The sequence below is a fragment of the Nicrophorus vespilloides genome, unplaced genomic scaffold (assembly GCF_001412225.1).
Source record: "Nicrophorus vespilloides isolate i.1.1-1 unplaced genomic scaffold, Nicve_v1.0, whole genome shotgun sequence".
In the NCBI taxonomy this organism is placed as follows: domain Eukaryota; kingdom Metazoa; phylum Arthropoda; class Insecta; order Coleoptera; family Silphidae; genus Nicrophorus; species Nicrophorus vespilloides.
In genome coordinates this window covers 1-72,089 of record NW_017097675.1, presented here as the reverse complement: position 1 = coordinate 72,089, position 72,089 = coordinate 1, and the positions used below count along the sequence as shown (strand labels likewise).

The window sequence follows — 72,089 nt, the reverse complement described above, 5'->3', positions numbered from 1 at the left end:
ATTTTATATGAACGGAAAATTCATTGATTTCATTCCACCGATTCTCGTTGTTAAAGTTTCTAATTATGCTTGTTGATAAACTATTTCAATCATTAATATAAGTTTACCAATAAATTATTGTTATAATTGAACGCAAATGATTCGTGGTTCCAATTTAATTGATACATACATGTTTTGTTGTTTTGCTAGTTGCTGTTTCATTGTTTAAAAAAAAAATCAACAATAGCATGATGCATTCTGCGCTCCAATTAATTTGTAAATTAACGATCGACTACTAACACACAAATTGGATTGCGAATTGTATTAAAACTTGATTTTGTAATTAAATGCATGCTTTTATATCCGGCATTATAATCGGCTAATGCAACTTTGTAACTATATCACAGCAAATAGGTTTTATAAAAGTACAAAAAAACTTTATTCATTTGCAAAATTAGTTTTATTTATTTGAAAATGATTAGGCAAAAAAAAGTTTAATATAATCAAAATTGAAATTATTATACGTATGAATAAATAATGAAAATTTATTTGTAGTTAATAACATAGTTTTACCAATTTGAAGACAAAATAATTTGTAATTCATGGTATACGATATTGAAAATATTATTTATACAAAAATACAGATTGGTATTTTTTTTGGTAATTTATGATTTTTTTTTTGTTTTCATAATCATTTACTAGTAAGTTAAGTTTTCCAGTTGGTTTATACAATTACAACAATACCTCGCGGCTTCTATTAGTCTGGATTCACTATAGTCCGGTTTGAAAATTTCGAAAAAAAAACAAAATTTTAATTCGAATTATTTTGTCTTTCAAATATATTTTTGTGCGCTTTATTTGTATGCGTTTTTAAAGTCCTCGATTAGTCCGGTTTTTTTAATAAAATGATAACCTCTGACATAACAATAGACAAAAATGACTTAATATCAAAATATTGTTAGCTTAGGATAGGTTTGAACTAAAAGTATTAAAGTTGAACGCCATCTATGGGAGCAGTGAAAACTTGAACATATGTTCAATATTTCACAAATGGTAACCTCTGATATAACAAAAGATAGATTTGAATTAAATGTATTGAAGTTGAGCGCCATTTAGAGGAGCAGTGAAAACTTGAACATATGTTCAATATTTCACAGATGATAACTTCTGACATAACAAAATAAAAAACTGACATCATGTGAAAATATTGTAGTGTTTTTATTGCTAGATAGGTTTAAACTAAAACTATTGAAGTTGAACGCCATCTAGAGGAGCAGTGAAAACTTGAACATATGTTCAATATTTCACGATAACCAAGCAGAAGATTGAGGTTGGCATAAAGAAATGAAATAAAGCGAAAAATAATGAGTTCCGCCCATTTTTGGATCCAAAGAGTGAGAGAGGAGCTTTAATTGATGGAGTCCTGAGAGATCCGATGAAAATTTCTATGAATTTATTATAGAACCGAGCTCGGTCTGAATAATTTTAAATTACGGTTTTAATATATGGGGTAATTTGCGGCCGCTCGGGACAAAACTTTAGCGCATTATCATTTTGGAGTTCGCTACGCGCCTGAAATATTGCATGAACTTCGAGGTCCATTTCAGCTAGATTGCGTTTTTTCACAGACACCCCACGGTCCACGCTTACCGAGAATAATGGACTACGTACGGACTTTGCAAGCAAATGCATATGCAATTCTACTACTACTATAACATCGATTCGATTGAACTGCAAAAGCTCTGTGTAAATATCTGGACACGGCTTTTATTTTATCAGCAATTTCACGCGTCGCACTATGCAAATATCGTGGGTTTCATACGCCCGAGGCTTTTAATACTCGATACTTGCAAAATCACGAAATTCAATTACGTTTTAATATTGATGTTTAACTCATGAAACATGAAATCTGCAAACATCTTAAATCTGTTAAATTAATTTAACTAAAAAAAATAGCATATATGTTTCTGCAACTTGTCAGACTACTTGTATATGCGTATGTACAAATTGACAAGTATGTCTTGATACACGTGTGGTATATGCGTAAACTTATGAATATATTTGTACTTTAGTATTTCAATCCAGAAGTAGTGACTACTTAAGTACTCGAGATAATTAAATTCTGACCTACAAGAATTTGCGAAATTATGTAAAGTGCACTATATATACTTACAAATACTTGTACTTAAACTTGTTTTTTTGATTAACGTATGTTAATATATAAGCACATTTTTTTCTGCAAATATGCAAAAATTTATTAAAAATTTCTTTACATAAATATGTCCATAACTATATAAAAAATAAAAAAATAATTCCAATTAAATGTTGATTAATTGAGTATGTATCTCGTTATAATATTTGGTTGCAATTGCAATAAACTTGTTGTCGTTTCTGTGATATTAACATTTTCGTCAAGTGCATATTTTTTTTAAATTTTGTTTTTGAAAACAAACAGCTACAAACGAATATGTGATATTTATAAATAGGATTTTATTAAAACATAAAAGTATGTTTTAGTTGATTCTGCGAATGGATTCGGTTTGCGGCGATTGCCAAAATAAACAAATCATCTCATCTCATCGCAAAGTTGGTACAAAGAACAGCAGAGTTTTAAAAATATTGCATGGCATTCGCCCAACGACCCAACGTTATACATGCACACGAACATGTGGGAATTTTTATTACACCTGATGAAATATATATGTACTTCGCTAAAGACACAACAAAAAAGTCAGTTTTCTTCTGAACAAAGTTTTCAACTAGAAATCAATACTTCAAGTCATATAATTTTATTTCCATTCTATAATTTTATATTTTCATTCATATTAAAATCACGTGACACACTTAAATAATTATAGGTTTATATCAATAACCCACATAGTCCGGATTTACTATAGGCCGATTTGAAATTTCAAAACAAACTAAATTTTAATTGAGAAAAATAAATTCTAAAAAATCTAACTAATTTTTTATTATAAACAATTAATAATTTTGTTGATTATTGAAAATAATGAACTACAAGAGAAATTTCTATCTAAACAGTAACATTTGCAGTTGACGTGTTGTGATATAGAGATTTCATTTATTTTTAGTGATTTTCTTCATGAGAATCTCTGCAGATATTTTTTTTGATCTCATCAAATGGCGAGAAGAGAATGGTGGAGAGGACATGTATTTGAAAACCGTTGACGAGAAACGGAAGGCTGCGGCTGACAGCCACCAGAAATATTACGACAAAAGCTGCAATCCGTGTCCTAGTTCTTCCAACTGCCGCCATCTCATACCATTTAGTCTCTTCACATTATTTTGACAGACTCATTTTTCCCCTCTTTTATGATTAAGAAATTATAAATGGTCCTCAAACGTAAATGTATCTTCAAGGGAATATAAAACTTTATATGAAAGCACTTCTATTTTAATCATATTCATTAAGTAAAAGTAAAAAAAAATAGTTTGGTTAATAACAATAATTGTGTGTCAGTACAAAATGTCAGTATTTAACCGTATATTGTTTCTAAATATAAACATGTTTTTATAATAGGATTTTATTTGTTATATAATTAATGTTAAATAGAAAAAGTTTCCATCTACTTTATGCAATTTCCGTTCGCAATCCTCTTTCTATAGGAAAATATAAAAATAAGTATACATAGGGTGTCCCAAAATTCATGCAAGAAGTAATTTTGATAGATAACACAGGTTTTCAATTGCAGTATATGTTTTTCTTTTGTATACGATTGGATGCAGTTGAATAATCAAACGAATAATTGTGTGAAATCCGGGGAGCATGTTTAGCCGTGAGCCGATGTCCAATTAAAACGTTAGTTCGCTCGGTAAATGAAAAATTAATTAATTAGAGGATGCGCTGACGGTGATGACTTTGAATAATAAAACATCGGAATCAGTGATGCGGCAGGGATTTGAACGTGAGGCAAAATGCGAATTAATTATGAAATTTGTCAACGGCTTTACAACGGGTGCGCGCGTACCGGGATAACTTTTAATTAAAAAAGAAGGAGCAGACGCGAGATATGGGTTATATGAAAAAAAAACAAGATAAAAACAAACAAAAAGGATTGCAGCTGCCTGCGCCTGTCACAAAGGAACATTCGTAAAACAAAAGTTGCTGGGGGTTACCACTGTTAACGTTCCTTTTTACGAATGTGCGCGCATCGACCAGTGGCGTACTTGAAATTTTGCAGGACCTCTAATATCTCAGCTTGGATACGTTACGGAAGTACTCTTTGTCAACTCCTGACAAATTTAATGAAATTATAATGAAACGATTACTTGACAAGTTTTTATACTTGTACCCACAACTAAACTATCAAAACATTTTAAATACATACAAGAATAAAAAATATTGACATTTTTTACATGACAATCTGTTATATTATAAAATAGTAACGACCCAACATATTTTTTTTGTAATTGTACAGTTTATTTCATCACTTCCTTGTTTTGTCAAAAGGTGAGAGTTGTCAATTTGCGAATTTCATTAAAAATCCTTATTTTGACACAAGGTGAAAGCTGTCATTTCGCAAATTTCATTAAAAACTTGAAGCCACGTAATATTGGATCGCGGTTCATAGGTTGAGAAAAGTTGATATATAGTTTGAGAAGATCAAAAATCAGTGAATAAAAATAAAGACACAGCATAATTAAATTGTTGTAAGACAAATCCTTCCATAAGTTGTATATCCAGAAGTAAATTATATATAGAAAGTCGGAATTAAATCACGTTGGGCCTATTCATTTTTCAATCAAAATCCAGAAATAAAATTATAAGTACCTCAACTCATCTAAAAACTTAATGAGATATTAACGTTCTTCCTCTAAAGTGTTTGATTCAAAATCAATAATAAAAAGACTTAAGTAAGTCAAATATAATAGTATAACCAATTAGTAAATTGTCAATCGTACAAATAATAAATCTTTACAAAAAAAGCCGATTAGTATTTAGTTGTAGGAGGTATTTAACTATGTTACATTATATTAAGGTTAATTAAATTGAATGTTTAAAGTCATAACGCTACGTAATACCATAAAGTGTCTTGCTAGACAGAATATGTTAGATATGTTATCCAATGGGGGGTTGTACGTTATATATCAATGTATATGTAGAGCATAGCTGACAGTATGATGATGAAAATTGAAGGCAGTCAATATTTCGTAAATGTTAGATATCCTTCGGGATAACCCGGCACTGGCGGTTCGCGAAGATTAACAGCATTGCACATAGGAGTGCCGGCATTCCGGTGGCACAGAATGGAATCGGTTTTGCATTGTGCCAGAATCGATAATTGAAATAGTCGAATGGATTTAATCCAGTTTCTCATTTGCGAAGGAGTCTTTTGTGTGTGCAGCGAACGGTGGTATTCGCGCGTTACAGTTTCGCCGGTGCAGTTATTTTCTCCGGACAATTAGAAGAAGAAGGCCTCTTTCTCTCCCGCCGACCATCCTTTCTTCCTCTCCACGTTGATTAGCTCTAATTAAATGGACGATTCTTGCAGAGAGCACCTTCTGCGTTTCACTGGCAAAAGGCTCCAGAGGCCTGGGGCTGAGCGTCACCGGAGGCACCGACAGCGGCGGATCCTGGCCCGGCCTGATCCGCGTCAAAAGGCTGTTCCCACATCAACCGGCCGCATCCTGCGGAGTCCTCAATGTTGGAGACCTCATCCTCGAAGCAAACGGCATCGCCTTAACAGGACTCACCAATTACGTAAGCATCATCTTCAACTGCTGCGTATAAAAGTAATATTCTAATTTCTTTTTGTTTCTTTGCAGGATGCTCTTGAAGTGTTGAGGACGACTGCCAGCCAGGTGGAATTGAGGATCTGCCGACCGCCTCCGGACGTTCTCAATTGTGTTAGTCCGATTTCTGAGGTACCGCCGCCGCCGCCACGGCGCGAGCCGCCCTCCAATCTGAACCTGACGCCGGCCAACCTCAGCTCCGACGACGATCAATACAACGGGGTAACATTTTCCTGCTAGTTTATTATTACCATCATTGTTTTTAATAGTTGAACACCGTTTCTCACGTTTGCTGTTCTTGTTTTTTTCCCCGCAGGAATTCGAAATCACAATGAGGAAGATACACGGATCTTTAGGTTTCACGCTGAGGAAGGAGGATGACAGCGCCCTGGGCCACTACATCCGGGCCATGGTCAGAGTTCCAGCACTCAACGACGACAGGATTCGAGCCGGTGATAAAATCGTTGCTGTAAGTTCGATATTTATCTTCTCTTCAAATCGTCCACCATTTTGATTTTTTTTTATGATTTTTTAAGATTCAACTGCACAATTACTTATTATAACCAAGATTTAGTATACATTTAACGTTAATTTTCTTAAATTAAAAGTCTCAATATTGTCACACTTTGAAAATGCCATAATTGCATATTTTACTGAAAATTATTTTTTAAAGAAATTAAATATGATGAAATTATATTAGACAAGTTGGTTTGCAGAATCAATTTTCCTTAAAAATTGGTTTTTAAAAGGGTCAAGTATAATAAGAATTTGTATTTGATCAAACTGTAGAAATATAAGCAACTATTAATAATTAATATCACATTTAAAAATATCCATTGTAAAATAATTAATTACCAAAACTATTAAATTTGTATTATCGAAATGGCACGATGAAACTTTTCGTTTCGTGATATTATCGAATAATTAATTAGAATTTAAAAGCTTTCGCGAATGTAGGTTACTGGAGTAAAATGAAAAAAAAAAGAAATAAATAGGAAAAAGTAAACTGCTGGTATAATCTCTTTAATAATAAACGTATATATAGCTTGCAGCGCGAACTGACGTTGAAATTAATAATGTAACATTGTTCCCAATCCTCATTGTTGATGGACGTGTATTTCGAAACTACTTATTTTATTATACATTTTCTCTGCATAATATCTATGATATTAATATTTTATTTTTGCAAAAAAAAAAACATTGTTTGCATTAAATTTCGTATAGTTTTCAGCTACTTACATTACATTTATTATAGTATGTTTTAAGGATATAATTAAAATATACATTATAATGTTTTTACATTTGAAGATTTTTTCGAAAAGTAATTAGTAATAAACAATGAAGGAAAAACAGTAATTCAAAAGAAAATTTAAAGAATTAAATTTGTGCCACATAAAAAATATTTATTTCAAATTATGAGAAAAAGTATGTGAAATTAATTGTATCTGAATAATAGTGTAACTTCGGTATAATCTTATAGTTATTTAGGTCGAACTATGAACATTAAAGTTTCATATACTGATTTGTTATTATTACAATCATATAATTAAAATACGAATTTAATAATGTTTAAAGAATGAATTTATAGAATAGAGAGTTGATAGCAATAAACAAAAAGTTACAAAAATGAATTAAAATAAAGATAACAATCAAAACAAAAATAATTCAACGTTACTTTATTTATTAATTGATAAAAGATGAAATAATTTTAGAAATTTGTAATTGTAATTCAAGGTACAGTAAAGAAATGTTTAACGTACGTTTTTCCTATTGAAACTGTTCAAACTCGCAAACTTGAAACTTTATTAGGTTAGTACGGTGAAATATTCAGCAACAGAAAATAAAATTGTAACTTTTCTCGGGCTGAAATAAGAAAGAAACGTGTGGGAATGCTGAAGAACGTTTGACAAACCTACACACAGTAAATACGTTTATATAAGTTTGCCAAAATGTATCCACATGAGACATGAAGTAAATATATATATATGTGTATAAAAATGAGCACGTTTTATTTATTTTATTAACAAAAATATTTGTTACTAATTGTTGTAAACAATGCTTTGAATAATCCGACTTCGATCAGTCCGGATTAACAGAGGAATCAACACACGAAATTCTTTTTTCCATTCTTTTGAAAATTACAAAAGTACCGTCACTAAAACCACTGTACCTTTTGAACTAAACGACAGATTGCCATGAAATTTTGACAGACGACGTCTGAAGGTTGGTACTTCCTAAAATCCTATTTTATTTGTCGATAGATGCGCCATCTATATGTCATCCAACGAACATATCAAGTGAGGTGTTAATTATAATCCGGTTTGAAAATTTCAAATCAATCTAAATGTTCATGAAAAAAAAAATAAAAAATATATTAGTATACAATTTTTGTACAAATCTCTTTTTTGGGCAGTTTATTTTTATAAAGTTCCTGATATTAGCGGAACTAATTATTTGCACTATGCGAGGTATTGCTGTATTAATTGTGGTGAAAATATCTATCTAAATTATTTACAACGATAGTTTTTTTTTCTAGAAATTTTATTTCAGATAGTAAATCTCCGGTCGTGACTCTGATACTTTCATCTTTTCAAATTTAATCTTTTCTAAAATGGACATCAAAAAGCGCCTTCGGGCTAAATTGAATTGCGTCGGCTTTGCGCAGGAGATAATACAAGTTTTTCATCAAACGTTGTATGCAGTTCATAGCGATGCGAACGCTTTAATTCCATTTGAAAAGCTTAAAAAAAATGCAATTTAAGGAAACCAAGTCTATTGCATTCACAGAAATATACATATATATATTGATGTTTCTTTCAAATGCTTTCAAATGAAAAATACTTTTTAATATTTCTTTCAATACTCCATATTACTTTTCAATTTATTATTTTATAATGGATAAGCTTCGAACAATTCCGGATGATATTGTATGCGCGTCTTATAGTTATTAACCCAGTTGTCCTTTGTTAATCCTGGACGGTTCTTTTACGGATGTAATTCACCACTCTGCACTTTATAGTCTTGTTTTATTTTTAACCACGACCCAGATAGGTTAATTAACTCTTCTGTTTTCCAGTTATTATTTGGCTTTGATACGAGTTTTAACTGAGCAAACCCGCATGTTTGTCTACGATATTTGATGCGAGGCAACTCAGATTTTGCGCTTTAATTCATTTCTGCTTTGTCCGTGGAAACCCTCGCACGCTCTTCTATTTATCTTCCACACAATATTAAGGGTTATCTGCCACATATCATAAATCTCATAAATAGAAGTGTTATTAACATTATGATTATTTTGAAGTAAGTCTATATGAATCAAATTTCTTATACAGCAATACTTCGCATAGTGCGGTTTCGATCAGTCCCGGATTTACTACAATCCGGTTTAAAAATGAAAAAAATAATAAATTTGCAGTTTCTTTTTATGTGTTCGATTAGTCCGGTTTCCGATTAACCTCACTATGCGAGACATTGCTTTTAAACTATTCAATATCTATTAAAATATTTGTTGGATGGATTTATATTTCCTATAAAAATTGATCATTTTCCCCACTCACAAAGTGCCAATTACTTTTACTGCAATACTCATCAAGTGACCAGTCGTAACATAACTACCAACAATTGAGTAGCAACATCGGATTTAACGACTACATATTTCATTTTCTCATTAATAAGAAACCGTCACTCCGATAATAAAAGAAAAAAAAACAGCTTCTACTTATATTTTATCTCTCACCAATAAACTCTTCGTGTAATGGTAAATTGATGCTTCCGAATATTTAATGATGTAATATATGAAACTAATAGTTAATGAAGAAAAATAACATCTAATGGACTTCCTTCGACATATACCCAGTGGCGTAGCAATTTGGGAGTGAAGCGGGTGCACGGGCCCACAAGGCACTTGACCCACTGCGTACAACTAAGAATTATGTGGGTCATGATTATTGTTTAATGAAGGTTTTTTTTTACCTGTAATTATGTTATTTAATTTGTATGCACCTGATAAACAAACTATTGTTATTATTTACACAATATACATGCAATTCAAAATTATCTTATAAATGTTGGCTACTTATTATTAAATTTTAAATAGATTGACAGCATTTTTAATATAATAAACTTAATTTATATAGCCATAAAAAGGTGACAGCTGTCATTTCACATTAAACATTGAATGAATCTCATCCCATCGATTGAGAAACCTATATAAATGAATTGCTAATCTAATTATAGTTTTTGAAAGCTACACTTATTTAAATTAAGAAAAATAAATGATGAATTTGACGTAAATATATTTAATATTTGGATTATATTTGCTTCTATGTAAAGAAGTACTCGTTACATGTCGATACAAATATTGCTTTTATAAATGATATCCTGTTATGGATGAACACTTTTGATGCAAATCCCACTTGATGTCTCTTGCCTATTACACATTATGCACACATAGTTATCCGCCTGTTGCGTATCTTCGGAGCTCCGATCGAATCTCCATTTCGCCAACCAATTATAGGCATCCCAATTATTCATAAATACTAGTACAGATGTCGCTTCGATCGATTTCAAAGTAATGATTGCCATTTCAGAACTGAATTGGATGTATTCAAATAACGATTTATCAGCGAATTTTGTGTCGTCTAATATTTCAGTTCATCAAAATGAAATACGTATTTGTATATATTTTTATAATATTTATTAAATAAGAGTCACCTATTTTTTGTCCTATTGTGAAATTTTCAGTTTTAGTACGATGAGTGAATGTACAGTACATGAAAGAGGAAGTTATAATTGTCTATTATAATCTGTCACAATGGAAACAAACGTTTCTCTCATAATTAAATATTTGTTAGAGCTTTAATAATGAATTCCGGTTAAGAAGTACTTTACTGCCTTTGGTGATTCCGAAACTTAGAATGGAAGGATCAAAGTTTTTTTAAGTGCATCAAATTTTCAGTATGCTAGTGTTGTAAAGTTTAAGTTTAAAGCGGGTCGCAGTTATAAAGCCGAGACGTTGTTGTGTGTTTAAAACCAACTTCTGTAGCGTTTCTACAATGATGTTTTTTTATTTGTTTTTAGGTGAATGATGTAGAGATTTCGTCTATGACGCATGAGGAGGCAGTGCAGTTCCTGAGGAAATGTGGGGACCTGGTGAAACTGAGGCTGTACCGCGATGCTGCACAAACACCGGTTGCGACGTTATCCCCGACGGAAACGACGCCGCGCACCTCTTTCACACGAAAAGCACAACTGAGACAAGAAGCTGTGGACATGCTGAACGACATCGCCGTGCGAAAGTTGATTCCAACGCAGCAGGAATCTATCAGAAATAACAGCTCCCAATCGCCGCAGTCGACGTCCCCGAGGCGCATCCGATCGAGACCCGTCTGTCCATCGGACGCTTCTCAAGAGTACTACCCACCCGAAGAGCAGTTCCACGAAGGCCTTCTACAGCGCGGCGGTAATCTTCCGCTGGATGAGGATTCCTTCAATTCGCTCTTCATCCATGACGACGAAGATCGTCCGTCTCGGCCCATTTCCCTCGAACTGTACAACCCCAATCAGACTCCAGTCGCGTGCCGCAAACCCAAGTTCAACTTCTCGCTAGCCCACAACGCCTACGAGCTGAACAATTTGGATGCGGAAATACTGGACGCTCCGAATCTTACATACAATATGACCGATGGGGCGAACAGTACCGAGGTCGAGCCTAGCGACAGCTTCCCCAAAGAGCCGGCCAGTATGCCACACATGCCCACCGAGGCGGCCACCTTCAGCCACAAGAATCCAACTTACCAGAGCGCTCATCCACCATGCGGCCCGCAGGAATCGAGGCCGCAGCCTCGGCAGGAGGAACCGGAAAAGAAACCCAGGCGGAAGAAGAGCATCAAGGAACCACCGAAAACAGTGCCGGAAGAACCACAGGTAAAATTCGCAATTAGGATCATATATCAATGCAATTCAAATATCATTATTTTATTTTCCCTTTAACTTTTGCAATTTAGTTGTATTCGAACTACGTATTATAGTTACTTTGGGAAATTTGCTTATTTTAAACAAACCCAATTCGCACAAGTATTTATGTTCTAAAATTAGTCATTTTTTTAAATAATTGAAAATATTTATCTTTATCTAAAGTGTGTTTTATGTCTAAGCAACTTATGCTAGATGATAACCAAATTGATGTACAAAATTGGGAAAATTGTCATCTACAAATAAAAACGTGAATATAACCAACATATTTTCTTTTTAGATTTTGGCAATCGAATTAACCCGAGGCTGGAACAGCCGGCTGGGTTTCAGCCTGCAAGGACCCACCGGGCAGACCTTCGTCAGCGCCGTGCACGCAGACAGCGTCGCCGCGAAGGACGGCAGGATCAAGGTCGCGGATCGCGTCATCAAGGTATGTATTTCAGAAAAGAGAAAAAAAATGGTCTATAAATATAATATAATATTTATATAAATTTCGCCGTTTGTGAGTCAGTGTGCAAGTTTTGCTACGCCACCGCATCAACTATTTACGTAATGATCGCAATTTATTGCGCGTGACATAACTGTTATCTGGTCGTGACCAAGTTTCCCCAACTTCGAAGACGACTGAAATTAATATTAACCCAGTCCTAAATAAACACACTTTGCGCTTTGATTGACTCATACTCTATAAACCTACATTTTTCATCTTGACTTAATGTATTCTACTAGAATATTGAGTACATTTCAGTAGTTGAATACAATTTCTAAGGCTACAAGACACAAAACAAATCGACTTTGAATTGCAGTGCTTCTAAAGATATTTTATCTAAAATATTTATGTCGTCTGCGTCTAAAACGTTGGTTTATCAAATCTTCATTCAATGTTATTTTGTATACACTATTCCACTATTTTAATCTGAACTTGTTATTCTCCAAATATGCTTTCTGGTTTTTATCTTCTGTTTTCTTTTTCTGAAGACCTGTTTGATGATATTAACAAGTTTGTTTATTTTATCTATAGACCCGTGTTTACAAAAAAAAAGTATACAGTACTAAGGTAAACTAGTACTAGGTTATTTTTTTGCTTTATTTTACAACGTTTTATAACGTCTTTTGATAAGTTATCTGTCTTCATTCCTTCTGCAGGTTTTTCCGGTTTTGCTTTGGTTATTTGACATTGAATTTTGATGTATATACCCTATTAAAAACATATTTAATAAATATTTCTGTTATTAAATTCCTCTTGACAAGAAATAATCAAACATATATCTTTCATTTATTTTTCTTTAAGAGTTTGGATAATCTAGTTGAAAACTAATCAAATTTTACGTCACTTTTGCATTAATTACAAAATCTGTATATTCTTAACTCTTCACAGAGAGCTTGTGGTTTACGTAGGTGCACTCCATATTCTTGATTAAACGAAATACCTTTGATTCGTTACATCTAAATGAAAACTCTCCAACAAATTTGATTGGATGCGGTGAACTCGCTCCTCTTTCTTTATGTATATGTTTCTCATTCAGATTAATTTTTGAAACTTAAATTTAGATATTCTTCTTTTATATATACCTAACATATATATGTTTCAGCACTTTATATGGACGTACTAAGTTAATAGCAAACTAATTAAGCATTGTAACCAATTTACCCGTTGATTAATGAACGTCTTGTTCGAGTATAGAGAAACTTAATTGGATTGCGGATTAGCGATAATCTCTTCACTGAAGAGATTTAATCGTTGACGACCTCTTTCCTCGTTAAATGCAAAAAATCTCTAAGATGAGCGAATAAAACTTTTCAGCGGATTCGTGTTTCATAAATGTAAGATATTACATTTTCATTCAGTTGATGAATCGTGAAAAGAAAAGTCACACAAATTGCTTTTAAATTCTTTAAATCTTGAAATTGTCTGAAGAAAGAAACTAAAGTTCTTCAATTAGTTAATGCACCTTCGGTCGCGAACCATTTACGTGTGTGTGTGAGTCTTGTGAATGTTTGATGAGGAAATGAACAAAAAAAGTTTGGCCAAAGTTTGATCATAAACTAATTCGATTTACGTTTAATTGCCTAGGTTAACGACGAGAGCGTCGAAGGGATGACGACCAGTGAAATAATCGATCTTCTGAGGATAGTTCGAGGACCCGTCTGCATCGTCGTCTTTAGGAATCCACCCAGCAGACCGGAGAAGGAATCCTGCCCGAAGCAGGCGAACTGAATGAAAAGCTGAAGGAATTTAACAGGAACGAAGGAATTAAATAAAATCCACGCATTTAAATAAGAATTAGCTACAAAATCTAAATATATATCCAAGGAGGAACATGATAATTATACTAATAACAAATCAGCACTTTTAACCAATATTTATTGAAATCAGTAAGAGTAAAAAAATGTTATTCGTCACCAAAAAAAAAAGAAGAGTTAAATACTATTATATTACAGTAACAAAAAAAAATATATATACCAAAATTATTAATCACTAAATGAAGATTAAAGGAATTAGAGTTTTACTGTTTAATCTTGTGATAGAATTCTAGTTAGTGAAGTTGAATGGGATTTTAATGTGGGGTTCTTTTAAATTGTCTACATTATGTTAATATGTATCAATCAGTTATAGATTTTTTTTAAAATATTATTATTATTGTTGTTATCGTTATCTGCGGAGAAAATTTGTGATTTGTGAAAATAGAAAATTATTCGCGAAAACTGCAATGTAAACTAAAATAGGATTTAAATCAATTGATTGATAAAAAACAAATGAAATAAGAAACAGAGTATATATATATATTGTATTGATGAAAAGTAAATATATTGAAGAAATGGAAGCGAACCTAGTCTTATTGTATAAAAACAAAACAAAAAAAGGAAGAACATAAACAAATGGAAGTGTGTTGAATGTTTCATTTTTTTTTCGTTTGTCTCTGACTTTCTAACGATGTTATTTCTAAAGACTTCCTTCAACTATTAAGTAAAAAAACTTAAACAATTCTATTAGAGAAATTAATGAAAACGGAGAAAAATGTATATGAAGAATGAGGAAGTAGTGATGAAGATGAAAATGTTGTTAAGTAAGATGAAGATGAAATAAACCAACTAAGAACGGAGAGAACTCGATTAATAAGTAAATAAAATTCTAAAGCATTTGCCTGATAATTATTAATTAAAATATTATATATATATATGAAAAGAAAAAAGTTATATTTAAAAGGAACGTTAGGATTACAGATTAATTAAGGTTTAGAGAATTTATAAAGTATCTTTTCGATTCGTCTCAATTACATATATACTATATATACATTATTATTATACCCACTCCCCTATTTAGAGTGATTACGGATGTTGCAAAACTATGTTATTTGTTATTTTCTGTCGTGTTTTAATTTTTAACTAATTTTCTCATTATTTTCTTTTTTTAAAAAATACCTATGTTTATTTAATTTATGTGTAACTAAAATGAAGATGATAAAAAAAGATAAATTTATGTGTACGTTGTATTTTCCATTGCAAAAAAGATTAAAAAAAAACCAAAGAGATTCTGATTAAAGTAATGATTTTTTCAATTGCTCTGCGTTTATTTCGATGTCTGTTGTTTTAGCACCGCTTTAAGTGTTAGGTATGTTGTTTTTTTTATTTATTTTTATTAATTGGAATTTAAGAAAGTAAGTAATGTTCGGCATACAGTTTTAAGTTTGTTTAGATTACATATCTCGAGAGTGTGTATGAAGGAATATATTTGTCGAATATTAAGTGAACATTTTTGGGACTGCAATTTTCTGGGAAAATATCGATCGAAGTTTATATAAATGCGATGCAATACCCTTTATCCTTTAATAAACATTAAATTATTACTAACTAGATGTTTTTTTAAAATTATTATTTATACCATTTCCTTCCTTCGATTTCCTATTTTTTGTAGACTGATATTGGTAATAGCAGTGTTTAAAAAATTCCAACTTATTTTTGTCACATTACAGAAGTTTTGACAGTACCTAGAAAAAAAACTTTATATTATTTAATAAAATTATTAAATTAAGACCAAAAGACCATAGTCTAACAATATTTTTTTTTAAGAAAAGAGGAAACCTTGTATAGGGACCACTGGTGGAGTCTTATACTGTTGGATTACTACCAACAAAAACCTCTCCCCTTCTTCATTCGTATCCAGATCTGGTATTTTCATAAATCTCCGCATTCTATTTTGTGCTACCAAGCACTTCACTTCGACGTGTGTTGGTTTCCACTGCCATTTTCTTCCTTAGCTCTCTATATTCTCCGTTCTTCATTTTCCTTAACTGAGAGCAACCCTGCTAACAGTATATGGCTAATTTTAAAGTATTTATTCATTATTTAACTCTTTGAGGGTCGGTGATACACGCACTGTAGCACCTTTTGAACATGCCTAGTGGGGTATTATTATAATTTTCTAAGAAATGTCCAGGAAAGAGGACTTATCTTTCAATTTAGTTGCTATGTCAAAGGTTGAATCTTGATAGTCCATACAATCCGATGTTGATTCAGTTTTCAGACATAGTTTTCTCATTCAGTTGTCTAGAAATTTACGAAATTCTGGCCCCTCAAAGAGTTAAAAGGTTCCTTCGACTATTCATATTTTTTTTTTAATTTGTTACATTTTCTTAATATCTTTTAAATTTTTTTTCATAGATATATAAATTATATTTTTAAGTTTGACATGTCAATAATTTTAAAAAATCTATTGGCAATTATAAACAACAAGAATTTATGTAATGATTAATCAATCAAATTAGTAATAAATATACAGATTGCAAATGCAAAAGTGTTTTTTTGTGTCTACATTTAGAATCAAAATAATAATACAATTTGATAAAGAGAAATATGTTGATAAAAGATTTAATCTATAAAATTACAATAGCTTAAATGTAATTAAAAGAAATAATCATTGTGAAATATTGCATTGATTGTTAACTGCGAATAAATTATAAGCAAAAGAAGAAATTGAAACGAATTTAATTTTAACACACTCATTATAGTTCCTTTTTTAATTTAGAAGATAAATAATAGAAATAAATATAATTAAATAAAAAGTAATACAATTTTATTACTCAAGATTGACATTTTTTTATTAATATAATCTAAATTGTTAATATGGTATTAATGTAATATGTTTAACATAATTTTAACACATATATTGATTTTAGTAGACTTTTAAGTTCAAGTTGTTAACACAAATTATATTTAATATTAATTAAATAGAAAATATTAAACGTCAGGTGGTGTCTATGATTTTTTTTAAGATTATTAAATTTAAGTAATGTGCGAAGAGCGTACTATTAACGCAAAGTAAATATCTTTGAATAGTCTAGTGGTTAATAGTCATCTGGTATAAACAAATAATCGTAAAAATACTGATATTAAAAGTACCATGAAATATTTTGTATTCTGTGTAATAAATAAATTCAATTGTTCATTATAAATATTTTGTAGTAATAATAGCTATATAAATACAGAAATTATAACAGTAGAACCTCCCATAATGAGCATTACAGAATCTTACTCGTAACGCGAGTTCGTTAAGCGAAACAATTTTTCCTATAAAAATTTATGTAAAATATTTCAATGCCAAAAAATACACTTTTATTTGGGGTCATTTTTGTCTGAATAATTTTATTATATGTCTGAACAGAAGTACAAGTTTAGAAAATAATATAACAAGCGCACAATCCGGGACTTCCCTTCTCCCTTTCACTCGTTATGCGAGATGTTGCTCTTTAAACGAGTCATTATTTACAATTTGTTTTGTTCGTTATACGAATTAGTCGATATGAGAGGTGCTCATTTAGTGAGGTTCCACTTTAACAGATTGTGTTATTATTTTATGTATTAATATAACAAGATTAAGTTTCTACAGTTAGTTCCTTATTTACTAATTTTAAATATTTATTAAAATTGATTGTTTTAGAATCATTATACAATGTCAATGATCGAGTTGCTGACATACCCTAGAATTGGAAGTCGTAGGTCCAAGTATTAAAGCTCCATGGTACTCGAAATATGATGGTAACAACAATTCTATTAAGAAAATTTTAGTTAAAACCAGCACTAGATACCATTATTGGTATCCCAAACCTTCTAACAATAGAACTACTATAAAAGACCATCATTGAAAACTAAAAAGGTTCAAACCACATTATCTTCCATACCGACTTACCGTAAGTAGAATAGCTTCAACGGTTTCAATAGTCAACCCATTGTAACTTGATATAATTTACTTTCATAACTCAATAAAAGGAACCCCGAAGAAATGAAACACCAAAAGTATAAATATTTTGAAAAAGTTATTTGAAAATTACTTGGAATCATAGTTTTAAAAATCCTGCTCTTTGACTGTCGACCACTTCAAACGGTATCTGACTTCCAATTGACCCCTTATATTTTACAATTATGTAAATACAATAGGAAAAGGAAATAAATACGTCCAATTTATCTTTGATACCTAAAAGAATCGCCGTACCATAAATAACCTTGACATATTTACCTTCTAAATGATAATAAGTCAGCCAAGGAGAAAATATGATTTTTTTAACCACCTACAGGGGTCGACCACTATATTAGAAAATTTTAGCATAATTGTTAAGTTTCTTTTTTAATTTATAATATTTTATTCTAAAAGTAAATATATATTTCTAATTTTCTAAATTTTGCTGTTTTTACAAAAAATACTTATCACAATGTCTTCGTTTGGAAATGTTCTTTAATAAATCTATTGGAAAAATATTAAAATCTTATGTTGTATTCCAAATAAAACCTCTGATTTAAGAATAAGTAAACCTTGCTTTCTTTGAGATTTATTTACAAACTTAAGTTAAGTAACGCAATTTTAATTTTTTAAATCTACAGTATATATTTCTTAGCCATATTTTCATATTATTTAAAAACAATTGTTTATTTCATAATATAATAAATAATGAGTTTTTGTGACTACAAAAAATGTATTGATCTTTGTAAAAATTATTTGAAATTATTTACGTAGAAAATTTTTATATGAAACAATTATTGTTTACAATACGCGACTTTTGAATATAATTTTACTTTTCATTTATGCAACACTTAAATTAGCAAACAATCCTTAAACGTAAGTGAATGTTAAGATTCCGGTTCTTAAATAAACCACCGCATTGTCTTTTAATAACAATATTTAATAAAACTTTCTTTCACTCCATGGTTTATTTCTCATGATGGAATAATATATATGCAAGTTTTCTCACGTTTCGAGCAAGTTTCTGCTACATTCCATCCATAAAGTTTTATTGCATCCCCACAGAAAGATGTACAATGGTCGACTCCCCTTCATTCAGCCACCGTTGGATAAAGTATGTTAACCGCGGGGGTGGCAGGTATTTCTTTTCTTTACATTATTCACCTACTCCCGCTGTCTTTCTTTCTTTTATTTATTTTTTTTGTTCCGCGAAAGACGTTCGTCTTTCAAATATTTACAACAAACAAAAACAGCACGTATCTACGAAGCTGCGCTTGTCCACACGTCCACTCGGTGAATTCGTAAACAGTTTTCAATTGTTAGGTGTATGCATTGAAGCTGAAACATGTATTATGTGTCCTTTTTTTTTTCATACAATATCTCTAACCTTTTCGGGAACAATGAAACAAGATAACTATATGCTTTATACTTAGACTGGATTGAAAATGATTGAAATGTCATTCAATGTATCTATAAAGTATTTCCATAGAAACTAAATATTTATTATAAAATTTGTTTTAGCTACCTGGAAAAAATATATTTTTGTGAATTGTTTATTTATAAATTATTATTTTTTATGACGAAAGGTCAATATCAATCATATAACAATATGAATCTTATTAGATATATAATTACATAAATCATTAGAAACAAATATCTTTAACATATGAAACCAATACTCAGTTTCATAACAGTAGGAATCTCCGATAGAAATAAATACATTTCAATAAATTCTGTTACATGATACTTTTGTATAATATAATGTTACTTTGAAGCAGTTACTAATTCTAAGGTATTTTCTAATTAAAGTACTCAGTAATTACAAAATATAAGCAATAAGTATAATTATTTACAAAATAACAAATTTCGTTTACATAATGTGATATTTGATAAGTTTTTAATAGTTTATTTCACAAATATTATAAAAGACATTCTTAATCATCATATTTTTTGGATTATAAAATACTTTTGACTATAATTTGTTAAAAATGTAATTATTTACAATTTTTTGTTTAAAAGAAATACTATATTGTCATATAAAATGCAATAAGATATAAAGCGAGTATAAATCGATTTAACTGTGTTAAAAGATCCGACAAAAACAGACACAAACGAAACGAGATAATTCGTATTCTGCATGTGACAGATACAAACATTTTCATGAAAATTTTACACGAAATGGTTACATAAAAATGACGATTTTAATACAATGAATAATAGTTTGTAACATTGTTTTAGAGAACAATACACCATTGCTATGAAAACATAATGCAGTAGGCACGTGTCATTTTTGTGCAGGTGCTGTACTAGGGCCATGTGTCATATGCTTATCTACCTCAACGACTATTGATCTAAATGTATACAAAGAGTCATCAAAGCGTTGAAATTATTTCCAAATAAAAATATAGATTGTAATATGAATATTTTATCACATTTATTTCCACGAATGTCTCACTAAGTAGATAGTAAATTTATGGTTTAATTAAACATTAGTCATTTTGATAAATTTATCTCTTGTGTTGTAAAATTACAGAATATTTAATCGCTAAGTTATTAAGTTATAAAGGAAAATAATTTAACATGATTTAAAAATATACAGTTCACATAAGATATGGTTATAATTAAGGTAAAAACTTTATAGATAATCTAAAAAATATTAACTTATTGATGCAAAAGATTTAGTTTTACTCCTCGATTTGCTACTATATTCAGGTTGAGATTGATACTGAATGAATTATGTTTATAGGTAATCTATAATAGCGTTTCTCGATCTTTTAGCCAAATGATTCAAAATATATGTTTGTAGTTGAATAGCGACCGAATTTCTAAAAGTATTACACCAATAATTTACTTTGACACAATGTAACACCTGTCATTTTGTGACACATTAAAAAAATTAGAAATATAACTTTTCTTATGGATAATATGATAAATGCCAATAAATTATTATATAATGAATTATATTTATTATTTTTCTTATATTTTTAAATTAAAACTATTATTAGTAAAAATATAGTTAGTTTTTCTACAACAAATATTCATTAATACTAACTCTATCCTTCTGCGTAGTGTGTAGCATTCTTAGTATACTGCAAATGCAGTGTATACGCACCCTTATATGAACAATATGTAAGTCTTGAAGCACTAAACTGTAAGAGTTTCTTACACAATTTTTTCGTTACATAATTCAATTAAATCTGCATCATGCTAGATTAATGTTTATGTGTGTTTCCTGATTAAATGAATATATTTGTTTTACACAATAGAAAATAAATTACGAACAACTGCAGTTAGAATTGCGTTAATTATTTATACAATCTACCAAATAACGTAACTTTCTTAGAATATAATTAGATAATTGAGTAAGTTTTACCGGACGTATTCGTATTAAATCTTTGTTGAATGATACATTAATGTACAGTTACATTTAATATTAACTTTTTTTTAAATCTAATATATAGTAAATAATTGGACAACTTTTATTAGTAAAAAACTGAATAAAATAAATATAATTTTATAGGTGGAAATGGATTTCTTTTATTAAATAAATTTCTTCAAAATTGCAAAAATTTCATTTCAATTAGAATTGTCAATAAAATTAATACGTTTTCATTGTAAGCTATGTAACTCTTAAAATCTTTGGTTGGCTTCACTTTCTTATTCGTTATTGCTTCCATTGAAAATCATCATTTTCTGCATTAAATAAATTTATAATTTTCTCTTCATCAACATTTTGAAAACCTATTGATATTATTTTCATCTTCTAGCAATTTCTTGTCGTATTTAACACAAACTCCACATTTCTTAGTAACTTAAAATCGTTGGTTGTTTACATTTTTCAGCGAGAACTTCTTTAATTTTGTCTTCATTTTCTTATTAATCATTGCTAACAATATTCCATTGAAAATCATCATTTTCTGCATTAAATACATTTATAATATTATCTTTATCAACATAAAATCGTTGGTTGTTTACATTTTTCAGCAAGAACTTCTTTAATTTTGTCATCATTTTCTAAATCTTCATTGCTAATTGAAAATCATCATTTTCTGCATTAAATAAATTTATAATATTATCTTCATCAAGATTTTCAAAACCTATTGATATTATTTTCATCTTCTAGCAATTTCTTGTCGCAAACTCCACATTTCTTAGTGACTTAAAATCGTTGGTTGACCCAATTTTTCAGTGGGAACTTCTTTAATTTTGTCATCATTTTCTTATTATTTATTGCTAATAATATTCCATTGAAAATCATCATTTTTTGCATTATAATATTGCATTACCTATTGATATTATTTTCATCTTCTAAGAATTTCTTATCGTATTTGACCCAAAACATTTTATAGTGACTTCTTTCCAAGAATTTTCAATTGCGAACTTTTTTTATCAGATGTAACGTTAACCGAGGTGTACCTATATATAAGAATAATTCAACTATTATTAAAATTAATAAGAACTATTAATTATAGGTCAATATAAAATCTATTTTTTTCTGAATGATATATTTCTATATAATTTGATAACCAATTATAATTTTTGCAACAGGAAACTTAATTATAATGAATTTAATTTAACCCGCATTCCTCTTTTAATATCTGAAATATATTACGATAATTGTGTATAATTATTTGCTCGCAATATTACATTTAAATGACTGTAATTGCATAAATTAAATTAACAATCAAAACATGTTATAATTTTTTTTGCAATCATAAAAAGATTACAACTATTAATCACGTATAAATTATATATTATTAAATAGTACAAATTATTCACATGCGTTTCATACAATAAATATACCCTAGTTTATTAAATGTATTAGTTGTGTAATAGTTACATTATATCAGTATCATAAAAATTCAAATTTGTTTTTTATAATTCAATGCATTTCCTGCATTATATCTCATAATTCACTTTTACTACATTTTATACATTATAATCAAAATATTATAATTTTACATAATTCAAAAGTAAAAAGTTTATAGTTTTAAGAAGAGATAAACCTAATTTTATTAACTTACAATAATTTTAACATTTAATGTATCAAAAAATAAATACTAATTTATAATTCAAATTATAACAAACTATATAGTAAACAAAAGTCTTTTGATCATATGTCTTTTATACCAAACCTATTTAACATTATATAAATTATATTCAATATGAGATTAAATATTAAATGGAGATAAATATTTAATTAATTATAAATCCACTTAATCCATCATTTACTTCAGTTTAATGAGGGCATGTAAAGTATTGGAAGAAAGTTGATATAAAACGCGCACGATTTATAATTTCAACAAATTTCTCTTGAAAATAATACTAAGAACTTACTTTAAATTAAGATATTCATCACGTATTCAATAATTTACATAGAATTATTCGAAAATGACGATTTGTTATCAGAAAACTTCGATATCAGAAATTGAATAAGAAATAAAGTTATATATACATGAAAATAAATAATTTTGAAACTAATACAAATATTACAAATTATATTAATTAATTAGATTTTACGACTAAATATTGTTAGTCGCATTTCTTAAAATAATTTGTTACTTTATAAATAAACTAATAAGTTTGTGATAATCAAAATAAGTGTATAAATAGTATAAATATAAATAATTGATATACAAATAATAGATTTTTTTAGTTATATCGATGTAATAAATCGATTAATAACCATGGTTATGGATAATTTATAGACCAGTGGTCCCCAACCCCCGCCCGTAGATCAAATGGCCTTTCCATGGACAAGAGGTTATTTATCTTTTTATTATATTCTAAATCCATTTTTTTTTGCAAATTTTGCATTATTAAGTTGCGTTTTTATAAAAGGCCCAATTTAAATACTTTTCAATACTGTCCACGGGATTAAAAATGTTGAGTTTAGTGGTCCGTGAGATCAAAAAGGTTGCGGACTGCTGGTATAAACAATTCAACATTAAATTGTGAATATAATAACAAACTTAGCTATTTTCTAGAAAAGAGAGAAAAACAACTATTGGAACTTTTTGATAGTTGCTATTATACTATATTATACTATATTATACTATATTATACTATATTATACTATATTATACTATATTATACTATATTATACTATATTATACTATATTATACTATATTAAAAATGACATTATGTTTAACAAATAATCGAATCACACATCTGTAACAAGTGACATAAATGGATTGAGAAAGTAGATAATTTAATTTTCAGTTAAATAGTAAGTTTTCTAAAATAATTAACAATGATTATATATTTGAAACTATTACATATTTTTTGTTTGTATATCCTTCATTTCCTCGAAGAAATGTATGCCATTTTCGGAATACATTAAATGCAATAAATATTAAACAACGGAATAAGAGGATGCAATTTCTGAATGGAAATGCTTAATAATAATCTATACGAAAAAAGTTAAACGTGTATACAATTAATTATGTACAAATTTCACAAATGTTAATTTACTACATTAATTTTGTATGAAATCCAATGATAATAATGTGAATTTTCAATAATTTTATAAAGAAAAACAAAATAATTGTACTTTTTTTTCTATTTTTGGACATAATTATACAGCGTGCGGCAAAAAATAACTTCCACATTTCAAAGCGGGGTTTGCACAAAAATGGGTATCATTAAAAACATTTTATTTCCTAAATTTATATATAAAAACGTTTTTTTTGTTTTAAGTTTTAAAAATTATATCGTCCAAAAGATGGCATTGACAATACACATTTGGAATCATAATATGGGAGATATTTCCGCCGCACTCTGTATAAATACGTTTTCTTTTCTTTATTATTATGTATGTTTAACAGTTTAAATAAATATTATTATTTACTAAATCTAAACTAAAATTAAATAAATAATTAAGAATAATTATTGGCCACCAGTTTTTCATCCTATTTGTTTATTTTTACGTAATTTTTAACAACAAACAATTTATATATTTTGTGACTAACATTTGACTTGAAAAAAAAAAGAAACGATTTTTTTGTTATATAATTGAATACAAAGTTTTATATATTTTAAACATTTTAAGATTCTCTATGTACTGTTCAAATTTCAATTGACTACAATCTAATCAGAAGGAACATTGAGTTAATTTAATAGTAACTTTTTCAAAACACTTTTTATAGAAATTTAGTGAAAAATAAAATCAAAAACCATAGTAAATTTAAATCTTCAAGTATATTTTCATCATTAATTAATCGTAATAGTTTGTGTCACAGCTTATCCCAGCACTTCCGCTTATTGTCCTTTTAAAAAAGATATAAATTTAGTTAAAATATAGAAATATTAAATATTTTATGAATTATTTTCATACTGTACAGCAATACCTAAAAAAATTCAAAACAAACATATTATAATGCATCAAAATATAAATAAATTCTAAAAAAATATTAAATAAAATAGTTTTAATTTTACATAATTTTTTTAATGATCGTTTTATTTCCTCTTTCTTTAGGGGCCAGCAAACAATTTTTGGGATTCCCAAAAATACTGAAAACATTATTATATTTTAAATACTGCAGGAATATATCTTAGTTCGAGGAACCCCAAAGTCTGGACTAGAAATCATTAATGGATAATCCGCCACTGCTTAATCAGGACACTTTGCATAATTAGGCCACAAATATACTAATCATGAAGTGTTCTGATTAAGCGGAATAGACATTATTTAATTCCTCGATTAGTCCGGTTTGAAATAGTCCGTTATATTGGCGGAAACTATTACGAGCACTATGCCATGTATTGCTGAATTGCTTTATTAAGTATGCCGTTTTCGGAATACATTAAACACAATAAATTCCGGAATGCAAATGCTTAATAACAATCTACAAGTAAAAGAGAATTTCACGAAAAAATATGAAAGCGCATATACAATTTAACAAATAGATCATTTTTTACTAGGAATTTGAAAATTTTGTAAATATTTTGTTTTATAAAAATGGTTTCTTACATGTTTTATACCATTAGTACATATCCTAAACTAAAGAAAGATATTTTTTATATTTTATTTCATTTATTACATTGATGAAATGTATGTCGGTTTCGGAATAAATTAAATACAATAAATATTAAACATCGCAAATATAATTGATGTAATAATTGCGGAATGCAAATGCTTAATAACAATCTATAAGCAAAAGAGAATTTCACGAAAACAGGTAAAAGCGCGTATGCAATTAATTGGGTATATTTCCGGTGCGTGAAAACGTACGAACGTACAGTGGAGGAGATGTTGATGAGGGCAGTTATCGGCCCAAATGTCACGGTTCGTGTGTTCCCCTACTTCCCCTGCCTGCTTGATTCCCCCCAGTGAATCGTGGGCATGGTTGGCATGGTACGGTCTAGTTTTAACTCTGCCAGACTTTATTGCTTCCACCTCTGGTGGAAATGGAAGTAGTGGATTAGTGCGTAGTCCATTAGTGTATCAATGTTTCAAATGCTCGTTATCAATCATCCGTACACAAACACGCAGCACATTCGGCAAATCCAATTTCAATTTCGATCAAACAACAACAACACAGTGGAAAAGTTAAGTTAAAAAAAAAACAAAAACAAAACAAGTTAGTGCATTCAGTGATCAATTACACCTACACAAATCATAGTGCGATTTTCGAAAGTAAGTTTTTTTTTCATATTAAAGTTATTATAGCGTTTAATAAGTTAACTGTATATTGGAATTGATGACGCGCGTGTCAAAGCCGTAATTAATTTAATAGGAAGCAGATCTAATAAAAAATATAATAATTGAGACAGGAAAAAAAAGCATCATGTTTAGGATTCGTCTCGCGTGTTCTCTTTCACTAAAAAAAAGTTGTCCGGACGCACATTTCCTGCCTACCTGATCAAATATTAAGTAACATAAATTTCGAAGCTCAATAAATGGAAATATTAGAAAGATTTATATCTCTTCTTGCAATTCTTATTTTCATCGAATAATTATCGTAGGCGCTAACAACAAAACCAAAACAAAAGCTTAACTTTCAGAACCTACTTTACAATATTCCCATAGCACACGTTCTCCGACGCAAACGTGATTCCAGTTCCCAAACGTCTAAACAATAAATTATTAATATTCCAATTCATCGGAGAAAAGCGACTTACGTAAGTCCGGTTTCTCTGAATGAAAGTGTCGATGTATTTGGACGCACGCATTCACGAAGCACGCGTTTTTCATTGATTAATTATCTCACCGGTTTCGGTGGTATTGGGACAGGAAATCCTCTCCGAAGAATTGTAACACTTAAGGAAAAGACGTATTTTTTTTTCATTTTACGTGAGGTTGATTTTAGCGCGGATGAAATTAAAATTCCATTATATTATTTTGACGAGGTCGCGAGGGTAAAATGCAGACCGGATGACCGGATTGGGTGGAAATGACGTCATGTAACCGTGAAACCGAAAACTGGATGCTTCAAAAAAATAATGTTTTTTTTATTATTTATACATATGTATGTTTGTATAGAGGCAATGCGCTTTTATTTCGAGGAGAAACGTTTCTTAATTGAATCCGCTCCAATTAAAATGATAATTCGCGAACGGTTTTCCACACGGTCTGGATTTTATTTATTTGCTTTGCTTATCGGATTCCGATTCGAATTCCAAATGAAAACCGATCGAACAGCTGTTTGACCAAATGCGATTTTAATTCAGTTACGTATTCGATTCCATTCATTCACCAATTAGATGTTTCTTTCGAAGCCGAAATGCTTAAAAGGTAATGCAAATACAATCGACTCGGGAAATGCGGTAACCTTATGTTCAAGCTTGTGCCGTTAAAATCTCATTAAAATCAAAGCACTAAAGATATTTGCCCTTAAGATACATAGATTATCATGACAAATGTCATTATTTGTTGATAAACTGAATTCATGCTTTAAACCTATTAATAGTTTACAAACAACTACTTCTACTTTCTTAATCAAAATGTTATTTAAACCATAGAATCCTTATTTGTTGATAAACTGCATTCAATATGAATTTAAACCTATTAATACTTTACAAACTGCAATTTTTATATTATAAATGAAAATTGTATTTAATTCAAAAACAACTTATGTTTTCTGACTTCCTGTTAGCAATTGACAGATGTCTTTATTTGTCGATAAACCATATTCATAAGTTATTATTTGACAGATGTCATTATTTGTTAATAAACTTTATTCATTTTAATTTTAAATCTATTTATAGTTTAAAAACTGATATTCCTATATTATGAATCAAAATGTTATTTAAATCATATAATTTGCCATTATTTGATGGTAAACTGCATTCAATTTAAATTTAAACTTATTAATAGTTTGCAAAGTGCGATTTCTATAATATGAACGAAATTGGTATTTAATTAAAAAAACAACTAATGCTTCTACCTTTATGTTAGTAATTGACATATTCATAAACATTCATAGGTGATTATTTCACAGATGTCATTATTTGTTGATAAACTGTATTCAATTTAAATTAAAACCTCTAAATAGGTTTCAAAATGATATTTCAACATTATAAATCAACATGTCATTTAAATCAAAACCACCAATGCTTTCTGCCATTATGATAGTACAGTTAAATGCCAATTATTTTTGGAAAGCACAGATAAAACTCAAAAACTTAATTAATTAATTAATTAATCTGTGTATTAAAATTTGCAGAGATAATTTTATTGTTTAGCTCAATGGTTCGAAAACTTTTTCTATTTGCAGTGCCCATAATATATCAACAAAAAAAAACTCGGAGCTCTAAGTCAAAACATTGGTCTATCTCAGCGCGAACTTTATGTTAATATATCAGAATTATTGCGCATTGTTTGGAAACCCCTGATTTAGCTACGTTGAATTGAGACCCGGATAATCGTCGTTTTAATATATTTGACGGATGTCATTATTTATTATTATAAACCATAAGCATTTGAAAATAAAATTAAACAATAATATAAAATTAGGAAATAATTTTGAATCAAAATTTATATTATATTAATTTATATTATGTTGATTATTCAACATATATCATTATTAGTTAATCAATCGAATTTTCTTTTAGTTTATATATAATTAGTATTACTGTTGTACAATGTTAAAACAAATTTAAGTTTGTGTAAAAATAAATATTCATTCTTTCTATAAATAATAACTTTTAATTGTCATGAAAAAAACAAAAATCAAAGTTACAGTGTTACCATAAATATTAAATATAAACAAATAGTTTTCTTCTAATTCTGTAACCAAATTATATTTAATTGAGTTTTACGTCAATCTGACATACGTATTGTGGACTTTGTATTCTATAAATTACACGTATTTAAGTCTTTCAAAAATTCATTAATAGCTTAACTTAATAATAATTTTTCACCAAGAAAAAAACACGAGAATTTCTGGAAGGAGTGAATCTTCAATAAATCTAAACACTGCTATAACGCGGTAATCTTATAACGCAGTTTTCATAGAACGTGTTACCAATTAATTGCATTTTAGAAAGGTTCACTGTTCAGTAAACCTAGATTAATTAAATAATCACAAATTCACATAATAACAAAATGGAAACATCATATTTATTATTTACGTAATGAAAATATGCTTCATATCAAATATTGTTCTATTATTTTAATTTGTAAATCTTTGAGTATCTTCTTACAATAATATATAATAAAGGTAATAAAAATATATCAATCTTCTAAACTTGCTATTTCTAATAATCGGTTTATTTGATATTTTTTTTCAAAATAAACACAATCCAACAGTTTGTTTTCCTACAATTATTGCGAGGTTTTATATGAATTCTTCTTTTATTTTCAAGAAAGTATGATCCGTTTTCCAATTTCATTTTCTTAAATGAAAAAACTATACTTTTATTTCAGTATAGTTATTAACTATATACTTTTTATTTTGATTGTGTTATCAATACATTATTAATTAGATTAATTCTGTTAATGATCATTAAAACGATCTAAGAAAGTTGCTACTTAGAGATTAAATCAGAAAACAAATAAATAAACTAAAATACAAATTAAAATGATTAAACTGTGTTTACTAGTTTTCTAGTCATTTCTCCTTTTATTTGATACAAGTAGAGAAATCACTAATAATTTACATTACATGTACATAAATATAAATAAATTATAATACAAAGTTTAACAATTCCAATAATAATGTATAGAATTTATTATATAAATCATCTCTTATAGCTATAATTTCTAAATATATACGCTTTTTGTCTTTGGTTCTTATTTAATAACTCAGAATATTAAATTTGCGTAAATTGGAGATGTTTGGATTTATATTACTATTGAAAATGATTCTGAGCGTAGCTTGAATTTTTAATATTTTAAATTTATAATTGAAAAATTATTGATATTTTATGATTTAATTAGGAAATAAGTTTAGACTAGAATTATATTTAAATTTAATTACTCAGAAATGTTTGACCAGATCCAACAATTCAAATTTATATTATTTCATTTGTAATTATGTATGTAAATATGCTTAAAGAATAACAATAATTATTGTAACAATAATATTACAAAATTAAAACAAAACTCAATACAATAAGTTTTAATATTATTAACAGTAGTATAATGTCCACGAAACTGGTTATAACTATCATCTTTAACCTTTAATTACCGTTAAAAATATGTTACGTTTCATAATTATTATAAACTAAGTAATAAATTATGGTGACATCTTACGAGTAAAGTTATAAGTATTGAATTACACTTATACTAATTATACATATATTGTTGTCATTCCTGTTTACAAAACAAAACGCTTTTTATGGAATGCTTCATTTTATTATAAGAATTGAACAAATCTATCATTCAACAAATTGTGTTTAATAATTAAATTCAAACTAATCTATTTGGATTATTGTATTACAGTGAAACTTCGGTACTCGTTGCATTTTAAAAATACATTATTCCATTTTGTCAAATAAAACGTATTTTTTTAACAAGTTTTATGCATTTACCTTATCCTCATATGTTTTGGTAATTGATACTAGTTTCGAAAAGAATTAGCTACAAGTACAGAGTTACTATTATATCGATTTTTTTATGAAGTTGTTATAAGGAAAATGTCTATGGAAACGTATACAATTCATAGCATGCCTTCATTTACATATAAACAAAAACATGTTGTCTATATTTATTGTTAGACTCGACTGGATTGAAATGGTTTATTACCTGAAATCGAGAACATCGAACAATAACTAATTTCAATAGATAAAAAGATGTCAAGGTAATATTTATTTTTACTATAGTTGCAATTTTTATTATATTTATGATAAATCTCCAAATATAAATTAAAATAAATTATAATTTTGCATGATAATTAAATAGGATAATTATGTAAGAGATACAAAAATGTCAATAGTTGTTCTACGAAAAATATTAATAATTTATAAAGTGTTTAATGTGTAATATTTTTGTTCATTCAACTGTAAATATTATATATGTTTCACTAAAATTATTGAAGATAGTTTTCAAATATATTCTAAATGTTTAGTCATGTATATTATAGTTTTTAATCCTATTTTGGCAGTTCCTTTTGCATTTGTATACTACGATCCAATCGATTATAAAAACTGTGGGTAAATTCGGCTCCGAGAGCCGCATGTGGCTCTTCGTTGAATTAAGTGCAGCTCTCAGTAAAATTTTAGTTTTATATTTTCCTATTTTTATCCCAAATTTAAAAAAAAAATGGCCAAACATTGTCGTTAGATGTTATTGTACTTTATGTCAATTAATATACATATAGTGAAATACTCGTATAGTGAAAAGTACACATAATATGTACACAAGTTTTAAAAATGATGTAGCAGGCGCCGAATCCGGGTCTTCTCTTCTTATCGTAACTAGTTATGTGAAACGTCGCTCGTTAGGCGAGTCATTTTTCTTACAATGAATTTTGCTTGTTAAACGAAATGCTCGTTATGCTAGGTACTCGTTAAGCGAGGTTCCACTGTATTTAAATTTTATTATTAAAATTTTGATTTTTTTTTTCGTAATTTTATTTTTATGTGTTCTTATATGTGACCTGTGAAAATATGCAATTATATTAATTAGGAAAAATTGAATTTGTGTATCTACGTGTGGTTCTTTATAAAACATAAAAAAAATACTGAATTGCGGCTATTGGCCTCATGTATGGCAAGCCCTGGTTTATAATGACATAACATTTTTGATGCTTGGAAGATGAAAATGTGGAAGTTGTCATTTTACGACTTATATGTTGAGAAACGACTATATATAATATTATTTTCTGTTGTATATAATTTTATCCATTCCTAAATTGGACTGGTACTGCTGAAGTATTTTTATAGAGTTGCTAATATATTCTCAAATTTTTCCATATAATTAAAATAAATAATTTAATTATTTATATACTCTGGAAATCGATTTATTCATTTTCGAAATACATACGATGAATTGTACTTCAAATTTATGAGTACTTTTTTAGATATTTTTTTATTACATATTAAAAACTTTATTGCAATTATTTTTATTTAATTACATAAAAATTGATTGGTTTGTTATCGTATGTAATAAAATCGACGTGAATCATCATCATTATTTTATGAAAGACTATAACAGAAACTGTAACTCGCGAGCCGCATGCGGCTCTTCAAGAGTCACATCAAAACACAAATATTATATATATTTTATGATTGAGATTAAAAAAAAATATAGCAAAAACTTTAGTTGCGTTTTCTGCCACAAAAAGTCTGGTAACCCCTGGACTATAAGTTGTAACTCTATTCTAAATTGATTTTTTTCTACGTAAAAAAGGTGCGTCTTATAGTCCAAAAAATATGATAATTTATATTCTTGAATTTTATGCAATTTGGGATTTAAATTGCAACATAATGGCAACATGTTTACATATATTATATAAATAAAATAATTCTAGACATATCAAAAATGTAGAAATCGTATTTGAAATTGTGAAATCTGTAATGATTCTAATTCAGATCGGAGATCGGCAATTTCGCGAATATCTAACAGTAATTCGATGCGATCTCGAGAATCGTATCGATTCTCATCGGAGCATTTCAGTGTGGAGGTGAATCGCGTTAAGTAATTGGCGTATTATATCCGATGATGATGGTCTGACCATGGGAAGGAAGCCAGAGAGTTCTTCGTTCGGTATTATTATTATTATTGTTGAGTTTGTGATATGGTCAGTGTCCCATATCTGGTCAACGTCCGAGGCCCAGCAAACTCCGAGTCGACTCGCCGCGCTCCAGAGAACCGAAACACCCCAACGAACAGAGACCTACCAGACGTACTTCCTCGAAGCCGAATGCAAATTATCAGGCGCGATGCACTCACCAATTTTATCCCCCGTTTCAACATTACAAATTCAAATGAAGTCCAACAATAGGCTTTTATAATTAACAGTCGTTTTTTTTGTTACTTTGTAACTAACTATTAAATAGGCTTTTACTTAAAAACATGACTGTGGTCGAGATAAAACAAAGCGAAACACACAAAAAAAAAACAACAAAAAGAAGAGTGTTGTTAACCGAAGGCCAATAAACTTTGCGCTCAGCATAAAACCCATGAGTTACGCATACTTTAACTTTAAACGTTTTTTTTTTGCTGCTAGAGAAAATAATTATATTGGCAATGCATTCCAACTAATTAGATTTACATAATAATTGCTAATGAATTTGAAAGAATTCATATTTATAATTCTTATTATGTATTAATCAATTATAGATAAATGGGGATAATTACTAGTGTCACTGATTAATTCTCAAATTTAATAGATTTGTTAGAGTCAACATTATCAATTTTTCATGCAGTTTCGTATACTTTCAAATTAATGTAATAAAATGAGATTTAACATATTTGACAAACGAAGTACCAACTATAGACTTGTAAATCAATTTTGCCCAAAAGCAAAAAATAAATTGTATTACATAAACCACTCACTGTATAAGATGCACTTTTTTAAGATTGCGTCTTATACATGTATATTGGCACGTATAACAATTTAAATGACTCAATATTTAGATTTTTGGTTACTGCCTTAAGTGGAATGATTATGCATGTGTCCTGTCTATAAGTTGAATCATTTAGGATAGTATTTCCCAAACTATGGTGCGCTACTTCTTATGGAACAAAAGATGATGACGTATAACCAAATTATTTTCACTTTTCAGCCCTAAACGTCATGTACAAATTATTATAAGTTTTATTTTTATATCAGAGTAGAGCGAAATTATTTGTATTAGGATTGTTTTCATAGAATGTCTTTTTTTATTAAATTGTATGGATATTATAGAAAATAATTTATTTTTGTATTCTATGTTGCCAAATGTACAAGATTTTATTTATTGAATTAAAATAATTATTTATTAAATTAAACTGTTTTAAAAATTGATAATTTTTTAAAGAAAATGACGAAGTTTAGAAACCAGTCATTTTAGAAACATCGTATACATATGAATTAATATTGATAACTAAATATAGAGACACAGATTTATCTATGTTGCTATAAATCGCATGAGTGTCATCGTTATCGGATCCCATAAATAATGACTACCAACTACGCAATCAGTAAAAGAAATGTGTCATTATGGTGATAATATAAAAAATAACAATAAATGGAGAATAATTTACACTAGACATTTTGCTTATTGGTTTAACTTCAAAATATTGTTGGAAATAATTAAATATTACATAATTTATATTTAAATATTTAGTTGGTTTGGATACTGAAACACATGTAATATAGATGTACTTAAAGTTAATTCATGCAGACAACATCTAATAATAACATGTACATAAATTGTACTGAAATTTGTACTGGGGTATACGTAATAATTTGATAATTAAATTTAGTTATAAACATTTATGTATGTTGGCATAAATGCCATATCTGTAATTATATCACATTTGCATTAGTTTCTGATCAAATAACATTAGATAACCTAATGTTCCTAGTTGATAGATCTGACATATATTAATTTTTTAATCATAATTTGGAAGTATCTGAAGATTAAATTATGTAAGTATTATCAAATATTACATAACTAAGAAAAAGTAAAAGAGTATCCTCAATTATCTTCAATGCCATTATACATATATATAAGTGGATGTAACAAAAGATTATACGTTTGGTCCATGCAGGCAATACTCAATGCATTACTTAATATCGTCGAATTTGTATGGCCTCTCTTCTCGTAATCTTCTTCGGAGTGTTAAAAATTTGGATACTTTACCGGATACCGTCACGCCGATGCTTCTTTTGTCCTCGGTGTCATTGGCTACATTCTAGCTTACGTCAACTATGGTGTTACCAATGCAAACACACATAAAAATTAAATAAAATTAATTGTGGAAATATTTTTTGTATCAAATTATTTATAATGAACATTAATAGTATTAATCAATTATTTCGGTTTTATTATTGTATATTATAACATTGTATATTGTAACACCTCACTCAATAAGTTTGTAGGATGACCAATAAAACAACAACTTTTGGACAATACTCGACTTTATTCATGAACATAGTCATCATGAGTGACACATTCACACCAACGTTTCACAAATATTTCGATCTGTACGACCGTGTTTAAAATCAGCAAACACATCTGTACCATTTGTCTCGACGGAGAAGAATCCCAATAACACTTATCAAGCCATTGCTTTGCTTCAACGGTATTTTTTCTCATCAAAAAGTAATGTTTTATCAACACACGAAATTGAAAATTTTCAATTGTTTTGAAAATTACAAAAGTAGCGTCACTAAAACCACCGTCACTTGTGAACTAAACGTCACATTGTCATGAAATTTCGACAGACGTCGTCTGAAGGTTGGTACTTCCTAAAAATCACATGGATTTTTCGATAGAGGCTCCATGTATATGTCATCCTACAAACTTATAGAGTGAGGTGTTATATTAATAACATTAGTTTTCATTATATAATACCTCAATAGTGCAGATATTTAATTCCGCCAATATCCCGCTCTGTTTGAAACCGGACTAATCGAGGACTTTAAAAGCGGATAAAAATAAACGGCAGAAAGATTTGACAGTAGAAAGAAAAAAAAAGTATAATAAATAATTTTGTTTACCAATTTTTGAATTTTTGATTTTTTTATTTTTAAACCCGTACTTTAATAAATCCGCACTGATCGAAGCCGTACTATGCGAGGAATTATTGTAGTTTTGATACGGAACCTATATCTTTAAAAATATTTATTATTAATTTGAACGACAGATGGCGTTTATCAATTTTAACATTTGACAGCTAACGATAGATAAGTTACACGCGGTTCGATGTACATACTGGAAACATTATGCAAAGAAGGGTATTTTCAAATAATTACGATATTTTCTCTAGATAAAAGACATTAAAAACACCTTCAATTACAAAGAAAACCTTCTAATAAATGATGATTATCTAAAAAAAAATCATATATTATTTTTTTGTACGCATCATTAAACTTCGGTTCTCAAAGGAAGAAGAAAAATGACAACAATTACATCTTACACGTTCACATCCTGCTATTTTCTGCATACATTTATCGATGTGCACAATGTTAAACTTGTACTCAAACAATGTCTATTGTACTAATAGTAGTTTATGACTTATTTAAATCGTCATTGACTCACTTCACCCGACACTGACCTACAAGCATCAATGATTTTGATATATCCGTTCGAATACCATCATTATTATAATTACATACTCTTAAAATTATTAATTGTTAATGCTTATTAATTAAGTTCAATATTAAATCAACAATTTATACAAGTAAACTGAATATATATAAAAAAAGTGTAGTTTAATCTAGAATTTACGAACAGGTTTACAACGGTAGAAAGCAATGCGAAAGATTGTATTCTTCCTTGAAAGATTTCTTTGTGTTTCAGTAAAAATAAAACTGGAAAATCGTAAGATGCGTGTAAAATTACAAGACTTTACTTAACATTTCCATTGGTGTAATTCATTATATATGGTTTTATTTCCTTTTGATTCGCTTACAATTGTCGAGTTCATCGAACTATTTGTATTGTATTTAAATAATACGAACATTAATTAACAGTTTCTTTCACAAACGAAATTAAATTGATGTTGACAATATATCTTTTTAATTTGCAAAATTACAAAAATAATTCAAACTCAAATTACTTTATTGATTTCAATTTTAATTTAATATCTATGCCTGAGAATGTAAATTCTTATTATATTTTGGTATTAATATAAAAATATATTGAACTGTAAGATTTATATAAAACATACAAATTTTAATTATAATATAATTGTTTTTACTATTATGATAACCACGTTGATTAAATAAGTTTTGGTTAATTAAAAATTATTTATTAAATTTTATAGTTTCAAAAACTAAGAACATGATTTTATATTATATACAGTCGAGTCTCTCTTTGTGTATTTTTGTATATAGTTCCTCGATTAGTCCGGTTCCAAACAGTCTGAAATATTGGGGGAAACAATTACCTAATTATTATGTTACAAAGGCAATTGTTGTATTTATCATTTAAATTATAAACGGTTTTCCCCAATGATCAAATCTTTCTTAAATCAATTTTATAGTTTCAAAGACTAAGAACATGATTTTATATTATATTGTAAATTGTTATCGATTAATAACTGAATCATACATAAATAATCTATTTTTCTTCTCTTTATACAGTCGAGTCTCTCTTTGTGTATTTTTGTATATAGTTCCTCGATTAGTCCTGTTTCAAACAGTTTGAAATATTGGGTGAAACAATTACCTGATTATTATGATACAAAGGCAATTGTTGGATTTATAATTAAAATTTTAAACGGTTTTCCTCAATGACCAAATATTTCTTAAATCAGTTTTATAGTTTCAAATACTAAGAACATGATTTTATATTGTATTGTAGTTTGTATCATAGGTAATCATAGGTAATTTTTCAAGTTAAATATTTTTGTTTGAATCTGTAGAAATAAAAAATATTATACAATAATTCCAAATAATATAATTCTTATAAAACTTAATCAAGAATTCTTAAACCTATACTGTTATACACAGTGACTTGCAAATGAAAACTGATAAAAGTGTAGTAACTAACATTAGAAAGGTACAATCACTCTCAAATAAATTAGTAGAAAATCTATCAGTAAATCAAGCACAAACATTAAGACTTCAAAAGTGCAATATTCTAGACTTATTAAATACATTTAATTAAATATAATGACTAAAATAATACTATGATTACTAATACATATGGATACTGCAGCATTCCTCTGCTACAAGACAATTGTATCACCAAAAACATTACTATTCACTTTTTGATACAATTGAAATAAAATAGATGTTATACAAATAAAAATTAAGTATATTGATTAACAATTTTAATAAACATTTAGTTTATTTGGTTAGAAGATAATTTGTCATAATTTGTGAAAAAAAAATAATGCGCAATAATTAAATAAAAAGTAAATCAGCTTTATATATAAGAAAATAAATATGAATATTAGAAACACGTCGACTTCATTATATATTTATATGTAAAATACGAAAAAACACATATATTGGTTTTAAAGAACATCACGTACAGAAACTTCGATTTCTATAAAATGCGTTGAATTACAATTACCGTTTGATAATGAGAATTAACTATCCAAAAAAAGAAAGTTTATTTATTTTCGTACAATTTCCAAGGTCATTGGGGAAAACCGTTTATAATTTGAATGTGTATCCAACAATTACCTTTGTATTATAATACAGGTAATCGTTTCTGCCAATATTTCGGACTGTTTGAAACCGGACAAATCGTGGAACTATATACTGGGTTGGTGCATAATTACCTGTCCTTTTTAAACAATATTTATTTTGAAAAAAGATACATTTTTCCAATATAAAAATACACTAAAAGAGACCGGACTGCATAAAGAGCCAACAAAACGAAAATTTATGTATAAGAAAATAGTTCTGTGTACATATTTTTTAGAATTTATTTTTGATTTGTCTAAATTTTAGTTGATTTCGAATTTTTTAATGAGGACTATAATAGGTCAAAACCGTACAAATTGCGGCTCAATAAATAAGTAAGTCCATGAGTTAAGTTATTGCTGATAATTAGAATTTATCAACTGATGGTAATAATATTTAGAACGAAATTGTAGATTTTATATTTTATACTCAGTCGTTGAACCATGAATGATCCAATAAAGTAACTGTTAAAATAATTGCGTATGAAATGATTTGTTCTTTCTGTATACTAACTAAAATTGTGAATATTACTTCAAAGTTTGCAGTATCTCGCATAGTGCGGTTTCGTAAAAACAGTCCGAATTCAGAAAAACAAAAGTAAATATACATAAATAATCTCTTTATATAGTAAAGTCTCTGTTTATGCTGTTTTCTTTTTGCGATTATAAAGTTTTAGATTAGTCCGGTTTCAAATATCCTCGGATATTGGCGGAATCGATTACCTGCACTATGCGAGGTATTCCTGTATTTATAAGAAATTTTAACTAGAATCGTTTTAGTTGCTAACTTTTTATATTTGTTACTTATTTTATCTAATTAATCGATATATTATTGAATTGGATTTTTTTAAATTATTTAAATTTAAATCAATTTTGATTGAATATTTATTTTAATTCAACCTTTAATTACAGCTGTAATTAATTCAATTTTACATGTTTTACCTTCTTACAAAGTGTTTCGTAATACCAAAAAAAAAATACATTTCCTTAATAGTCGGAAACAGAGGTATCATAAACAAAGTCGCATAATTAAGTATACATAAACAAGCCATAAATCGTCAAAAACTGCCTCTGTGAAACTTGTACTAATTTAATATACATATAAACTGCACAACTTCTCACCCGAGCTTTTACTTAATGATATTCCACTTAAACACTTTTCCCACGTCGCATTCATTGTATCCGTCGCCTTCCTAAATATGCAATTACTTCTCTGCAATAACTCCCATTGGAAATTAAACAGAAGAAACCGCACGACTCACTTCGATCACTCTGCTTCGTAATTATCTTTTACGAGGTTCAAAACAAAGACGAAGATTCCCCGTTAAAATAAATCGTGTCACAGATTCTTTCGTTTACGAAAAACGTAGAAAGTATGTAACTTACGGTCGGAAATAAGCCGAATGACTTTCCTTTGACAGGAAGTTCTCAATTGGTTTGGTGCAGGTGCATCCATGTAAATGGATTCATTACTTTTTCTTTTAACGGAAGTAAATTTACTTTATATGTAAAAGTGGATTAATTCTTGTATGTATGCATAATATAAGATAATATATTTATTTATAGAAAATTAGTCATCAGAAACGTATTGATTCCACGTGTAGTTTAAATTTAATATACATTTCACATTTTCTCTAATATTATATGTTCCTGGGTCAGTTTTGTACATATAAGTAGCGAAATTCAAATTTAAGAAGTAATATTTATTAAACGTTCAAAAAAATACTTACCTAATCTACTTTTTATGTTAAATCACTCAACAACAAAATGTCATGTTTACTATCGAAATGCATAAGTAGTTACATTTTATATTTAATTCTAGATAATTCAAATCGCATTAGTTCACATCAAATAATTATGTATCCGATTTTCAACTTCTTTCTGAATTTAGAAGCAACTTCTTTGGGATATTCTCTTGGACAAATATGAACTTTTTTCCAAGTTAATACAATATATGAATAGTTCATTATAAAAATGTAATATTAACCATTGAAATCTATGTGTAGCTACATTATAATTGAAATACCTGAAAATGTGTAGGTTGAACATTAAACATCTTAATTGAGCGTTTCGTTACTTAGGTGCAACTTAAAATTAACAACTTATTTGATCTAAAACATTAACCCACTCTTTTTTCGTGCAATGCTATAAAGTGTTATTTGTTTAAGTGCATCCACATCGTATTTGTGTCCGCTCAGTTCATTTTATTTCATATTTTGCTGTACTCTGTTCCCAATCTTCCATTTGTCAGATCAAGTTATTGTCATTTCTTTTGCACAATTGTTTCATATGTTTCTCTATGTATTCATTGTCAGCTCAATTCATTTTCATATATTTTTCTTTACATTCATTATATCACGTGTTTCAATTTTTGTATCTTTTTTTTTGTAAAACATTAATATCAGAAGGCTGAAAGAGGCGAAAGCCCATAGCAGTCTCCATACCATACTGTAATTCTTATATATAAATACAAGATATTTAAACTTGAACATATTTGCATGTTCCACCAAATTTGTAGCATGCTCTTTTTTATGCAATTCAGCTTTTGATGTGGTTTGTGCTGGTTTATCTCGCTGGGATCATGATCGTTGTCGAGTGATTCTACAATAAAATTATTTGTCATCAGTTTAAAAGCAATATGAACATTTCATTGCTTTTGAAATGGATATTGCAAATATTGATTCGTTGTATTGAGTAAATCTTTTCCAATTCATATGAAGATCGAGATTCTTGAATAGTCCAAAACATTTCAGTGATTGTTGTGATATATTTAACCTATCTATACAGTTATATAATGATCCGAATTAATTGTGACTTTGATTTGGTCATCATAAATTTCACCACCAGAATGATGATCATATGTGAGTGAAAAATCTCAAAAACTTATTTTCTTTACAAAAAAAGCTGAAAGTGACATCTTTGAAATGACAAGAGGAAAATTATAACATTGACAGAAGTAATTTAAAACACAAATTACGCTATCTACTTGTGAAAATTGAAATCATATATGTTAATATTAAAATTTAATATTTAGTGCCATTACAGATTTCTAATAGATATCTTTTATCAAATGAAATGTGTCTCATCTTCTACTGCTTTAGATGTTCATAAAAAAAATCAATGAAAATTATCGGTTTAGTGTAGACAAATATGAAATTTATTATTATAACTAATTCAACTTGAATTTCATTGAGTAATATTGACATTATTGAGTACAAATATAGGCTTGATAAATGGAAACAAAATAATTTTATAAGTTTTCTTTTAATTTGCACATTTCTCAGTTTAAATTTTAAATAATATATCCATTTTTATTAATTAAAAGTTCATTATAAAATAGCATTGCATACATTAATTTATTATGAAAGTGGTGTATGGGAAATTGTTCCCACAGTTTCATTATATTCTTTGAATTTTTATTTTTTTTTATGTCGTATAATTTTATTCACAATCTGTTCATCAATGTGAACATTGGGTAAATTTAAGATCGCGGTTGACATCATATGGATAATCTTTCCTGGTGGATAGTTACCATTATGATGATTTGATTTTTTTAAATTTGTCGTTTGGCTGTCGTCTTGTAGGTTAACTTCAGTAGAATATTGATGCTCTGCAATTCCACTATTTCATTTCACTGTGAATCTGCTGCTATCCTTAATACTGTCATTGTCCATCGACTTGACTGAAGGTCCATATGCTTGAACCTCATTAATTTGACTGTCCATCTGTGATGAAGGATGGCCCTATTACTGCAAACACCGAGAGTGCTAACGAAGAACCTGGCTTGACCAGGATTTGTACCGGCGCTCACGAAATCGTGGCGACTTAAATTCGGCTATTAGTTGCCCAATATTAAACTTAAGAAGTAGAATATAATTTAACAGTAAGTTTATTAACAATTTATACATCGAGAGATTAAACAATAACATTCTCTTTATACAATTCAAGAAAATTTTGAATTTATTGGGTTAGTTAGTGCAATATTTATTTTTAAAAAAGAAACATGAAAATTCTACAATATCATTATTCTGGAGCGTAGTCATCATCTACTTCAATAATTTCTTTCCATTTGCAAATAATATTTTTACTTGATTTGATTTGATTTGTATATAGAAAAAAATTAATAATTGGTACATAACCCAATAATATAAAACAAATACAGGAATTTCTGGCATAGTCCGGGTAATTGATTTCGTTAACTATATAAAACTGGACTAATTGAGTACTTTAAAACCACATAATACTAATCTGCACGAAAAGAGATTTGACAGTATAAAGTAAAAACAAGCACCAACCCAATAATACAAAACAAATACAGGAATTCCTCGCATAGTTCGGGTTATTGGTTTTGCCAATTGTTTAAAAATGGACTAATTGAGAACTTTTAAACCACATAAGAATAAACTGCACAAGACTTGAAACAAGGATCATTTACGTTTTATATATAAAAAAAAGTCCACTTTCACAATAACTAGTCCATATAATTTCTCGATCTTTTAAGCTTTTTTTAGTGTTCCACCGGAAGCACGGATCTACGTTACTCAGTTGTCCGTTAATCTTTCTGTAAACACGAGGTAACCTTTTAAAACCGTTTTGCGTCAAAACAGATTTTCTGATTTAAATTACCGTTAATTAAATTAACGTTACAATTTTAAGGAAATTTAGTCACGTTAGTAATTGCTTCATATTTATAATTACCTGATAAAATTCATAGATCAAATCAAACTCAATTACGAGTTTTATTACCATTACATATTTTCTTTATTTGTTAAATATGTTAGCTGACTCATTTTCAATCATAAATTTACAATTATTATTTTTTTCAATTCCAATCCAATATTTATATATTATTTTAATTTTATATTGTTAATCTATTGTTTTGATAAACTTTAATTAAGCAAATTATTCGAAATAATTCAATACTTCAACATATTATTTCAGAATAACTTTAATAAACTACAATTGTTATTACATAAAAATAACAATATAATTTCAAACAAAGAACATCAACAATCGATACATTTTATTGTACAATTTTTGAGCGGAAATGTTTAGTTTTTGGAATTACGTTTATACCTGCACTTTGTAGTTTTTTTATGATTATATACGCATTCTTGCATTTCACTGAGATGAAACCTCGCCGAGTAAGAAAAATGTTACAGGTAGAAATAGTTTAGTAGGAATAAAAGGAATCGTTTTCACAAAACAAATCCTTTTACACAAAAGAAAATAACACACTGAGCTCCGAATTCCTGGCACTCCAATCCGGTTGCATTCATCGTTTTGATGCATGGAATTTATGGTAAACCATTGTAAACATGGCTTTGTAATAAAAAATGCATTATTTTCAATTTAAATCAATTCATAAATTGTCGATAAATTTTGTAATAGTTTTACATAAATATTTACAAATTTTTGTATATATGTATTTACATGTGTATAATAAATTTATTATTAGTATTTATTCAAATTATTATAATCTTATAAAATCTAACAGAAATATTATAAAAATCTTTTGAATTTATTTGTTTAATATTTATAAAATTTCGAAACAATATTATTCTTATGTCTTTGATTATTGTAGTGAATCATTGCTAAAATCACTACAATTTAATGAAATGTCATTGAAATTTTTTTCAAATATATTCAAGTTTTATAAGAGTTTTGAATAAATATTTACTACTCACATCAACATAATATTATTTATATTTTTTAATTATTTGTGAAAATTGTCGTGTAGTTTATACTCAAATTATAGTGAATCATTGCAAAAATTACTACAATTTTATGAAATATCACAAAATAAATGTAAGCAGATTTTTGTAATAAAATAGTCATATTTTCGTTCAATCAATTCATCATCACATCGAATCAATATTATTTTTATCTAGTTTTAATAAACTATTCGTAATTTGAATATATTTATAATGGGATATGCAATTTTGTAATTAAATCATAAAATTATGATAAAATTTGCATAAACTTAGTTTTGCAACTCACATCAACATAATATTATTTATATGTTTTTAATTGTTGTAAAAATTGACTTGTATTTTATATTTAAATTATATAAACATTTCCAAAATTACTACAATTTTATGGAATCTCACAAAAAAGCAGACTTTTGTAATAAAATGGGCATATTTTGTAAGTAATTCATATTTTTTGATAATCGTTGATAAAATTACCACAAACTTACTTTTGTTGTTTTTGAAATACGATATGATTTATTTCTTTTAAATCAATTCAAAATTTAACCATTAATAAATATTTACTAATCATATTGAATCAATATTGTTTTTATAAAAACTTTATTATTAAGTTAAAATGAACTGTTAGTAATTTTATTATTTTTCTTCAAAGAAATTAATTGTTGATAAAATTACTAATATAATTTTATATATAATCGTTACTAAAATTACAATAGTCTTAGAAAATCTTATAGAAAATATGCTTTTTAATTCAAAGTAATAGAAAAAAAACTAAAAATTATATTCTCAAAAAAAAATGATTGTATTTTTTTTAAAGAAAATAAAACATTACTTTTTTTCAAGATAAAATTTTATAATCAAAATTACACGAATGTATTATTAGGACTTACATAACTTAAATAGAAACATAATGAAGGCAAAACCAAAAAATAATCTTTTTTATCATAAACTGTTTTCATAAATCAAGAAATTGAATTCGGAAAAGGAATATAAATATGGACTAAATTAAGTAGAATAAAAATAGTTACGTCTATTAAATATGTCCCAATATGACCAATTATATTTTGCAATTACTAAAGGGAAATTTAAAACTGAAATTGAACCAATGAAGAATGTTGAAATATTTGATCTCAATAAAACTTGACGTCTTTGAAATAATATCAATATTTTTTCATATAAAAATATCAGTTAATTCCATAAATTATATTAGTAATTAATTATTAATAATTGTTATTGTTGCAACATTATATAATAACAGTAATAATTACGTACATATAAGTGTAAAATTAATGTTAATTCTTGATTTTGTTATATGAAATACATGTTAATTACTAATGCATTAAAAATACAGAAATTATTAGGAACTGTAATTACTTTGTACAAACGTAGCAATTTCTTTTACAAATTAGATACGTCAAGCAATTGCAACACGTACACCTAATATACATAATTCAAGCATTTTCCGTTCCATTCTATTGGATTCCAAAGGATAGACGGATTGTGTTAACAAGAAGTACAAATTCTGTAGGCTTGTATCCGGTATTGCGGATGAATGTGAATGAAAGAGAAACGGGTGCGCGATTCGCCGACGAAAAATCCTCATTCATATACTGATTATGTCTGGATAAAATACCGTATCGAGATGTGGAACAAATTCGAACGAAAACTGAACAGCGATATCGTACGCGATTATTTCCAGATTGAATGAAACGAATCTGACGTGTGCGTTACATGTTATATGCATAATTAATTTGTCATATCTCTTGAGCAGCTCGACCTATAAAAGCATGCATGCCGCTTGCCATCCGCAATTTCTCCGATAGAACAACGAAACTTAGTAATAATAATAAAAAAAATAGAAAGAAAGAAAAACAATGACATTTCTCATACAGGATATTATCACACAAGTTCGGTTATAGCAGATGTGCACGCAATTCATAGTTTTATTGAAAATTATACTTATTGATATCATTGAGGGACCAGAAATTCCTAAATTTCTAAACCCAACAAATTTATAGACAACTAAATCAGACAACTTCATCAAACTGAATCAACATTGGATGGTATGGACTATCAAGATCCATCCCTTGACATATCAACCACATTAAATGGTAATTCCTCTATCCTGTATATTCTGAAGTAATTTTAATAATGCTCTAGTAAGCATATTCAGAAGGTGGTACATGGCGTGTACCACCACCCCTCAAAGTTAAAAAAAAGAGTTGAATTTTTTTTAAAGGAAGATTAGTTATTAATTTCTTGGGAGAACGGTTTCAATGTTAAGCTTACATTGAGATATTTGTGAATAAACTTATATCTTACTATAGTAGTTTTGTTTACAATGTATTTATTATATTTCATCGACCACTAGATATTTGTATTTAATGAACATAACTTTTATTACTCTAACAAGTCGTGTCATTTCTACTTTAGTATAGTGTTCAATTAGTTACGAGTCACCTGCGAAGAGAACAAATCACCGATCCGCAACCCATGTTGCTTAACTTTTATAAACATTGTCTTGTTATGAGGTGATTCATTTAGTACAAGAAATTAGAAGAAATATTTAATTTTTGGAAGAAGGACTTATGGTCAATAGCTCTTAGCAGCAGTTAACCTTGTGTTTTTCTATTATAATTGTATCACAAGGTTTTATTTTGTTTTTTTTTTATTGTTCAAATAAAGATTATTATTAACTGATTTTTTTTATTAATCTTAATATTTTATATAATTATGAAAATAAAACATTAATGTGGCATTTAATGTTCCATGATAAAATTAATAAATCAAAATTAAACGAATATATAATTAGAACTTAAATAATTTAAATAGAAATAGAATTAATGCAAAACAAAATAGTAACGCTTCTTTTATGACACTCTATGTTTTATAAATCGAGAAACTAAATTTGAACACGGGATATATGTCACCTACAAAGGGGTCAAATCATTCACCCACAACCCGTATTAATTAACTTTAATAAATATTGCTTTATTATAACAAATTAAAAGAAATATTTGATTTTTTATGATTACGTTCAATATTTTATCCAATTATAAAAATAAAACATTATAGTGGCGTTTAATTTTCTAGAATAAAATTTAATAATCATAATTAAAGGAATATATTAATACAACATATATAATTAAAATAAAAATAAAATGAGAGAAAAACAAAATAGTAACGCTTCTTTTATGACACCCTATTTTTTATAAATCGCGAAACTAAATTTGCACACGGGATATAAGTCACCAGCAAAAGTAACAAATCACCCATCCAGTTCCCGTATTACTTAACTTGTATAAACATAGGCTTGATATGATCCGATTATTAATTTATTGTAACAAATTAAAAGAAATATTTGTTTTTTTGTGAACCTAATATCAATGTTTTGTCAAATTATTTTATGACTTTCCTTATTCTTTGAATTAGTTCCGTTTCTAACGTAATACCTTGAACGTAGTAAAAAGGGGCTGTGCAATGTATTTTGTAAAAAGAGGGTGGTATTCCTTACCAAGGTACAAAATCACTTTTAACACCTCATTGCCAGTACGTATCTACAAGTGATCTTGTGTATTACTCAACGTAAAGTGTCCAACTTACCGAAAGTTTCTACTTAGTGTATTTACTCTACTAACATTAAAATGCAAGTATTTTTACTATACTAAACGTTATTTATATTTGTTAAATTTGAGTTATGCTTTGTGCAATATAATAGTTTTTGTATTATGAAATTGATCTGCTTGTTGAAAAATCATATTTTATTTATATCTGTGTCACCTTTTCCAATTAATCTTTTGTATTCATAGCATTGTTTTTCTTGCCATCAGATTTACAAAGTAAAATTGCTTTATCGCATAGCGCTTCCTTAATTAATACTGATTCGATATAACGCAGTTTTCTCGAAGCTTAAAAGTATTCTAAATTTACCTATTTTATATATACAGTAAAAAGACGATTATCCGGGTATCAATTTACCGTCGTTGCGACCGTCTTTATATTTACTATAAGCTAAACAATGAAATTGACTACCAACATTTTTACCTCAGGGCACACATTTACTCGCCTAATTAGTTAACAAAATCAAATGAACTCAAGTTTCTAATCTAGCAAAATCTTAGGTTCAAATTATTATTGTATTTATTGTGATGCTGGTATTTTACAAATATACTTTTTATTATATTTTTGTCTACATCTTATCTTATGATTAACATAGAGTTCGATTACTAAAATATTATTCTTAACAAATTTGCTTTAACAACAATGAAATGTGTTCATAAATATCAATGTTCTTTTAAATTTAATAAGTTGAATTATTTTTTATACAATGTAATTTTTTTTTCTGCATTACGATTTTTCCATGTCCTTTTGATTTACTTTTGTATATTCAAGAATAATGATATTAAAAATCGCTGTACAAAGAAAAAAATGAGAATAGAACCAATAACTTAAATTTAGCACTCAATTTATATCTTTCAGTTTGTTTATACGCACACACAATGAGTCTTATGTATATTATTTGAAATTGATGTAAAATGAGAACCATGTGAATTTATAAAACAAATGTTGACAAACAAATATAATCAAAACCTATTAAACTCTATTATAAACTTATTACATTTAGTTTATAATTAATGTATTACTAATCTAATTTTACTTGTTAACCCTTTTCAGCCCAAATTCTTTTTCAAAACATTTTTTTTTGTTTTATTCAAATTTTTATAAAAGCACTTCTCTAATCTTAAAAAACATCTTACTTGTTTTTATTCATTATTCAATATTGCTTACTTTTAGAAATACATCTAGCCTCAATTCCCATTAGTTGCTTCCAATAGATTTTTTCATCGAAAGACAAAATTGAACTTAAAAATTAAGATTCCATTTGGAATCACTGGACTGGAAAGTGTTAAAAACATAGATTTGTATTGAGTATTTAAATTCTATTTTTCTATGTGAATGAGATATCATTACTATAAATTTTTTTTTTACTAGAAAGACATCAATGTTTAAAAGCTATTATCTTGTATATTTCTATTTATGTGTTTAAAATAATATAATAATATAATGATAAGTTGCCAAAAAGAATAGTTTGAGAAATGCAAGGATTTAGTAAACTAATGAAAGTTATAAATAACTAACAAGATAGACAATGATAGATATGTTGGTGCAATTTACATAAGAAATATATACATAAGAAGCTTTAATATAAAGAATGAAGCCATTTGGAACTAAATTATTGCAAATAAAGAAAATGTAAATAATACAAATAAACTTGAAAAATGTATCAATAATATAAATATAAACATTACAAAGTTTACAAAAAAAATAATTTTTAAATATACAATTTATAATTAATAGCAATATTGATATTTGCCAGACATATACGTTGTATAGATGTAATTTGAATTTAAAGAAAACTTTCGACTATATTTTTCATTGTTTGTTCAAAAATGTAATTCATAATGATTTCATTCCAATCACTAATTAGTTATTTATCAAACTTTAATGAATTGTAGTATGTTAGTGTTTTTGCTAAACTGAAAAAATTAATGGTTTTATAGAGTAAAAACACCGCATTGCAGGGAGTTGCCTTTCAGATGAAACAAGTATGACAAGTTTTGAAATGCCAGGAAACGAGCAAAGTAAAAAAAACTAAAATCGGAATCACGGAATTTCTCACGAAATTTCCAGAATATGCATGTAATAAAACACGATTTCCACTCATATATGTTTATAACATAATTTCCGCTCAATTCCCACAAAGGGAAATTTGCAAAAGTTTATTGAAAGTGTGACCCAAAAATCGGTTAATTAATCAAATTGGCGTCGTTCCTCTTTTCATTTATATAAATGGCATTTTTGTTTAGTACAGTGCGTAACTGATGAGTCCTTTGTTGTTCACTTTATTTACTCTTCTCTTCTCTTTCATTATATTTTTTTTTTTATTTTCGACAGAGAGGAAAGCGAGACATGGAAACGAAACGCCTTAGTCTGTGATGACGGTTGATGATGATATGCGATGATTTCTGGTACGGCCAAGTTGTTGCTCTTCTTCTTAGTTCTGGACATCGCCTACTGCAATCGTCCTCCACGGTTTCTTATCGATGGCCAAACGGAGATCGTCCTGCGCTTGAAGGAAGGAGATGAAACTCCAGTTGGTAAGTAAACCGTTTATATCTAAATATTTCATTTTAAATTTGCAAACCACAAACAACAACAATTATTTAAAAACAGCGCAAAAGATGAACGGAATGGAGAGAAAAAAAAAATATGAGAAGAAGCAGAACACGAAACTAACGTTAATCCACCTAGTAAGTTAACGTGCGCAACGAAATTTTTCAGCAAACGGTTTTTAATCATAACCGCCAATGCATGTGCATTAAGTACGTGCAATTGCTCGGATTTAAATATTCGCATTCGTTTGCGCCCAAATCGCGGCTTTCTAGCCGACGGCGGATGTCTGCGATCATGTTTCTGTTCCAATTTTGTGACCGCATCTAATAAAGCAATTTTCCGTATTCAAACAAAATGAGCAACTAATGAGCATGCATTAAAATCCTTATGCAGATTTTGAATTTGAATTTCGAATCGGTCGTGATACTATGCCACATTAAATTGCCGACTTTCATATCCATATTTATGTATACACAAAATAAGAGTGTAAACGTCTATTCATAACTGATATAATCGAAGAAATAAAGGAGATAAATGAGAAAGAACATGATCAAATACAAGAAAATTGCCAGCCACAATGACACAAATCGACTGCAGCAGAGAAGCACTAAAACAGTAGTTCGATCAGTCCATATTCATTATAATACGGTTTAAAAATTTTAATACAAAATGAATTATAATTATTATTTCCCTTTATATAAACAAGTTTCTATCAAAGTATATAGAAAACAAAAAATAAAAGGAAACGAACAATTTTAACAAGTATTAAAGAAATGTATTTCAATTCTTATACTTAAATTTAATTAATTTATTGTATTAGACGTAATTAGCCAAAATTAGTGCGCTTTGTAAAAATTTAGAAAATGTAATCTTTCTTCAATAAGAAATATCAAATTACAAATACGTATAGCATCCTTCATCAAGATATGAATTTGAAATTGCAAATGGAATAAGTAAAATCAATGTTCTGATTCGATCAGTGCAGATTCACTTGAAAATTTCAAAATAAATTGATTGATAAATGATATAATGATTATATTTTATACATAAAAAAAATCGGTGTTAAATCTCTTTTTGCGGTTTATTTCAATTGTATTTAGTTCTTCGATTTGTCCGGTTTTTTAAATAGCCCCGGATATTGGCGAATTATTACTACAGGTCGTATTTAGATTACAAATAGAGCAAAACAAAATGTTATAAAAGAGTTACCATAATGTGAATTTGTATATAATTATAATACTAATAGGAGTACTAAAATGTATGATATGATAAACATCATTCAAAACTTAAATTGAATTGTACAGTTTTGAGTAGAGAAAATGGAAAGGTTCTCGATCGGAAGGGGCACGACTGTAATCTAACTTTTTTCTATGCGCAATTACTTTAATTTTTTGTTCTTTTCATTTAGGATATATTTCATGCGAAATGAACGATGGTTGGTTGCATGCACAGGAAATGACTCACCCTTCAATCTTCATAATTCCATAGAATTTATGCACTTCCAACCACTGCCATCATTTCATAAACTTTGTGAAATAAAGAAACTTTGAAACAAAAAGTAAAATCACTCTTGAATTTGATACCTTCATATAAATTGAATTTCATATAAAACCTACAAATAAATAAAAACTTTATTAAATATCATTAAATTATCTAATGTATAAAGAAATTAAGACATAAGATTTTAATCAAATTCAAGATTTAGTGAGTAGATTTCTTGTAACTAAGAATTATTTATTATTTCCACAAAATGTATCTTTCAAAACAAAAACTTTATGACTATAAATACATTTTCATGTAACATAGTAGGTTACAACCTATTTTATTAAAGTTTTTTACTTGAAATGTATAGTAACGATAAGATAAAATATGAATTATTCTTGAGATTTTCCTAAGATGTGAAATCTAATTGATATAATTAAAGTTGTTTATACGTCCATATTATTTACAATAATGTATTCCTTGTGCTCTTGTAACCAACTTCGACTGCAGCCAATAAGGAAAATTAGTCTACTTAATAGAAGAATTGCTAATCGTGTGCACTCTCTCCGTTTCACTTCCCATCTACTTTAATTGAAAACCGAACGATGCAAATGCGGCTACCATCATTTTTATTATTCAAATGCTAATTTTATTCGACTACAAAAATAATGGTAATTGTCCAATCCACTTAGAATTTTCTTATCTAAGTTACAATAAAAGTGATAATCATCAATAATAAAATAGCTAAGAAATCTCATAATTCCAGCAAGTGTATAAGTTTGAAATTAAAGAAACGTGAGTCGGGATTTTGAAACTGTCGGGATTATGGTTGTCGTGATTCCGATTGAAACTCAACAAGAAGTGGATATTCACATGTGTATTGAAACAAAATAAAAATACTTAAATAATTTAATTTATATGTTGATGAAATTGATAGAACACAAATAAATTAACTCTTGTGTATTAAGTTTATCATTAAAAAAAGTTTAAATTTAATAATCTTGTGAATACAAGACTAATAACAATTTGATGATCAATGTTCTATATAGTACACGCTTTGTGTCAATTATTTTAATAAGTTTTGTAGTATGTTCGCATGTATTCTTCTATAAAACGAAGTAATTGTAACAAAACAAAAAGACATTTGTTATTAAGTTACGTGCATGAGGTTTTCGAAAAATATGAATTAAATTGGTACAAATTTTAAGTTTGCTACTTGATTATATCAAAAGAATTTATTGGCATGGGATAATAAAAGAGACAAATATAAAGAAATACCACTAAAGAAAAGCAAAAGAACAAATTAAATTTGAAAATAAACAATCTATAGAAGATTTAAATCCTTCTATAAATAAAATGCTTCTGTAAATTCTTTTAAACTTTATTTTTCTAAATTTAATGCTCACATTTTTTGTCTATATAAATTTATGAACAAAGATTAAAAAAATTATATAATTATTCCTATATAGCACACATTATTTACAATTGCGAACATATTTTCTCTTCGCTTAGTTCCTCAGGCATTTCTCACACTGTATCCGGAGCATTCAATCATCGTCTTTGTCTCTATAATTCTAAACTTTCTGAAATCATTCATATTTATTACATAATCATCTTCAATATTTATTCTTTCGCTTCTTTCATTTCTCAATTTTAATATAATCCTCTTCAGTTCTTATTGTATATTAAAACTTAGAAATTATTGAAACAAATATTTGTTTTATATAGATATTTACCCCATCAATGGCGATAGTTTTGAGCTTTATGTGTCAAATTTCGGAAAAAACAGCTTAAATCCGGTCCCATCTCAAATCTAGAAATATCCATAATTTTGTGATATTTGAAACCGTACTGGGCGAAAACCGTCCGTAATTGATGCGAGTCACTCAAACCGACTTGCTTTGTCACCTTTGACACTCATGTCATAGATTTGCCATCACTGGCCTAGAACAATAACGAATGTTCATCTTTCTCTTTTGTGTGCCAGCTGACTTTATTTATAAATCATAATTTTACTCCAGAATTATTTATACTCTTTCCATCTTAGTTTACAAATTTAAAAACGTACATAAATATTATATAACAAGTTATTATGAAACACTGATTTAATACTTTTTTATTTATATCTCAATGACCCTAATGTACGTTTCCTTCCTGTAAAATAAAACATTCACATTTCTAATAACATGGTGATTGCTTACATTCTAAATGTAGTTATTCATATTTCCAGATACTGAATATTATACTTCCATTAAAGAACTGTAATAAAAAATATGTACCAATAGAGTTATAAAAAAAAATCGTCTATATCTTGTTAAAATAATATAAAGCTGGTCAAAATCTTTTATATATATATATTGATTTGATTTATTAATTATTAAAATCTAATTAAAAAAAAATGAATAAATATTTACATTAACAATATTTTATTATCTAATTTTATTATATAAATTATTAGAAACAAAAATTCTCCAAATTAAAAAAATATATCATAAAAATACAGGTACTAATTAAATAGTTTCTTCATTAGCAAATAACTAAGAAATAGTAAAAATACTTTCTTTGTTGCATATCTAATTATTTCTTTTATTATCTTTCTGAAAAATACATAATTTCGTGATTATTTGAGGACGCAAAGATATGTTGAATTTGACTATAATATTCTACGAACTAAAGCGTTGATACATTGATATTTGGATCTTCCCAATTCAATTCTTCCGTTATCTTCTGACGAATTTGATTCATCGCCGCTGAATAAAGGTTTTTTACTTTTACACATTTGAACGTCTGGAAAACTCCTTAGTAACATAATTATATCATAATTATTTTTTTTGTTATCTTAATTAATTACATAATTAATTTGTATATGTTTTTTTTATTTATTATTTAACGTACACATCGAAACGTTTAATAGTGTTTAATGAGGTTTATATTATTCTCTTAGGTACATTAATTTACAAATTACGAGGGATTGATCCAGATGGTGATAAATTGGAGTTTGGCGTGAGGAAACAGTCCGGAAGCAATGTGATCCGCGTCGAAACTGTTTCCGCCGCCGAGGCTAACGTCTATTTAGCGCAGCCCTTAGACAGAGAAGTAATAATCTGCACTTAAAATTATAAATAAAAACATCATTAATCTAAATTTGTCCTTTGCTAGACACGCGACGAATACGCACTCGTTTTAACACTAACAGACGGTCGTCTCGGTCACGGAAACTACGTGACCCAAAGCCTACTGCTGCTCGTTGAAGATGTCAATGATAACACGCCGGTCTTTAAACCGTATCAACCCACGATCAGCATAAAAGAAGACGCCGAGACCGGTGTCATAGCGACGTTGGAAGCCACCGATGCAGATGAAGGCGCTTACGGCCAAGTGGTTTACCACCTGCAAGAGTCCGAGTCTGAATCAAAATTTTCCATAAGCACGCTTAGCGGAAAAGGAGTTATACGATTGATCGGTAAGATTAGATACATTTTGTAATTAGATGCGTATAATGAGCGGATTGTTTCATTAGGTAATTTGGATTACGAGACGCAAACTTTGCATCAGCTGAAGGTCCTGGCTGTGGATCGAGCAAAGCAAGGAAGAGTGAATACGGGCACTGCGGCTTTGCTGGTAAAAGTGGAGGATGTCGAAGATCAACCACCGGAATTCGTTAAAGTCCAACCGGTTGCGAGAGTGGCTGAAGATGCTCCAGTTGGTACACCAGTTTTGCAAGGTTTTATTGATTTGAATTATGTTGAGTTCATTTTTTTAAATAAATATATAATTGCAGTTACCGCAGTGGATGGTGATAGGGGGGTCAACAATCCGATTGCTTACAGCTTGAGTTCGAACGGAATAGGCGAAGAAATCGACCTATTCCGCATCGAGAGGCAAACGGGAAACGTGATCACCACGAAATTGCTGGATAGGGAATCGACCATTTCCGGCGCGTATATTTTGCAAATCACGGTAAAAAAAACAATTCTTCAATTATTTTTATTTAAAGTATTAATATGTTGTTTTCAAGGCTACGGAAATCGGAAGTAAAATCCGCCCTGTGCCCTCGGCCACAACCGAAGTGACGATCATGATAACGGATGTCAACGATGAAACGCCGACCTTCAAAAGTACGAGTTACCAATGCGAAGTTCCCGAGAATGCGCCCACAAACACGCCCTTAACATTCTCCGCAAATTCTATCGCCGAGGTCTACGATCTGGATCAAGTAAGAATATACTTCTTTTAATCGCGTCTCGCTTACTGAATCTTGACTCTCTTTCAGGGAAACAATGGTACTTTTCAATTGCTTCTGAAACAGCACGGCGAGATCTTCGAGGTTACGCCGTCGAAGGCGATCAACGAGGCGACGTTTCTGATCCGCGTGAAGAATTCGAGTGCCCTCGATTACGAGGTCGTCAAGCGCTTCAACTTGTCGCTGGTCGCACGTGAAACGGTTAAATACTCGGCGAAGAGTTCGGAAGTTTCGGTGATCGTCGACGTTCTGGACCGGAACGACAATTATCCAGAATTCACGAAGAGCATTTACGATGTGTGGGTGCCGGAGAATTGCCCGGTTGGAACCACCGTCGCTTGGGTTCAAGCCTTGGACGATGATTCCGGAGCTTTCGGGACCAAAGGTGTTCGATACACGAATTTAGCTGGAAGCTTAGCCGATCTGTAAGTTACAATCAAAATAACCAAATTGTTATTTTACTAAAAATATTGTTTATACAGTTTGGATCTGGATGCTTCGACTGGGGTCATAACTGTTAAATCTTCTGGTGGAGCAAATTGGGATAGGGAAGTCATTTCCAGACATTATTTGACCGTAGAAGCTAGAGATGATTTAGGAAACGGCAACAGAAACACGGTGCAATTGGTTATCAATTTAGAAGATGTTAACGACAATGCTCCGGTCTTTAGCCAAAGCAAGTACGAAGCTAGACTTATGGAGAACGAAGCTAATTTCGAAGTTCCCTTAAAACTGGATGCAAGAGATGGAGATTTAAATGGTAAATAGACAACTTCTTTTTCTATTTATTTAAAATAGCCAATAAATAAATAATACCTTTCCATAATTATATTGGTATATTAATTACAGGTACAAAAAACAGTGAAATAGAGTATTCACTGCATGGAATTGCAGCCGGTAATTTCACAATCGAACCAAATACAGGCGTAATTCGACCAAAAGCCCCTCTGGATTTCGAGAGTTTCGAAGGTCCTTCGACGGATAGCACAAGGATCGTACATTTGACTGCAAGAGCAAGCGACTGGGGTGATCCAGTTTTGTACACCGAAGTTCCCATCGTCATTTACGTCCTCGACGCCAACGACCATGCACCGGTTTTCGAAGAACTCATGTACAACAAATCGATACCAGAAAACATCCCATCCGGAACATCCATTTTCCAGGTGCAGTTTTTAAATAACATCTAAAATTCATCACATTTATAATGGTTAATATTATAACGTAGGTAAAAGCATACGATTTGGATGGTTCTAGTCCAAATAATCGCTTAGTGTATCGCATCCAAAGCGGTGCCTCAGACAAATTTACAATCGGTGCAGAAACTGGGATCATCTCCATAGCGAGAGGAGCTAGCTTGGATCCAGATCTTACGCAACCGACGACTATCTTATATTCCCTGAATGTAATCGCCTTGGATGGAGCTACAGGAGAGAATCAGAAGAAGGCTAATGTTACTGTTAAAATCAATATACTTGATGTTAACAACAAATCTCCAGTTTTCGTTAATCCCGGCATGGTTTCCATAACAGAAAATACACCAGTAAATAATTAAAACGCAAATATTGAAGACTTAATTATAAACTATTGTTTTCTTTAAGGTTGGAACAGAAGTAACGAGAGTTAGAGCTAAAGATTTGGACGCCACTGCTAATTTAAGATACAAATTAGATCCTACTTCGTGTCGTGCGCAGAACGAACGTGGAATCGTCTTAACTGCTCCGGAATTCGATTGCGCTTCGCTATTTTATTTAGAAGAAGTTAATGGGGTTTTGACCGTAGCTAAAACAATTGATAGAGAGGTTGTGGAGATCATAAATTTGGGTTTAATCGTTGAGGATAACGCATCAGAAACTGGACCTCAAATTGATACAGGTAATATATTTTTTAAGTGATTACTTAAGTTGTTAAATGTGAATTGTTTTCAGCTGAACTGGAGATTAGAATTGAAGATGTTAATGATAACAATCCAAAGTTTAGGCAACCTTTCTACAAGTTTTCTGTGGCCGAAAACAGCAAAAACGGCGTTATCATCGGCGGTGTAATTGCCGATGATGCTGATAAAAACAAAAGTGTTACTTACACTTTGGAGGGACGAGATGATCTTGTAAAGTTACTTTATTTGAACAAAAACTCGGGTGATTTAGTGGTGGCAAATAGGATAGATCATGAGGTCTACGAATGGCTCAATTTGACGATCAAGGCAACCGATGCCGATGACCCGCCAAGATCTACGAGGGTCGAGTTGTTTGTGCAGATTCTGGATGAGAACGATAACAGTCCCGTATTCTTACCTGAGCCTAGGATGCTTAAGGTACCTGAGGACACAGCTGTTGGGCAAAAGATAGCCATAGTTGAAGCGAAGGATCAAGATTCAGGTGAATTCAGTAAAATCACGTATCTGTTAGATCGGATTTCTTCTCAAGGGAAATTCAGCTTGGAGCCTGAAACGGGTATTCTGAGGGTTGCGGAGGAGCTGGACAGGGAAACAAAACATTCTTATTTATTGGTGGTAGAGGCTTGGGATAATTATCAATACGGTTACAACAATGGGGAGAGCAGGAATGCCTTCAAACACATCAACGTTTCAATATTGGACGTTAACGATAACAAACCGCAATTGGATCTGCCGAAAGCTTGCGTCACGATCACAGAGTTCCACGATCCGGACATTATCGTTGGTAAATTTAAAGCGAGCGATGCGGACGATCCGGAAACGCCGAACGCTCAGATCGTTTCCAATTTCATCGCCGGAAACGATTTCGACCTGTTCTACTTGCGGCAGAACGACAGCGGATGGCTGGAAGTCGGTATTAATCGACCTTTGAAGGGTCGTCATGGAAATTACACTTTAACAATAAGAGCCCAAGACATGGGAACGCCGAGTCATTCCACGCAAGGTGATCTCAACATTTGCGTGACGGATTTAAACGATCACGCTCCAATGTTCTTAAGACCGCCTCATAATTCAACACTTAAAATACCTGAAGTGAGTAATCATTTTAGTACAACTTAGCAAAATGTAAACATTTCTTTTTGTTCTTGTAGAACGCAACCATAGGAAGCGCTTTGGTTCAAGTAATTGCAAGAGACGAAGACGTCGGTCCTAACGGCGCTGTTAGGTACAGATTGAAACCGGATTCTGCGGAGCATTACAAAACGTTCTACCTATCTCCAGTTTCTGGTATTTTGGAACTCCATTTACCACTAAACAGATCAAAGCAGAAAATTTATGATGTATGTTAATTATACTTTTTATTATTTATACTTAAATAAACTTTAATTAATTGTATCAATTTACAGATAAGAATAGAAGCTTATGATCTGGGTGTTCCATCGCTGAGTTCCGAAGTAGATCTAACGGTTTATGTAAGCAGCATCAACGATTATCAACCTCAATTTTTAATTGACGAATTCATTGCTAATTTCACCGGTGAGTTATTATTGTAAATTGAATATATTTCTTATAATTAATTATATTTATTTTATTGATAGAAAACTCTCTTCCTGGTCACGAAATTCTAAGGTTACCGGACACTGTAGACCGTGATTTCTACGAGTACGAAGGTCCGGTGCAGATTTGTTTCTTCATTGTTGGAGGAAACGAGAATGGATTGTTTAGATTGAATTCCGAAACGCACGAGTTATCTGTAAGCGCGCCTCTTGATAGGGAAGAACAGGACACACATTTACTGCTGATCAAAGCAACAGAGGATTGCACTAGGGCACCCAACAATCAGAGCTTCTTTGATTCATCAGATGACAGCTTACTTAAAGTCATTGTTAAAGTAACTGATATCAACGATAATCCACCTAAGTTCACGCATAGAGTCTTCACAGGTGGAGTCAGCACCGCCACCAGTTTTGGAACTAAATTTATGCACGTTAAAGTAAGTAATAATTTCAAGATTTAATAAAATTTAACATTTTCGATTGTTTAAATTAACGTTGTTTTAATTAATTTTGTGAATATTCCATAGGCAATTGATCCAGATCATGGACCAAACTCAGAAATCACCTACCATTTAATTGGAAAAGTAAAGATGACTTTAACCGAAGGTTTGGAGAATTTGCAGCGCGCACCTTTCATAGTCGAAAAAGAAACTGGATCGATCCAGTTAAACTTTGATCCTCAGCAAGGGATGAAAGGATACTTTGATTTCATGGTGATGGCGAATGATACAGGAGGTCTTCAGGATGTAGCCAGAGTTTTCATTTATCTCCTCAGAGAAGATCAACGCGTGCGATTCATCTTGAGGCAACAACCTGTCGAACTGAGAACCAATATAGAGAAATTTAGAGAGTAATTATTTGAAGAAAAAACTTTTAAATTATTTATTAATTCGTTATATTTTTTTTGTAGAATGTTGGGGAATGTAACTGGAGCAATAGTGAACGTGGATGAGTTTAAGGTTCACGCCAATCACGATGGAACAGTTGATAAAACGAGAACCGATTTGTACCTGCATTTAGTAAATAGGAGAGACAATTCTATATTGGAAGTGGCGGAAGTTTTAAAGCTTGTCGACCAAAACACGGAGAAGTTGGATAACGTGTTTAAGGAATTCAACGTTTTGGATACTCAGCCAGGCGGCGTTACTGCTCTGAGTTCGATCCAGAAAGCCGGTACCACATTCTGGTTAACCGCTTCTTCTTTATTCCTTCTGCTCTTGCTTTTACTGTGCTTGGCACTTTGCATAAACCAAAGACACACTTATCAGAGGAAACTGAAAGCTGCAACAACAACCGCTTATGGTGATTACTTCAAATATCTTTGAAACTATTATTAATATTTCTTGATTTCCAGGTGGATTAGAATCGGATATAGATGGTCGCGGATTAAGTGGTTTAAGCGGAAGAGTCCCGAACACCAACAAACACAGCATGGAGGGAAGCAACCCGATGTGGCTCAAGGCCTACGAGAATGAATGGTACAAAAACACTGATGAACTTAGGTAATTTAATTTACCATTCACCTATAAATGTTTCTCAACGTAAATTTATCATTTTTAGCCAAGGATCTGACAGAGATTCTCTCGATGAGAATGTTCTGAGTTCGGCGGACGATGGAAACTGTCCAATTGAATCAAACAGAATTCAGAACGTCTACCAAACTCTTCCACCGATCCTCCCGCCCAGAAAGATGGAAACCACCGAGTTATGATTAGCGGCGTGCCACTGGGTGGACGGAATTTTGGAAGAGGAAGAGGACAGCTCGTCGGATGCTGCTTGATCTCGTCATATCGAAATCTTCGACATTCACCTGGTGGCTGCACACCTGTAAATAAATCCATGTAGTATTTAAGTAAATTAAGATTACGTTTTAAATCAAGCAACGATTATTTATTTCATGTTTTTTTTATTAATATTATTATATATTATTTAATTTTGTATTCATGTAAATCCTCGCAAATACATGTTTTTTTTTTATAATAATAAACATCTAGAGAGAAAGCCAAAAATAGAAGAAATGTTTTGAAAATGGTTGCGATGTAATTTCGTGTTTTGTATATATTTATAACATTTTTTTTTAAATAAAATATAAAAAAATAACAAAAATTTACTTAGAATTTATTTTACAAAATATTCTTTTTTATAACACGTATGTAGATATATTGTTGCATATATAAAGCTATCATAAAACCCATTTGGACTTACGGCATTCAATTATGGTCTACATTTAACACTACTATTGATGTGATCCAGAGGTTCCAATCAAAGACGCTGAGAACGGTCACCGGGCTACCGTGGTATATCACAAACGACGATATTCATTCTTTCACCGACACCAAACTAGTGAAGGAAAAGATAAGTAAACTCACCGTTAATTATCAACACCGGTTGGATATTCACCCAAACCCACTTGCTGTGGAGATGACACACAAAGAATCCTCGCCGAAGATTGAAGCGTTTCAAGCCCCAAGACCTATCAAATAATTTTTAGAATAAGTAGTTCGTGCGTGCATGTCTTGATTGTGCGTGTGCCTTTAAAATGATTATATTAAGGTTGGTTACTAGACCAATCCCTTGATTTTTTTTTATATTTTTGTTTTGTTTTAATTGTCACCAGTCCAGTTCATTGTCTCATGTGAGATAGATGACCGGAAAATAAAGAGAAAAAAAATGTGTTTATAATTAGTATACAATGGAAAGCAGTCGCACTTTTGACATCTTTTGCGTATAATGTAGTGGTAAACCCAGTGTTACATTGTTAAACATTAAGTAACAATAGACTTAAATCGCAAAACGACTAATATTATGAATAATACCGTTTGATTAGTGCATATTTCAATATATTTATTTTTAACCTCAAGATTTGCATCATACTTCTCTCATTTACGACATTGAAGACTTTCAATAAGCGCTCAGGCGTCAGTCTTACTTTGCACCTTATTTTACTCAGTATTTTACACCTATCTTTACTCTTTACTGTACTTCTTACTTTTCTTCTAACATTACTCCTTACTTTACTCCTCGCTCTTTGCTTTTTTTTTATCTCTATAGTATTATTTGCTTTACTATTAAACAGAAATTCGTCATTTACGAATGAAATAGTCATTAAGATATATCATTAAATAATTAGTTTGTTGGTTGTCAACATTTATATAAAATGTAAATTTATTTTCTCTTCCCATATTTGTCTCACTAACTTGAATGTATTGAACATTTACTAAATATACAAAACACAATTGGTTGCCTACGTTAATAGTCCATCAAAATACAGGTAATCGTCTTTATACGCCGGGGTTCCGTTTCTGCAAAAGCCGTCGCAAATCGAATCGGCGTAAAATGAACTCATATTTAAATTAAGGTAACTATAGGGTTTAGTTGTATATAAGTGTAAAATCAGCAATTAATAAGCGTTATTTCACAGCGGCGTAATTGTGAATCGGCGTAAATCCAACCAGCGCAAAAAAATCATAATTTTTAATTACATATATGTTTTCTTTGTATCTCAATACGTTTTTAAGTATTTTCCACAATAGAACTTAATTAATTACACTCATTATCTTTTATTAGACAAAAATATGAAAATCTCTAAGTATAATTGGAAAACAATATAATATTACAAGTATTTGAGCATTGAATTAATCACCTTAGACTAGGAAAGGATAACTGGGTCTATAATTGGAATGTTATTAATTGGTGTATTCTGCGCATCTGAATATTTGCTACAAAATCTATAATTCAGGTCAAATCTGTTTATTGATTCTAGTATAAATAGATAATCATCAATAGTTTAATAGTGATAACTGTCTGTATCAATTTTATTACAGTATTCAATTTAACTGGGACAATAAAATAGACAAAAACAAAAGAAATGTACAATATGTTGTCACAAATTATATATGTGTATAACGAATAGATTTTTTGAGAACTAAAACCAAACATTACAGAATTAATATCACGAACGTCCCGAAAGATCTTGCTGATTTCTGTAAGTCATCGATTATTAGTATACATATATAAAACAAACACATATTTTATTATTATTTTGATGTATTTATTTTAAACAAATATTGTGTGTATTACATAAACGTTGATTAAATTAACATTCCATTATCGTTGTGACTAATGTGATTATTTCGTATATAAATACATGATAATTTGATAATACTTGTATTAAAAATAGCTCAGTTGCAAAACGTTATGCAGTCGGTATTAGCATAAACATATTAGCATCTGGAAACGCTTAATATTCATATCATTCCACGTTGATACTAAATCAAGTAATTAAAATTGATTTTTTATTTGCTAATTAAGTTACATTCCAATTACGCAATGATTAAATACACTTTGTAGATAATTTAATTATTATAACATATCTTCAGATAAAACAAAAACAAAACTAATATGATTAATATAATAATAATAATGTTTATCACAACAACAATAAAATTACATAAATAATTACAAACAAAAGGAAAGGACAAAACAAAAAAAATCGCTTCAAATTATTCTGTTAATACATTTAAGAAATGAACAATAATGTTAATATCTATTAGATTTATATTAAACACAAAAAAAACTAGAAACTACAATATTTTATACTTATTCGCGACCCAATATTGGCGCACGTTAAATTTTTCATGAGTCGCAGAATGACAGCTGTCACCTTATGTCAAATTGTATGTAATAAACAAATATTACCAAGGGTGATATTCAGCAGTTACGCATGATTGTACCTGCTGTTAAAATTTTGAAATACCCACTTCTGTTGTTAAAAGAAACCACACAAAATAAAAATCAATAACCAGTAGCGCATCATGACTATGTGAGGCCCTAGGCGCAACCTGATTTGGAGGCCCCATATTGACCCTACAAAGAAAATCATAACATTTTTTTTCGGCGATTTGGAGGCCCCTTAATTTAAGATGAAACAGGCGCGTCAATATCTCTAAAAATGGTTGAAGGTGTCTGCCCTCGGTGGTAATCTCAAGCCCGACAACCGTCAATTAAATTTGAAATGCCGACTGTATCGAAATCCCGACTACCATAATCCCGACTATATCGAAAATGTCTACAATAACATTTTTAAATTATTTCGGAGCGTAGTGACTTTTAAATTGTTATACCCTTGTCTGCACGACTTGAATCATCTAAAAGAAAAATTGAATCTGAGGAAGATGATGATGATGATGTGCCACTCACCTCAAGGAAGGTGAAGAAAGATAAAAGTAAAAAGCAAAAAAAATATAATCCAGATGATGAAGAAGAAGAGAAAAGTTATAAGGTCAAGAAGGAAAAGAAGGTAAAAAGAGAAGTCAAACAGGAAACGACTTCCACTAAGAAGAAGAAAAAGGAAGAAGAACATGTTTGGAAATGGTGGGAAGAGGAGAAGAAAGATGATGGAACAAAGTGAACACAGAGGTTCTATGTTTGCACCACCATATGCAAAAATTACCATCGAATATAAAATTCTTCTAGGATGGTAAAGAAATGCGTTTGAGTGAGGAGGCTGAAGAAGTTGCTAGATTTTATGCTCGAATGTTGGATCATGACAACAAAAGATATTTTCAACAAAAACTTCTATGTAGATTGGAGAAAATGTATGACAGAAAAGGAGTAATCTAAAATTGTAGATTTATCAAATGCAAGCATACTTTTTGGAATTGTCTGATAAAAATAGAAATCGCACAAAAGAAGAAAAGCTTGCCCTTAAGGAGAAAAACAAAGAAATCGTTAAGGAATATGGATTTTGTAAAATTGATGGTCATAAAGAGAAAAGAGAAATAGGCAATTTCAGGATTGAACCTCCTGGATTATTCAGAAGTCGTGGAGAACATCCGAAAATGGGCAAATTAAAGAAACGTGTCAAACCAGAGCACGTTTTAATTAACTGCAGTCAAGACTCTGAAATTCCAAAACCACCAGCAGGTCACAGATGGGAAGATGTAAGACATGATCCAACAGTAACCTGGTTAGCATCGTGGACTGAGAATGTTCAAGGACAGGTCAAATATGTTATGTTAAATGCTAGTTCTAAATTGAAAGGAGAGAATGATTGGCAGAAATATGAAACTGCAAGAAAGCTTCATAGGTGCATAGATAAGATTCGAACCACTTATAAAGACGAATGGAAGTCAAAGGAAATGAGAATTAGGCAGAAAGCTGTCGCTTTGTATTTCATTGATAAACTCGCTCTTAGGGCAGGTAATGAAAAAGACGAAGATCAAGCCGATACAGTTGGTTGTTGCTCATTGCGAGTTGAGCATATTCAACTTCACAGAGAGAAAGAAAAAGATAAGGACGGCAAAAAAGAATTAATATGAGCTAAAAGTTGTTGATAAAAAGAATTATTAATCTAATATAGAATTGTATATCTAATTGTATTTGAGACTATTTCATAATGTTAAGGTATGAATAATTCAACAAAATCAAATAAATTAATAATAATTTATTGTTATTAATAATAAAAGTGTAGCACGAGGTGACTACGTTCCGAAATAATTTAAAAATGTTATTATAAAAATTTTCGATATATTCGGGATTTTAATACAGTCGGGATTTTGATAGAGTCGGGATTATGTTTGTCGGGATTATGGTTGTCGAGATTCTGATATAGTCGGGATTATTGTTGTCGTTATTTTGATATAGTCGGGATTTCGAACGTCGGGATTTCGATACAGTCGGGATTTCGAAAGTCGTCTGCCCTAATTAGGCAAATTTTGACGTTACTGTCTGCCATCTGTATGAAAGAATTTGAATTAAGACTTGTGTCATGTGTCATTCTAAAAGTACTTCTTCTTTCAAGATTTTGTTGATAACAAAGATATAAAAAAGAAAATTATTCTTAGCAGAATAATAATAAGTACTTTAATAACAATTAATTTAATAGGAAAATCTTTAACAAACACGTTGTGTAGCGCTGTAATAAGGTTGAGAAACGCTGGCGAAGAGGACATTTATAATACAGAATAAACATATGAAAAACAAATACGAATCATGATTTATAATTCAATACATTTGATTATCTAAGACGTTTGTTTGAAGCATGACTCAAGAAATTACAAATCCTAGTGAACTTACTAAAATAGTTCATTTGTTTTTTTTACCATTAAGTTTCTTATAATATATAAAATCCTTGCAATGGTCATAGAAATTGAATATTATCTCAATTGTGATTTCTTTTTTCTAATATAAACAACATTTATAACATTGTATGCAAAAATAGCGCACATAGAAACAGAATATTTTATAACCTTACTAATGGTAATAATTGAATTAATTTGAATGTTATAACAGGCGAAGTGTTAAAGCACGCGTCCGCCGGCTGCTGATTGTATGTCTGGTTGCCAACTGGACGAGTTCATTAAAAAAAACATTTATGTTTACATTTTTTCTAAATATAAACAATACGGAACGCTTTGGAGGTCAAATATTTTTAAACGTTGATGTACCGAAAAGAAAACAGTACATACACACACTAGAGAATACATTAGTAATGCGGAAAAAAAAATTAATTCTACAATTTATCATTAGATACAAAGAATCTATTTCGGATAGAAGCAAATCCGTCTATTCATACATCAAATGATGGAAAAAACTTAAGATCTATTTATAAAAATTACTCATTAGAAACTAATTGGCGATTATGCATTTATTAAAATTTAATTTGTATGCTTGTATTATTTTCTTTTTTTGTTATTATTAAATATTTCAATTGCATTGAGTACATGACTCATGGATTATAAATATAATGTGATATAGGTCAAACTTGATCATATGAATATTTTCTCAGTATTTCTTAAGATTTTCAGATTATATAAAGCAAGTATAGGACATTTTGTTAATAAACAGAAGATTTTGGATAAATCTGTGAAATTTTCTTTGCGTTTAATTTCTGAGATCGTAATAAGAAATGTATTCTCTACGATTCTTAGATTAACCTTGTTTTGTCCGAAAAACTATGCAAATGCAAATATATATATATTTTTATACAAAATATTTTATGAAATAAAAAATTATTAATAACTGTCGGTTTATTAACTTGAAAACATGTGTATTATAGTTAGATTTTTAAAATAAAGTATAACATTAGGTATTTTTATTAAAACAATATTCTTCAGACGATAAAATGCATTTGGCTAGAAACACCACAAATTTAGATAATTCAGACTATTTGTGGAACATAAATTATTATGTAAAAGGTCATAATAAACACTTCAATTCTAAGTAGATTTCTTTAGGTAAAAAAGTTCCGTCTTATGGTCCTAATAATAGGTTAATTTTAAATCGAGGATTCATTGATAACTTTGAGTATTGCATATGAAGAACAGATGGTTTTGGATTAGAAAAGTCAAAGTTTGAGAAGTCGCGACGAAGGAATTTGGAAGCCTGGGTGGATCCGGTGAAATTCGTCGAAGGTAAAACTGATTGTGGTAATGTCACTTTGTAACATTCTCGGCATAAAATCATGAAAAACGAGTGAGCCAAATGACGTAACGACTCGGTATAGAAGTGCGATGCAGTCATCGCAGTTTTCGGCCTCGCATCAAAGTGTTGTGGGACTTTCGATCGCGACGCGCACGCAAAATCCAATCAATTTTCGTATTTACAAACCAACCGTGTGTATTTATCAAATCCATTAGGATCCAGTTCTTCGCGTCTCGCCGAGCAGCGTTCTTCATCTCCAGTAATTTAGTTTGCCCCTCATTCCAATCGCGTATATCAAAGTGATTATTCAGTTTATTTGAAAGTTGAACGTGAATTATAAACGAATTATTGCAGGATGTCCGAAGCGAAGGCCGATACCGTGCAAGGATTGGGATTTAAGGATAAGGAGAAAGCTTTGGACACTATTAAGAATCTGGAGGGTAGAGATCCTGATTACCAGAAGCTCGCCATAAAAGGACTTATTGGCAGGGCAAAGCGTGTCCTCACACGTAAGTTATAAATAACCATAATGTATTACAAATTCGTAAGTGCTGCGAAACTCCTACGCGCATCATCACAATTAAATTCCATCTGGCGGGTTGGTTGCATACATTATTATTGGTTACAGTCACGAAGGACAAGGAGAAGCTGCAGAACATCAACGATGCCATGGCCACATTCGACGGGTGGCTCAAGGAGTTCGAGAACTCCAACAAAGCTAAAGAGAATAAACCCTACTTACCTTTAGACACCATGAAGCTGCTGCTACCGTTAAAAGAACAGTACAAACTGGAAGAGGATACGAAGCGTGATGCTTTCATGGAAGCGTATAAAAGTGTTAAAGGGGAGTACAAGAACTTGCGCACAGTCCAAAGCGGAGACGATGAACCGTCCTGGGATATTGTCAGGAACGCAGCGCTCAAGAAGATCATGAAGAAGATCGACGATGAAAATCCGAACTTGTGGGACGACGATTTACCAACGAAAGAGCACATGGAAGTTATCTTGTGGTCTTACAGCCCGGACGCATTGAGAATTAAGAAGAGTTTGAGCAAAATCGAGGATAAACTTGGCAAAGATCATATGGAGGATGACAAGGACGATGAAGATGAGGACGAGGACGAAGAGGATGAAAAGGAAACGGACAAGGAGGAAGACAAGAACGGCAACAACGTGGAAGAGAAGAAGGCAGTGAAAAGGAAATCGGAAGGTTCCTCATCAGATTCCGATCAAGAGAGTCCAAAGAAGAAGAGTAAACAGTAATTCGTCTGTAAATGTTTCTTGTTTGTTAACAAAATTTTTGCATTTATTTGAAAAAAAAAAAGAAGAAAACAAAAACATTGATTAGAATATACATCAATTTATTATTATATTATTAAATATTAAATCTTTTTTTTGTTTGTTTGTTTTTCTCGTTTTTACACTTTAAATACAAACATATTTGGAATTATAAATACTTTCTTTTTGCGTTTTCTAATTGTTCTACACTCGATCGAAAACATACATGTGTTTATTTTAATTTAATTATTATTAATTATTTTTTTTGTTTTAAAGAAATAAACTTAAATGGTAGAATAATCACAGATTTGTTTTTAAAATTGAAGAAACGGAAAACGAGTGCGCGCTCGAAGTATTACGGGTATCTTGTGTGCTTGGTGGGGTCCTGAAGGTAATGCAGATTGTGGTACGGATGTCCGATACCGCAGTTGTAGAGGTTGAGCATGTCTGTGTAGGTGGCTATGTGATGGGGTTCGCTCTTGGAGGCCGTTTCCGACCGGTTACGGGATTCGCTCGTGTGCTGAGCCGATCCGTAGGCCATGTTGAAGAGGGCTTCCGGATCGCACACGAATTTGTACACGTATCTCTCTCCGGCCACCTTCTGCATGATGCCTTTCTCGTAGTAATACCGAAGAGATCTGCTCAGCTTGTCATAGTTCATTGCTGGTCTGTTCTTCTGAGCGCCCCAGCGTCTAGCAACCTGCAAACACCAACACTTAAATACCAATAGAAGATATAATAATCACTGGAATCCTCCAGTTAGACTTAATAACTGATAAGTGCCAATGTCTATTAAAGCATCGTTTCTCAACCTATTTGCTATACTACTCAGCATAAGTGCTAAGTGCATTCATTAATTTGACATTTCACGACCCAATAAAACACGACCTCAAAAAGCCAAAGGTTGAGAAGCGCTGCATGAAAGAAAATACACAAATATGTACTTAGAGACAAGACACAAATACTATTTGAATTTATGTCCTAATTTCTCAAAAATCTTAGCTAATTTTTCAACAATATGAAGTTACCATTAAGTAAGACTTACATTAATATTGTAAATAGCAAAATAACTAAAAAAAATACCTCTTCTGGTTCGATTAATTTGAATTCCATTCCTCTTCCAGTCCAGGCGATGCAACCAGCCGATGCGTCAGGCGTGTCCAGAAGGGCTACCAAGAATTGCCAAAGCTGCAGAGATCCCCTTCGGCCTGTCCCTTGTACGCATTGGTTTGTTCTGTTTTCCGTACTTTCCCTTGATCTCTCTTCTTTACTGTTTTCTGATTGACCTATAAATATTTATTTTACTCTATCAAGAAATCAATCCAACACAATCATATCCATTCCATAATAATTTTATAATTGATGGACACATTTTTTTAATATATTTATATATTACTATATTTTATATGATTGTATTTGTTAATTACCAACAGCTGAAGATCTCCAAGGCTTTGGAGGACTTGGTGTTGTTCGGTTCCTATCGTAGCTGTATCTGTTATAATTTGCTGAAATAATATTTAAAAAAAAAACAGATTTTAATATCAAATATGATTTGTAAAAGTTACATTAAATTTAAGACATGACATAAAATTTAGCTTTTGTTTTTAATTAGTTTTTAAAGTATATTCTTAGATTATATAAAAATATTTATCAAAAACTAAAAATATAGATAAAATGCGGGTAAAAAGATTTTGGTCTATAGCACAAATTAGGGTCAATATAAATGTGTAAATAAATAATAGAAAAAATGGTAGAAATACATCCATCATTTGTAAATTCTGTAATTTAGATCGTATTTCAATAGTAAAAGTAAGAAATTGTAGGCAACCAAATAAGCTCTGAAATGTAATTGGAAATACGCAATTTATAATAATATTTATTCTAGAGTTGTTTTCAATCCACTGCCAAAGATGATATTTTGTATGAACGAAAATGTGAAAATGTTTAGTTGAAGATTCTCTGTAAATAGAATAAACCAGGCATTTTTCACTGAGCAATCTACAGCAGTCACGTATTATAGTATCCATGCGTATATTTAAAGTGTAATAAAAATATATATTTATGAATAGAAAAATGATTCATGTGCATCTCTAATTGTAGGTATGATGGAACATGAAGATTCATACATTTGATTCAACGTATTCAATGCTAACTTTACATGAAAATAATTAATGCGTATATCTACTTATAACTAACTAACGTGTCTTTTATTATTTATTTTGTATACAAATGAACTTTAACAGAAAACTGAACAAGTGCAATTTAATGTCATCATAATTAGAGAAAATTTTACCATTTAAGAATTTTTAAAACTAAAAAATAAATGGTAATCAGATGGTACAAGGTCAGTGCTATATAGGGGATGCGACATCACTTCTCAATCAAGATTCAATAAATTTCCACGAGTTACCAAAAATGTGTTTGCATTGTTCTAGTGGTACACATCTTGCCAATTTCGGTAATTTTTCTGTGATTGCTTCCTTTAGTCGTTAGTAGTAATCATATTAATTAATTGATTTTTTCCTTGAATGCAGCACAAATTGGCGATCTTTTTTGATGCAATTCAACTTTTTATTGAGTTTGTGCTGGTTTGAGGTGAATATTGATTCGTTGTATTATATAAATCTCTAACAAAATTATGCGCAATAAGC

At 29.7% G+C, this 72,089-nt stretch overlaps 4 protein-coding genes and 1 pseudogene across 4 annotated transcripts; 4 read left to right on the top strand and 1 right to left on the bottom strand.

The window, feature by feature from the left end:
* The first annotated feature begins 3,853 nt into the window (after positions 1 to 3,853).
* Positions 3,854 to 14,026, top strand: LOC108560668 (disks large homolog 1-like). Its single transcript, XM_017918313.1, has 7 exons — positions 3,854 to 3,905; positions 5,466 to 5,701; positions 5,767 to 5,955; positions 6,050 to 6,202; positions 10,813 to 11,658; positions 11,987 to 12,136; positions 13,781 to 14,026. The coding sequence occupies exons 1-7, from the start codon at positions 3,854 to 3,856 to the stop codon at positions 13,922 to 13,924; spliced, it is 1,770 nt and encodes a 589-aa protein (XP_017773802.1). The 3' UTR covers positions 13,925 to 14,026.
* Positions 14,027 to 26,346: 12,320 nt separating this feature from the next.
* Positions 26,347 to 61,610, top strand: LOC108560670 (cadherin-23). Its single transcript, XM_017918315.1, has 20 exons — positions 26,347 to 26,580; positions 50,343 to 50,545; positions 54,988 to 55,139; positions 55,203 to 55,506; positions 55,564 to 55,767; positions 55,825 to 56,003; positions 56,062 to 56,259; positions 56,317 to 56,711; positions 56,769 to 57,046; positions 57,136 to 57,449; positions 57,512 to 57,826; positions 57,885 to 58,158; positions 58,212 to 59,272; positions 59,332 to 59,520; positions 59,587 to 59,716; positions 59,779 to 60,173; positions 60,264 to 60,586; positions 60,647 to 61,038; positions 61,091 to 61,238; positions 61,297 to 61,610. Exons 2-20 carry the CDS (start codon positions 50,407 to 50,409, stop codon positions 61,445 to 61,447), a joined length of 5,541 nt encoding a protein of 1,846 aa, XP_017773804.1. The 5' UTR covers positions 26,347 to 26,580; positions 50,343 to 50,406; the 3' UTR covers positions 61,448 to 61,610.
* Positions 61,611 to 64,855: 3,245 nt separating this feature from the next.
* Positions 64,856 to 66,056, top strand: LOC108560667 (annotated as a pseudogene).
* Positions 66,057 to 68,216: 2,160 nt separating this feature from the next.
* LOC108560669 (46 kDa FK506-binding nuclear protein) lies at positions 68,217 to 69,443 on the top strand. Its single transcript, XM_017918314.1, has 3 exons — positions 68,217 to 68,459; positions 68,515 to 68,669; positions 68,789 to 69,443. Exons 2-3 carry the CDS (start codon positions 68,516 to 68,518, stop codon positions 69,421 to 69,423), a joined length of 789 nt encoding a protein of 262 aa, XP_017773803.1. The 5' UTR covers positions 68,217 to 68,459; position 68,515; the 3' UTR covers positions 69,424 to 69,443.
* A 126-nt stretch (positions 69,444 to 69,569) lies between these two features.
* LOC108560666 (ETS translocation variant 1-like) lies at positions 69,570 to 70,943 on the bottom strand (the record flags this gene model as incomplete). Its single annotated transcript, XM_017918312.1, has 3 exons — positions 69,570 to 70,138; positions 70,522 to 70,724; positions 70,866 to 70,943. Coding segments are annotated over 3 exons (626 nt in total), but the record flags the coding sequence as incomplete, so codon positions are not given.
* Between the last annotated feature and the right edge of the window lie 1,146 nt (positions 70,944 to 72,089).

What these genes read in the sequence shown, in the direction of transcription:
- LOC108560668 (XM_017918313.1), top strand. Translation starts at nt 3,854, where the DNA reads ATGACTTTGAATAATAAAACATCGGAATCAGTGATGCGGCAGGGATTT. An exon ending in CAGTGCCGGAAGAACCACAG is followed by an intron (nt 11,659 to 11,986) that starts GTAAAATTCGCA and finishes TTTTCTTTTTAG; the next exon opens with ATTTTGGCAATCGAATTAAC. An exon ending in TCGCGGATCGCGTCATCAAG is followed by an intron (nt 12,137 to 13,780) that starts GTATGTATTTCA and finishes TTAATTGCCTAG; the next exon opens with GTTAACGACGAGAGCGTCGA.
- LOC108560670 (XM_017918315.1), top strand. Translation starts at nt 50,407, where the DNA reads ATGATTTCTGGTACGGCCAAGTTGTTGCTCTTCTTCTTAGTTCTGGAC. An exon ending in GCTGGAAGCTTAGCCGATCT is followed by an intron (nt 56,712 to 56,768) that starts GTAAGTTACAAT and finishes TTGTTTATACAG; the next exon opens with TTTGGATCTGGATGCTTCGA. An exon ending in CCGGAACATCCATTTTCCAG is followed by an intron (nt 57,450 to 57,511) that starts GTGCAGTTTTTA and finishes ATTATAACGTAG; the next exon opens with GTAAAAGCATACGATTTGGA.
- LOC108560669 (XM_017918314.1), top strand. Translation starts at nt 68,516, where the DNA reads ATGTCCGAAGCGAAGGCCGATACCGTGCAAGGATTGGGATTTAAGGAT. An exon ending in GGCAAAGCGTGTCCTCACAC is followed by an intron (nt 68,670 to 68,788) that starts GTAAGTTATAAA and finishes TATTGGTTACAG; the next exon opens with TCACGAAGGACAAGGAGAAG.